Below are 72,089 nucleotides of genomic sequence, written 5' to 3'. Positions count from 1 at the left end.
CTAAAAATCATGCGTGGAATATCCTTGCTCAAAAAAAGTAGTTGTATTTAACAAGCAGCAAACATAAACCATGTGTAAATAGCAACAGCAGACGTGAATGTCCCCTACACAAGTGTGCATGCCCCCAACACATTCCTATTCTAAGTGCCCAATCTGTATTTCCCCCCAGGGGGTACTGGGCCACTGATGACTGGCATTCTGTGCCCATGTAAAGCTCTGCTGAATCAGCCTTTTTGATGAGCAGTTTCCCAAAATCTCCCAAACCATAAAAACAGCATTCCACACCTGCAGGTCAGAAACAGTGCAGGTCAGATACAGTGCAGGGTACAGTGTCGGTTGGATACAATGGCGGTCGGATACAGTGCAGGTCAGATACAGTGCAGGTCAGATATAGCAAGTGTAGGATACAGTGCAGGTCATATATAGTACGTCGGATACAGTGAGGGTCAGATACTGTACTGGATATAGTGCAGGTCTGATATAGTGTGGGATACAGCGTGGGCTGGATACAGTGCAGGCCGTATACAGTGTGGTACACATGGTGGTTTGGATATAGTGTAGGTCGGATACAGTGTGGGGTACAGTGTGATTCGGTTACAGTGCATATCTGGTACAGTGCAATTTACAGTGCAGGTCGGATACAGTATGGCTTGGATACAGTGCGGGATACATTGTGGGTTGGATACAGTGCAAGTTGGATACAGTGCGGTATACAGTGTGGGTTGGATACAGTGTGGGTTGGACACAGTGCAGGTCGGTATCAGTGTGGGTTGGATACAGTGCAGGTCGGATACAGTGCAGGTTGGAAACAGTGTGGGCTGGATATACCAATAGTTCACTTACTGTGACAGCAGTGTCGGCAGTGTGGGGATACTGGTGGTGTCCTCAGTGCAAGAATGCCAGTAGTGTCCTCAGTGCATGGGTGCTGGTGCTGTCAGCAGTGTGGGAGTGTTGGTGGTGTCCTCAGTGTGGGAGTACTGGCAGTGTTGGCAGTGTAGGGGGAGGGGCTGATGGTGTCCACACTATGGGCGGGGCAGTGCAGGGGTGTTGTCAGTGTTCTCAGTGCAGGGTGCTGGTGGTGTCAGTAGAGCAGGGGTGCCAGCGGTGTCCTCAGTGCAGAGATTCTGGTGGTGTCAGCATTGCAGGGGTGCCAGCGGTGTCCTCAGTGAGGGGGTGCTGGTGGTGTTGACAGTGCTGGGGTGTCAGTGGTGTCCTTAGTGTGGGGGTGCCAGCAGTGTCCACAGTGCGGGGGTGATGGTAGTATTGGCAGTGTGGGGTGCTGAAGGTGTCCTTAGTATGTGGGGGGCAGTGTCCTCAGTACATGGGGTGGCAGTGCGGTGGTGCTGGCAAAGTTCTCAGTGCAGGGTGCCAGCGGTGTCCACAGTGCGGGGTGTTGGCAGTGCTGGGGTGCAAGCGGTATCCTCAGTGTGGGGGTGCTGGTGGTGTCCGCAGTTCAGGTGTGTTGATGGTGTCCTCGGTATTAGGGGCAGCAGTGTCCTCAGTGCAGACTGTCAGCAGTGTTGGCAGATCGGAGGTGCCAGCAGTGTCCTCAGTGCATGGGTGCCGGCAGTGTCCTCAATGTGGGGGAGCCGGCTGTGTGGGCAGTTTGAGGGTGCTGATGGTGTCCTCAGTACAGAGGCAGCAGTGCAGGGTGCTGGCAGTGTCCTCAGTGCAGGGTGCTGGCGATGTCAGCAAAGTGGGAGTGCCGGCGGTGTCAGTAGAGGGGGGGCAGTGTTGTCAGTGCGGGGGGATGGCCAGCATCTTCCTTCCTTTTCCTGTGCCCATTGAAGTTTATGGGCAAGTGCTTATTGCTTGAGAGCTGTGACAGACGGTTCTCTCAGCCAATCAGTGGCAAACTCATTGACTTCAATGGCACTTTGTAAAATGGCCGATCGACGCAAAAATTAGGATCTCGAGGTTTTGACTCGAATATGGATCCAGGGACGGTGGAGAGATCTGAGCTGTGTCTCGGATCGCCGAAGTTCAGGTGGGCTTGGTTCTCTGAGAACCGGGCCCGCTCTTCTCTAATCATAAGGTGTTCTAAACCTATTACTAGGTATAAGGGAGATCATAATTTACTCTCTTTGATGTCTCAATAGTCAACATATGAGGGACATATAAATAAGTGATCTACACTATATTGTAAGACTACAAAAAATTGTGCAATCCTAGGTGGTCATTAAGTCCCTTGGGCAAAAGGGTCCCTAATCAAAATAGCCACCTACTTTCAAGCTGCATCAATGTTAACCCACGATCACCTCCCATAATAGTTGGGGGAACATGATCAATCATGAAGTACCACAAAGTGGATAGGGGATGTGGTACTGAACAAAAGTACCTGGTTACTGGCTGATCACTACTGCTGCTAGCCAGGGCTGCCCTAATAGATGATCTGTGGACTGCCATTCTCTCTTTAAAGGAGCTTTCTGTCTTGCCTATGTAGTATAATCCACAGGGGCAGATGATTTGATAAACAGTAAATTTAGAGTTACAAGTTAGTTTAAAGTTTATGCTATACCTTTTCCCTTAATGAGGATGATGATACAATGTGTCACCCGGGATCACGTACATTAATAGGATTTACAAGTATTTGTGGCCCATGGTCCAATCGGACCTCGACCTTAAATTGCAGGATACTAAATTTATGGCCAGTTACCAATGAAGCCATAATCCATAAGTAGTTGCACCTTACACATCCTTTTTTACCCATACGAAAATGAAAAGTACTAGTTCTGCTATGATTTGAGACATTTTTAACTAAATAGTCCCTGAGATTATGGCTTCGTTGGTAACTGGCCATAAATTTAGTATCCTGCAATTTAAGGTCGAGGTCCGATTGGACCATGGGCCACAAATACTTGTAAATCCTATTAATGTGAGAACTTGGGGGATTAAAATGTGTAACCCAGGGAAGTGGCCTACTGTAACTTTGGTACCTTTCTTGTTACTAGGCAATAATGTCTCTCTATCAAGTCTGCGAACTCCAGCCTTGGCTTGTTTCAGAAGTTCTAAATTATACCGTCTTTCCTGAAATTTTTGAGATCATAGTCTCCATTTGTGATTTGCCTAATGCCGGAGCAGAAGTTATCCTTTCAATGTGCAATAGTTGTGAGAAAGAAAACCCTTTCTTTAGTGATGGAGGGTGGAAACTGCTGCTGTGCAAAATATTATTACGGTATGTTGGTTTTGGGCAGCACAGGTGGTGTAATGGTTAGCGTTACTGCCTCACAGCACTGAGGTCATGGGTTCAATTCCCATCATGGCCCTAACTGTGTGGAGTTTGTATATTCTCCCTGTGTACTCCGGTTTCCTCCCACACTCCAAAAATTTACTGGTAGGTTAATTGGCTCCCAGCAAAAATGATCCCTAGTGTGTATGTGTGTGAGCATGTGTTAGGGAATATAGATTGTAAGCTCCACGGGGACAGGGACGGATGTGAATGGCCAAATATTCTCTGTAAAGCGCTGCGGAATATGTGTGCGCTATTTAAATAACTGGTAATAAATAAATAATAAATAAATAAATTTTGTGTAAAGGGACATATTGGTGCTACCATTAGTTAAAGTAATCTGGACATCAAGGAAGTTGATAACAGTAGCATTAATATCATACGTCAATTTTACTGGGTGGTCCCTGGCATTATGATTTTCAATCATCTGTATAAATGCTTGCTTACTCCCATGCCAAAGGATCAACAAGTCATTTTTAAACCTTGTATAGTAAGCAATGTTGTCAGAAATAGCTTTGTCTGAAACAATTTTCATTTTCAAAATCATTAATACTGTATGTTGGAGACACTGGACCCCATCACACAACCAAAACACTGCAAGAAAAATTTACCATTAAACATGATTTTTTTTTTTTAAGAATAAGCAATTTGATGATGACATCAATATTCGGCCCATCATAGCAGTCCAGTAAAAAATCGTCTGACAGTTTAGAGAACCATCTCGTGCAGGATTATTGTACAGTATAAAGGCACATTACATCGATACTGCACAGGAAGATGTCTTCAGTAAATATAGGAAGATCTTTTTTAGTTGTCTTAGTAAGGTTGTTGTTTCCAATAAATAATGAGCATGGCTCTGTATGCATAGTTGAAACAGTGAGTCAAGGTAAGCAGCTACAGGTTGAAAAAGAGCCTTGAAAGCTGCTAATATTGGCTGCCCTGGTGGTTTATGCAGTGTTTTGTGCACCTTAGGGGTAGTCAGGGGTCTTCACCCTTGGCCCTCCAGCTGCTGAGAAATTACACATCCCAGCATGCACTGCCACCTTTTTGATATAACAGCATGCTAAAACTGTGGCAGGGCATCCTGGGATCTGTAGTTCCACAGCAGCTGGAGGGCCAAAGGTTGAAGACCCATGGTGTAGTGTAAAGTATTGGTATTATTGAGTGTGCAGGAATAAATGCTGACATTATTTCTGATGCTAAAAAGCCTTCAGAGACCGCATGCTGTAACTCTAAATTTACCATTTATCAAATCATCTGCCCCTGTGGACTCTCCTACATAGGTAAGACAGAACACACCTTTAAAGAGAGAATATCGGTCTACAGATATATTAGGGCAACTCTGGCTAGCAGCAGTAGTGATCAGCCAGTAGCCAAGCACTTGTCATGGCTGGTGTCTCAGAGTTACCAGTATTAGGTGGTGCAAAATCAGCAGCAGGTGATCTCAGCAGGAACCATGGAGGCAATATATACTGTAGCTCTTTCTCATAGAGACTTTGGTAGCAGTGAGAATGGTCTTTGGTGATATATGGTAGCAATGGATAGCTGCGATGCAGCCAAGAGAGGACCTGGCTGGTCCGACTGTAATAACTTGCAGAATCGGACTGGAACCAGTGGAAAAACTTGCAGAGCTGGACTGGAACTGGCAGGAGAACTTGCAGTGCCGGACTGGGACCAGCTGAAAAACTTGCAACACTGGACTGGGACCGGTAGGAGAACTTTGCAGAACCGGACTGGGACTGGTTGGAGAACTTGTAGAACCGGACTGTGACCGGTAGGAGAACTTTGCAGGACCAGGCTGGGACTGGCTGGAGAACTTGCAGAACCGGACTTAGGGCTTGATTCAGACCTGCACGCAAGTGCACAGTGCTCGCAAGTGGGCCGATGGTCCACCACTGTGCATGTGCTGCCTCCAGCATGCGCATGCGTGAGACCTGTCCAGCGACGGCAGCTCCATCGCTACAGGTCTTGCTATAAGACGGGGCGGCTGTTGATGTTGATTGACAGCTCGCCCCGTTTTGTAGGCAGGGAGAGGGGGTGGCTGCGCAAATCCAGGAGTTCCCTTAGGAGGGGTCTGAATTATGTGTTCTCTCACCCTGGTGTATTTGTATCACTGATGATGATGATGATGATGACGATGATAGCTGCATGCATTTGGTCACACACAGTAAAAACACATCCATTTATGCAACAGAAAGACTAAAACTATTGCAACAGTATTTAAACAGTGATGTTATACTACAGTACACACTTGTTTATAACTTTATACAACTACATAATGATTTAGACACAGGTAAGTGGAAGCCTGCACACATATTTTCAAGTGCATCTGTTTCACTTCACATTTTACATGATCCAAGTCACTTGGGTACTTATCATAGCCAGCCATTATCTGTAATGCATATACATTGTATACTGTGATTTGTAACAATTTCAGAGCTCACAGTGAAACTTTGCCTCCTGACATCCTCCAACAGCATCAGACTTAGGTACATCAGAGAAAGGGAGCTGCAGTCAAGCAGAGGAGACTGTAGCAATAGATTTGCTCATACAACCAACTCTGAATAGGTCACAAGGATGAAAATATTTTTCTGGATGATTTTTGCAATTACATTTCCTTGCAACTCTGAATAAAGCCCTGTGTGTCTGGAGCTAATTGGGAAGATTTTCTCTTTCCATTGGCTGCCGTTTTGGATCACCATTATCTGATGCCATAACTGATTGTTTTTTGTCTATCTCCTGTCTTTTCTTAAAACTTCTGTTTCCACAACTTTTGAGGAATTCTCAGCACCTCCTGTTCTAGGTTCACAGGGCCTGATTCAGACCCGGTCGCAAGTGCTGAGCGCTCGCAAACGGGTCGATGTTTGCCCACTGGACATGTGCACGACGGAGCTGGCTCCATTGTGCGCATGCGTGAGACCCGGCTAGCGACGGGTGCTCCGTTGCTCCGGGCCTTGCACCAAAGAGGGCGAGCTGTCGATGGTGATTGACAGCTTGCCCCCTTTGGTAGGCGTAGCCGGGGGGTGGCTTCACAAACGGAGGCATTCCCAAGCGAATGCCTGCCATTTGTGGGTGGCCCCACTGACATCACCGGTGATGTCAGTGGGAGAGCTTCCGGCTCTATTAGAGCCAGAAGCTCTCTGGGGCTTGCGGCCACGAGACCCTACCACAAGGGTCTCATCGCAAGCCCGATGGTCACGATGGTCTTGACCATCGCAACCATCAACCAGGCAGCTCGCTATAGCTGTGGGTGGTCATCCACAGCTATGCGAGCAGCCAGGGGGCCGCTCCAAAAAAAAAATAAAACGCCCTGATTCAGAGCGAGCACTCTTTCAGAGCATCCATCTCTGAATCAGGCCCACAGTTCATTGTACCTGTATTTACCATATGTGACAGCTGATTCTTCTTCCTGTGACCAAGCCGCAGCATGGCAAAATACATGTCTTACTTTATGGAGTGATATGTGTATGCACAGTTCACACCCACACCTCCATTGTCTAACCCACAATTCTCTTATTCTAAGTATTGTATCTGCTAATTTGTTTATGAAAACAGAGTAAGTGATCAGTCACTTTTAACCACTTCTATGATTAATGATAGAAAACAGTTATGATATGTATATTTTTATAAGAAAGCAATTATCTTTCATGTTCAATATGGCAAATTAAAAAAATTGCATATTGTTTCAGAGAAATATGAAAATTACTACTTATACACAAAAAATTTATTTCTGATTTAATGAACAATTTCATGGGTCAAAATCAGTGAGTAATTTATTTTTCCACAGACTTGATCATTAGAATAAAAGTTGTGACACTAACAGCAGATGTATTTTCTTCCTTCAGATCTATGAACGCTGGTGAATATTCCTCTCTCATCTGCCATTCACTGCCTTATTTGGCACACAGTGGACAGCAGAAAAGACATTACTCTGCACTTTTAGCAACATTTATTTAATCTCCTCAATTGCTAATACATATACTTGAAATTAATTAAATTGGACACCTGTTGCACAATTATCACTAATATCAGGATATTCCATATAAAGCATCTGTATTAAACAGCAAGAAAGAATTTATATCGCAAATTTAATAATCTATAAGAGCAAATTTAAGTGTTATTAATTTAGTTTTTGATTGCCATCTGAAATGTATGATGCCATTTCTAATTAATAATCTATAACATAGATTAGAGGTGTTACTTTAAACATAAACATTGGCCTTCATAATATATACATAAGGATAGTATTTAAGAGAATATGTGGTGATTAAATAATTATTCTCAATAATGCTTTGATCTGTATACCCATACAAGTGACAAGAAGCATTAAATGTACATTTAACTGTTGACAAGCTCAATTTTAACTTGTGTTTATTTACACTATTTTTGTTTATATTTCATCTTTTCTTTCACAGAGGGCCCTTGAAGCCCACACAGCATGTACTACTTGTATCATTATTATTATAAGCCTGCCACTATTCTTCCCAAAATATTCTGAATTAAAACAATAACCATTATGTTTTAAATACAAAAATATACCCCACTCTTTTGTCTATTCTACTGAACAATCCTATTCCAGGCAGCACTGCCAGCCCACCATTTCTGAATAGGGAACAACATCCTCTACATTTTTGGAGAATTCTGACATTTCTAACACTAATGCAAAAACAAAACCCAATCCCGGGATCTCCTCCCCTTCCCACTTTAATACTACAATAAGATGTAACAAGATGTTACATAGACACAATATATGTCCAATGTCAATCTAACCAAATATTAAGTTCTTTTAGTCACTTTTGAAAACATCACTCTTACCATATTCCAGTGATAACCGATGCTTTTATTTTACCTTTAAGATAGAGCTGATAATGTATGCATGGTAATAACAATGCAACTTTTTACACCATTGCATTAACCCAGTGGTTCTCAAACTCGGTCCTCAGGACCCCACACAGGTCATGTTTTCCAGGTCACCCAGCAGATGCACAGGTGTAATCATTACTCACTGACACATTTTAAAAGATCCACAGGTGGAGCTAATTATTTCACTTGTGATTCTGTGAGGAGACCTGGAAAACATGGACTGTTTAGGAACCTGGGGACTGAGTTTGAGAACCTGTGCATTGATCTGATCTTATACTTTATGTACATGGGTCTTGCATTAGTAATGACAAAGGAACCGTAGTGAAAGTGGCTATTTACCCTCTGAGTACTCAAGTTAAGCTGCTGAGATAGTGTCCCTTGCAAGAACATCACCTGCTAAGGAAAAAACTGCAAACATTCACACTAATTCTCTATATACATTTGGCGTAGTATATGGAGTAGTAAAAGACCATGGACAATTATAAACACAACGTGGTCTCCTCACTTCAGTTGGGCTACAAATCAAAAATGACCATGTCCAATGGCAATCTAACCATCTTGTAGATTAATTACCACACACCTGGGCACAGAACAATTGTCTTGCATTGCTCCTCTGCTTATAATGTGTAATACAACACTAGATAATCAATAAATGAATTAAGCAACATCCATACTCATCTCTTGGCACTCTACTGTAGAATATTTTGTTGTGTTCAAAATGGAGCCTCCAATTGTAAAATTTTAAATAGTTTTTTTTGGGCTGTATACTACAGTCTCATCACATAGCAGTCTACTGTGTGTTTCTTTTTTTAAGTAATGGAAACTTTTGCAATGTTAGATTGTTGTTAACTTCTTGGGAAATTAATTTTGCGATTTGTCATTTGTGAAGTAACGCAGGAAAAATAGTATTTTTTTTCTAATTTTAAATGTTTCATTAATAGACAGATCATAAGTATTGTAGTCAATAGTCTTCAAATACAGTCATGATAAAACGTTAAGTAGCTATCATAATATAAAGTATAAAGATACATTTTGCATCAGATATTGTAACAGGTTATTTATTTTTCTTCAGCAATATTACAGGTAATTTTATGGATAAATCTGTCATTTTTTCCTGAAATATTTTGTCAACTGCTTCACTCTGTGCCACAGTAAATATATTATTCCAGTCTCCGATTGTACCTGCAGATACATTCATACACTTAAATAAATGGATTATAACCATATAACATTAAACAGCCATATACAACAAAAATATGTGATGTGCAGGACTGGTGCTACCATTAGGCAGCTTTAGGCTCCTGCCCACTGGAGGGCGCCACTGAGTCCACAAAAAAATCGAAGCAAATGGCATAATTCATGGATGAGGATATATAATGATTTTGTGGCACAGCTGTGTGGCATATTATAAATTTGTGCAAGTGTTATGAGGTACGTTATGATTTTGGTGCTCTGCTGTGTACAATATTCTATATAGTATATTATGAATTTGGGACACTGCTGTGTGGCATATTATTTAACTGGGGAGACTGATGCGTGGCATATTATGAATTGGAGGGAGCAGGGGCGGTTGGTGAAATGTTGCCTAGGGTGCCCAGAACCTTGCACCGGCCCTGGTGATGTGACCATTTGTTCTTTGACATATAGCTTCCTAATAATATATAAATAATATATCTCACAATATTCCCAAGCAGAAATTTGTGACAATATAGGCTACACCCACAAATAAAAAAGTCACTATAGCAAAAGTGAGTAGAGTATCTTAAGACAGCAACAGATCTTTTTGATCCTGCCAGATGCTGTGAAGTAGAGAAATAATGGAAAAATGAGGCTCTGTATACAATCTTAAAACAATAAACTTTATTATTGTTTGATTAAACTTTGAGAGTCTTTATTGTCCTAAGTTGTGAAATATTAAACACAGTGTTTCCTAACACTAGTCCTCAGGGGCCCCATATTTCCTAGTTGGTGCACAGGTGCATGTGTTATTGGCTGACACATTTTAAAAGATCCTCAGGTAGAGATAAATATTTCACTTGTGATACTGAGGAATTATGTAAAACATGCACTGTTAGGGGTCCTTGAGGACAGGAGTTAGGAAACACTGTATTAGAGGATAGTAGGGTAGATGTACTAAGCCTTGGAGAGAGATTAAGTAGAGAGATAAAGTACCAACCAATCAGCTCCTGACTGTCATATTTTAACACAGCCTGTTCAATGACAAGAGATGAGTGGTTGGTACTTTATCTCTCTCCAAGTCTTAGGACACCTTAGGACATCTCCCCCAGTATGAGATATATCTCAAATTAATAGTAACTTAATAAAGTTGTGTATCTTATAAATGGTATTTATGAGATATGATCTTTGGTCACTAATATTGTGTTTTATCATGTAAATACTATATATAAGACACATAACTGATTAAGTATTGAGGTAGTGGGTTTGAGTCCCACCAGGGCCTTAACACCATATTCTACCCATACTTGCATGGGTTTCCTCCATGTACTCCAGTATTTTCCCACAGTCCAATAATTTGCTAGTAGGTTAGTTGGCATCCACCAAAAAATAATTAACCAAAGTGTGTATGTAAGTGGAAGGGAATATAGATTGTAATCTCTACTGAAGCAGGGACTGATGTGAGAATATGTAATCAAAAAAACAATTCAACCTGGGGAATGTAAGAAATAAATATGTTATATGCTATATAGGGATTGCTAAAAATATTCTTTTATAAACAAATTAACAATAGAGTTCAGTAGTTCTATAGATTTATACTTTAAGCCATATTATGTACTTCTATCATTGTCATCAATATTGTTTTACCTTTCCATATACATTTCCCAAGTTTCAGATTAAAAAATTATTCTGGTTCATTTTCCTTATTTGCAAAGTGATCCATTTGCATGTTGTTGGATGTTGCTTGCTTTACCACAATATCCAAAGACTCATCATCTAACGCTTTCACTAAAAATGTACAGATTTGTTTGACAACAGACTTTAAATCCTGGAAAATATAAAATATATACACAAATTCATTTAGACATTACTTGCAATTAAGGGTGTGCACCGGCCACTTTTCGTGTTTTGTGTTTTGGTTTTGGATCTGGATCTTTCTTCGTGTTTTGGATCTGGATTGGTTTTGCCAAAACCACCCTTCCGTGTTTTGGGTTCTGGGTTTTGTGTTTTGGATCTGTATTTTTTTGTAAAAAAGCATAAAAACAGCTAAAATCACAGAATTTGTAGGTTTTTCTGCTCCTATGCTATTATAAACCTCAATAACCTTAATTTCCACTCATTTCCAGTCTATTCTGAACACCTCACACCTCACAATAGTGTTTTTATGTCCAAAAGGTTGCACCGAGGTAGCTGGATGACTATGCTAAGTGACACGAGTGGGCGGCACAAACACGTGACCCATCTAGGCGTGAAACTGCAGTAGCAGACAGGATGGCAGTTTGAAATACTAGGCTCCAAACTGTACATAATGCAAAGAAAAAAAAGAGGTGCAAGATGGAATTGTCCTTGGGCCCTCCCACCCACCCTTATGTTGTTTAAACAGGATATGCACACTTTAACAAACCAATCATTTCAGCGCCAGGGTCTGCCACACAACTGTGGCTGAAATGATTGGTTCGTTTGGGCCCCCACAAAACAAGCTGGCAATTAATGTGTCCCTGCACAAACTGTCTCTACGGAGGCAAGATGTCATCCTCATCCTCCTCATCCACCGATTCCTCACCCTCTTCAGTGTGTACATCCTTATCCTCACAGAGTATTAATTCGTCCCCGCTGGAACCACAGGTCCCTCTGTACGTTCTGGAGGCTGGTCTCCCTGGAAGAGTTGATAATTCATTTTATGAACATCATCTTCTCCACATATTGTGGAAGCAACCTCCTACGCCTTTCGCTGACAAGGTTCCCGGCTGCACTAAACACTCTTTCGGAGTTCACACTGGAGGGGGGGGCAACTCAGGTAAAATAGAGCCAGTTTGTACAGGGACCTCCAAATTGCTTCTTTTTCCTGCCAGTACAGGTACGGACTGTCTGACATGCCTACTTGGATGCTGTCACCGATGTAATCCTTTAACAGACAGACGCACGCGTGTCGCTGCTGCTTTGAGGATGCAAGTGCTGCTACAGCCCACACAATTCACAAAGACAGAAAAAAAAAGAACAATATTTTTATTGTTCGTGTAGCACACTTTGAGGGTGTCACCACCCTTTAACAGACAGACGCACGCTTGTCGCTGCTGCTTTAAGGATGCAGGTGCGGCTACAGCCCACACATTTCACAAAGACCGAAAAAAAAAGAACAATATTTTTATTGTTTGTGTAGCACACTTTGAGGGTGTCACCACCCTTTAACAGACAGATGCACGCTTGTCGCTGCTGCTTTAAGGATGCAGGTGCGGCTACAGCCCACACATTTCACAAAGACAGAAAAAAGAAGAAGAATATTTTTATTGTTTGTGTAGCACACTTTGAGGGTGTCACCACCCTTTAACAGACAGACGCATGCTTGTCGCTGCTGCTTTGAGGATGCAAGTGTGGCTACATCGCACACAAGTCACAAACACATTAAAAAAATAGTTTTTTATTTTTTGGAGCACTTTGAGAGTTACACCACCCTTTAACAGACAGACGCACGCTTGTCGCTGCTGCTTTGAGGATGCAAGTGCGGCTACAGCCCACACAATTCACAAAGACAGAAAAAAAAAGAACAATATTTTTATTGTTTGTGTAGCACACTTTGAGGGTGTCACCACCCTTTAACAGACAGATGCACGCTTGTCGCTGCTGCTTTGAGGACAGTATCATATGCAGTGACAGTAAACTTGTCAGAAATTGTTGGCACGTCCTTCAGTCCGGACCAGATGTCCAAACCAGCCTTTGACTTATGACACAGGCGCACGCTTGGCACTGCTACTATGTTGATGCACATGCGGCTACATCGCACACAAGTCACAAACACATTAAAAAAATAGTTTTTTATTTTTTGGAGCACTTTGAGGGTTACACCACCCTTTAACAGACAGACGCACGCTTGTCGCTGCTGCGTTGAGGATGCAAATGCGGCTACAGCCCACACAATTCACAAAGACAGAAAAAAAAAGAACAATATCTTTATTGTTTGTGTAGCACACTTTGAGGGTGTCACCACCCTTTAACAGACAGACGCACGCTTGTCGCTGCTGCTTTGAGGATGCAAGTGCGGCTACAGCCCACACAATTCACAAAGACAGAAAAAAAAAGAACAATATTTTTATTGTTCGTGTAGCACACTTTGAGGGTGTCACCACCCTTTAACAGACAGACGCACGCTTGTCGCTGCTGCTTTAAGGATGCAGGTGCGGCTACAGCCCACACATTTCACAAAGACCAAAAAAAAAAGAACAATATTTTTATTGTTTGTGTAGCACACTTTGAGGGTGTCACCACCCTTTAACAGACAGACGCACGCTTGTCGCTGCTGCTTTGAGGATGCAGGTGGAATCTAGATGGGATTTGGAACTGGGGACACACTACCTCCATCAATTGTCTAAATCCCACTGCACTAATGGTGGATACCGGACGCACGTCTAACACCAACATAGCAGTCAAGGCCTCAGTTATACGTTTTGCTTCAGGATGACTGCTGTCGTACTTCATCCTCATTGCTAGGGACTGTTGGAGGGTCAATTGTTTAGTAAAAGTAGTGATGTTCCTACTTCCTCTCTGGGATGATGAACAACTCCCAGCAGCAGCAATAGCACTAGGAGGAAGTGGTTCTTGATCTTTCCCTATTTTATTTTTATCGGAGAAAGTTTGGTCCTCCATTTATGTTATATTGATATATACGTGCGGCTAAAGCGCACACAAACACAGAAAATATTTTTTTATTTTTGCTGGAGCGTAGTGCACTTTCTGGGTTACACCACCCTTTAAGAAATGAGCCAGCCGGCTCTTTACTTATGGGACACAGGCGCACGCTTGGCGCTGCTCCTTTGTTGATGCACGTGCAGCCACAGTGCACAGAAGTCACAAACACAGAAAATATATATTTTTTTGGTTTGGAGTATACTTTGGGGGTTACAGCACCCTTTAACGGTCAAGCCAGCCTGCCCTTTACTTATGACACAGGCGCACGCTTGGCACTACTTTGTTGATGCATGTGCGGCTACTGCGCACACAATTCACAAACACAGAAAATAATTTTTTTTCTAGTTTGGACTGGAGTGTACTTTGGGGGTTACAGCACCCTTTAACGGTCAAGCCAGCCGGCCCTTTACTTATGACACAGGTGCACGCTTGGCACTACTTTGTTGATGCATGTGCGGCTACTGCGCACACAATTCACAAACACAGAAAATATTATTTTTTTAGCACTTGGGGGGAGCACCCCTGATGGACAGAGCACCCCCTGGACAACACTACAGCACCCCTTTAGGACTGGGACACTGCACAGGACTTTGGAGTGGACACAGCCCCTATGGAGAACTGACTGCACAACACAGTCCAGCCAGCCCCTATGGACTTTAAAGTAGTGGACACAGCCCCTATTAACAACAGCAGCACAGCACAACACAGCCAGCCCCTATGGACTTTGAAGTAGTGGACAACAGCAGCACAGCGCAGCACAGCGCAGCACAGCACAACACTACTCTGCACTACACTACACTACACAGCCCAGCCAGCCCTAACTCCCACCCTCCCTCTTCACTGTCCACAGCCGAGTGTGAAAATGGCGCCGATGCGGGTACCTTATATAGGATCCAAAACCCGCGAGACTCGGAAGGCGGGATGATGACGTTTTGCCTCGATTTCAGATCCGAGTCAGGCGGGAAAAGTCGAGCCTGACTCGGATCGGCCTCAGATCGGGGGGGCTCGGGGGGGTTCGGATTTCAGAAATCTGAACCCGCTCACCCCTACTTGCAACACAATATTTAGTAGTAAACAGTTATGGCTGCTGTGACTAGTAATCTCCAAATACATATTCCAGGCTATTTCTCAGCCTTATTTTAAAGGGATATCATCTGGAACAACTGCTCCTGGCTTTACATATGGTTTTATAATTTGTCGAGGAGTTTATGGTGTTGCCATACAAATCTTAACCTTGTCTTAAACCTATGGTCTTAAATAATTGTTTGTATTTTTATGTAAATTAATAATATTTTGTCTACATATGCTATATGTAAGTATATTTAACAAAGTCTTTAAGTCTGTACTTATTAAAGTAAAAAAAATGTGACGTCTGATCAGCTTACTTGGAGTTCCAAAGTCCAAAAGATTTATTTGCACAAAGAAATATAAAGAGTACAGCCCATTTACAGATCAAAATTACTCTTCTGTAATTAATTAATGCATAGCCAAATCTCATTATTGTGTGTTAGACCCTTGCAGTGCCGAGTACTCAGGAGACAGAATCAACACAACCACCAGTCTCGTGTTCAAGATTCCCTCTGACTATATTTACATGTCATACAATAATATAAAGCAGTGTTCTCATATTGCAACATATCAGTATTTTCAAACTACATCTAAATACAACAGTCATTGTTAGTATTCATTACATTATCTATACACGAGGCAGTGAGTTAGTAGGAGAAAGGGAGGTAAGAATACACAGTCTTATTCATAACACTATCTGGTGTGAAACCATCTGCATGTTTATACATTCCAAGGTTCTACAACTCCAAGCTCAGCAAAAATCAGTCTCTGTAATATTATACATTTAAAGCTATGAATAACTTAAAGGCACACACCATCTTGTGACAAGATGGAGTCTTATGTGGATAGCTTAATAACAGATTCATCACCATACAATGTACATGCATGGTTGGCACTGACACAAGGCTTCAATTCTGAACACACTGACTTCCAGAGGTCACTACAGTACAATTTAAAGATTAACATTAAAATAGGTCTTACGGAATAAAATCATTGGATACAGGCAGAGATCTGTGTATACTCGACTTTGGATAGGTAAGGACCTTCTTCTTTGTGTGAGTGGATGGATCTCCATAAAGCCTGAGGGCCCCACTGATGAGTATCCCATGCTGGATTTCCTTTGTTTTACAGTACCAGGGCTGAGGGGAGGATTGAGTTTTAGGGGCAGGACATTATATTGCTAAACTGCTAATAAATGGATCTGGAAACATTTCATCTATAATATTATGTTTTTATGTACAGCAGAATGCAGTATTTATCTATAAAATAATACATATCAAATGCTGATAAATAAGTCTAATCATCAATATTAGAGATAAGGGGGTTCGGATCTCAGAGATCCGAACCCAACCAAACTTAGAGATCCGGGACGAGAACTGAAAGTGCGTTCGGTTCCCCCGTTGGTCCCGGATCTCAAACTGAGGCAAAACCTCAGAGACGAAATCTCGCAGCTCGCGAGCTTTGGTCTCTGCTTTATAAGGAGCCCCCGCAGCGGCACCATTTCACTCCGGCTGTGGAGAGTGAACATGGAGGTTGGGTAGTGTAGTGCTGGGCTGGTGGTGTCTGCTGTGTCCATCTGGGCTGGTGTTGTCTGCTGTGTCCATCTAGGCTGGTGCTGTTTGCTGTGTCCATCTAGGCTGGTGCTGTCTGCTGTGTCCATATAGGCTGGTAGCATGCTGCCTGTGTCGTCAATCGCCACTGCCTCAGTCAGGGCTCTGGGCCCAAAATTCTGGGAAAAAAAAATAAAAAGTGTGTTTTTTTTTTCTGTATGTTTGTATGCATTAGCAGCACTTATTATCAGACAGCAGCAACCTAGTGCTGCCTGTGTTGTCAATTCCTGTTGCCTTGGTCAGGGCACCAGGCCGTGTGCAATAGTGTAGCCACAACTTGGCTACACTACAGCTGCTTGCTTGGTGACACTGCTGCAAGACCGCAGTGAATATGCAGGGCAGTCACATGACAGGAGAGCAAGATCCACATGTTTTAGCTGCTGGCAGCAGTCATGATGATGCAAGGCCATCAACATCCTCGTCCTCTATGAAGGCTGATGCCCCAGGGCTTAAGTCAGGCCATGGACATGGAAAAGCAACTTGTTTTACTGTATTAAAGACAAAAAATTTAAAGCCAAGTTGGCTTTAGATAAACCAAAAATTGGCAATATGCCATTCACTACATGAAATGGCAAGGGAAAGAGAAGGCCTTGGCCTTTATCTATGACTGGTGGTTCTAGTGATGATAGCCCTTCTGCTTGTTGTAGTAGTGGTGCTGGTACTATAAAAAAATGAAAGTTGTTAAGAAGAAGATGAGTAAGACAGCTCTGGAAGAACAAACTGTGTGCTCCGAGAAATCAAAATCACAAATCCCAGAGGAAAGTGCAAGTGTGTCCGCGGTTGCCATGTGTGAGCCAGACCTTTCAAATAGTGTACTTGAGAATCCTCCTTCCAACATTTGTGTGCCCTCTGTAAATGTGGGGAAAGGCAGTCAACATATTGCTGACGTAGTCATCGAGGATGCTTCTGTGGAATTGCACATGGAGGATGAGGAGGATATTTTGGTAGTTGCCACTAAGGATGATGAGGATGTTGATGATGAGGATGTCATTTGTGTAAGTCAGGCAACAGTTGTTGCCCATGGTATGAAAAAGCCCATTGTTGTCATGCCGGAGCAAAAGACAAAAAAAATCCACTTCTCACGTGTGGAATTATTTCCACCCAAATCCGGTGTCAAGCCATCTGTAACCAATGCCAAGCAAGAGTGAGTAGAGGTAAGGACCTTAACCATCTAGGAACCTCCTCCTTGTTATGTCACTTGGAGTGCATTCATCAAATTCCAAAGTTTATGCCGCCATTTTCCAAAACTAAAAACATAACAATCAGTCCAGTGTCACCTGCTTGCTCCCTCTCTGTGGGATCCAAGTGCCTTCGATCTCCACCACCAACACCTGCATCATCAACTTCCTCATTCATCATCAGAAGTAGTCCTGCTGCAACCAATGTTATAAGCATGATTGACTCCTCTCCTATCCATGATTCCTCAGAAGGATCCTTGATAGCTACACATGTTGCTGCTGCTGCTGCTGCTGCTGTTGCTGTGAGTGGATTTTCATCCCAGAAGGAGACCAGGAGGAAGACTATTTGTAGTACTGTAACCAAACAATTAACTGTCAAACAATCCTTTGCAAGGGCGAACAAGTATGACAGCAGTCACCCAGTTGCACAGCAGATTACTGATGCCATAATAGCTATGCTGGTACTAGATGTGCATCCAGTATCCAGTATTCGCCATTAATGCAGTGGGTTTTAGAGAGTTAATTGAGGTCCTGTGTCCCCGCTATCAGATCCCTTCTAGATTCCACTTCGCTAGAACAGCAATTCCCAGTCTGTACAAGGACATTAAAAAAACCTTATTAATGTCCTCCAAAATGCCATTGTACTCATTGTCCACTTGACCACTGATTTGTTGACAAGTGGGACAGGGCAAACTAAAGATTACATGACTGTGACAGCCCACTGGGTAGGTGTATTGCCTACAACAGCAGCATCTACCAAATGTCAGCTGTTTCAGAGGCAGGCTACTCTTTGTATAACTGGTTTCACTAAGAGGCATACCACTGAGAACCTCTTAAAAAAACTCAGGGGAATCATTGCAAAATGGCTTACCCCATTTGGACTCTCCTCAGTATTTGTGATTTCTGACAATCCCACCAATATTGTGAGAGCATTACATCTGGATGAATTCCAACACATGCCATGTTTTGCTCACACAATTAATTTGGTGGTGCAACATTTTTTAAAAACTGACAGGGGCATGCAGGAGATGCCCTGCCATCAGCTGAAGCAAGAGGGAGTAACTAGGTGTAATTCAACCCTCTATATGCTTCAGCGGATGGAGGAGCAGCAAAAGGCCATCCAGGGCTACACAATGGCTTATGACATAGGCCGTAGAACGGGAATTCACCTTACTCAAGTGCAGTGGAGAATAAATTCCTTGTTGTGCAAGGTTCTCAAACCCTTTGAACTTGCCACACGTGAAGTTAATTTAGACACTGCCAGCTTGAGTCAGGTCATTCCCCTCATCAGACTTTAGCGAAAACAGCTGGAAAATCTGAAGGAAGAGCTAAAATGGAGTGATTCCGCTAAGTATGTCGGACTGGTGGATCAAGCCCTTCATTCGCTTCGCCAGGAACAAAGAGTCATCAATCTCTTGAAATCAGATCAATATATTTTGGCGACCATACTTGATCCTAGGTTTGATTCATACCTTGTGTCTTTTTTTCCAATGGACATAAATCTGAAAAGATGCAAAGAACTGTTGGTAAAAAAAATTGTCAGCTGAAGCGGCACGTTATATGCCATCATCTCCTCAGTCAGTTTCTGCGGCTGCCAGGAAAAACTAAATTTTTCCTATAGAATTCCTGTTGGTCATGCAGATCAGTCACCAAATAATGACATTTGGTCAGGCCTGAGTGAACTTGCTACTAGTGACATGTCTACCATGACTATGTCTGATACGGTCACCATTCACAGAATGGTGGATGACTATTTTAGGGATAACATTCAAATAGGCATATCAGACAGTTCCTTTCAGTACTGGCAGGAAAAAGAGGCAATTTGGAGGTCCATACACAAACTGGCTTTGCATTACTTAAGTTGCCAACCCTCCAGTGTGTACTATAAAGAGTTTTCAGTGCTGCTGACAACCTTGTCAGTGATTGGCATAGGAGGTTACTTCCTGAAAATGTGGAAAAGATGATGTTCATTAAAATGAATTACAAATTCCACTAGGAAGACCTCTACCAACAATTACATAAAAAAATACAGAGGGTCCTATGGTGGATTCCAGCGGGGACAAATTAATATTGTGTGAAGAAGAGGATGTACACACTGATGGGGATGACTAGGATGACAACGACAATGACATCTGATGTTTTAATGTAAAGCCAGTTTGTGTATGGGATCATTTCCATGTCTAATGCACATTGGCAGCAGGTTTTATGGGGGTCCAAACAAACCAATAATTTCAGCCACAATTGACAGTCCCTGTCGCTGAAATGATTGGTTTGTTAAACTGTGAATGTCCTGTTTCATATGCAACATAAGGATGGGTGGGAGGGCCCAAGGACTATTCCATCTTCCACCTCTTTTCTCTACATTATGTGCTGTTTGGGGCATTGCTGCCTGACATTTTGAATGTGATTGTTTATGAATGTCCAGAAATTGTAATGGCCACACTCAGCATCTCCTGTATGCCCCTTTAATTTTTTAAAAATGGCCACATGTTAGTGCCACCCACTGCTGTCGCTTAGTTTAGTCAGCCAGCCAGCTGGTTGCAACATTTTGGCCCTAGGCCTAACCTAGATGAAAAAATCAATATTGTGAGCTGTGAGGCATCAAAATTGACTGCAACTGACTGGGAATAAATGTTATTAAGGGTAATAATACTGTAGGAACAAAAACAGGCCCAAATTATGGGGTTTTACCAGTTTTTATAATTTTTTGAAAAAAAAAGATCCAGATCCAAAATCAAAACACGCAAGGGTGGTTTTGCAAAACCAGATCCAGATCCAAAACACGAAGGAGATACAGATCCAAAACCGAAACAAAACCAAAACACGGGGTCGGAGCACGTCCCTAGTAATTATTTGTTAGTTTATATGTGTAAGTCAGCAGTGATTTGTGTTGGCATGCAGTAGATGCTGTAATAGTTCTGTGGTGTGATCTAGGCAGCAGTGTATACTGCTTTTTGTAGTTCTGGTTAGCTTTACAGATAGTAGTGTTTGTGTGCCGTGGGCAGTATACAGAAAGGTTATTCATAGTGGAGTCGTTGTCTATTCATATATCACAAGGTTATAATGTATTGGTTCGTTGTATATCTGGTTGGCTGATTGTAGTCACAGTTTCAGTTTATGAACCTGGCGAATTTGTCCGCTTTGTGCGGGTGGACCCGGGCGCTTTTGTACGAAAGCATCTAGGATTGGCCCAGGAGGGAAGTGGGACCCTCACAGCGTTAGTGCGTCTAGAGAGGGGACGTTTCAGTCGTTCCCCCGAGTATTGGAGCAATGTAAAAGCTAGAACTGAGTCTGCAGCGTCTCTTTGCCACCCTGGTTAGGTTAACTAATTAATTAATTATAAATAAAAGCTGTGACCTGTTAGCCAAGCTCTTGTTGTCTGTGTCATTATTTATTAGTTTAAGTTAAGTAAGCTATACAAGGTTGTTAAGAGTTTAGAAGCAATAACCAATGTATGTCTTATAGTATGCGAAGGCTGGATAAGCGTGAGAATCACTAAGATATATTGCGTTTTTTGCTGTATGGATGTTGATGACAGTCTTGTTGCTGGACAGATTAAAGGCTGTCTGGTCAGCTGGTTGGGTGAGCCAATGATATTGCTTGAGGGAGTGGTCTGAGGATCAGTATATAGTGGCTCGTTTGCATGTCAGACAGCCTCTTGTTTTCGGGATCTTTATACATATATAATGTTGATGGTTAGATGTGTGTCATATAGTATAATCAAAGATTACCTATTCCACGTGCTCCTTCACCCTCCCCCATTGAACCATGTGCTGAACAATAGCACAGCCTGGGATACATAGGTTTGTGAATACTGGCTATCTTCTGATAGGATTTTGTGATATGTGTTGGATATATTAAGATGGAATAGTTATATAGTGAAATCAGCTCATATGTATTATACAATGTTATATTTTATGAATTCTGGAATACTATATAATGCAGTATTAGCCTGAAAATAATCACACAGTTGTGGTTTGTGAGATGATAACTATTTTGGTACTTGCTGAACAATGGTGCCTCCTTTTAACAAAGTTTCTTTAAAGTGAGCTGAGCTCACTAATGGTTATTGTATCAGCCGAGAGCATTAAAGTTAACTTTTCATGATTACCATGTTTTGTCAGCAATCGGCATATGATATCCAATTTGTATATTTATAATAGTATTGCAAGGAATGTCTGAATAAGTTTCTAAAGTATCATAGTTATGATCATTAGCCAGGGCCGGATTAAAGGCAGGGAGACAGAGGCGGTCGTACCTGGGCCTCTACATCTAGGGGGCCCCCGCATCTAGGGGGCCCCCACACACTGTCCCCGGCCCCATCCAGATGAACCATTTTTGAATTTTAAAGGAGCCGCCTGCTGCGGCCCGCGATTAAGCCCTGCCCCTCCTGGCATTTGGCTCTGCCCCCTTTTAAAAAGACCCGCAAATTGCACTGTTCTGACTGCTGCCTCTGAAACCAGGAGAGGTAAGCAGGTGTGTGTTGTATGTGTGTGTGTGTGTGTAGAACATTGATTACAATAGCAGCATTTACTCACCAGGTAACACGTATTTCTAGCACAGCACTCCAAGTGCATCTTCCTCCCCAGAATCTGAGCACAATTTATATGCAACAGCTTTTATTATCTCAATGTCCATTCCAAGTAATTACAAGTAATACACACACAGACAAGTACTGAACCTGGAACCTCAAGTGTCACTGCCCCCCGGACTTAGGTCAGCCCCAGGGAGGGAGAGAGCTGCAGCCTGATGCTAGGTGCCAGCAGTAGCAGCAATATTTTATTGATAGGGGCCCCCACACAGTTGTTGCCCAGGGGCCTCCATAGACCTTAATACGGCCCTGTCATTGGCTGATATCAGTGTTGTAGGCAGGCATTACAGGTATATGGTTTACAGAGGCTATATGACCATTGGAGTTTCCTCACATTCCCCACACTAACACTGTACATCTCTCTTTCTCTATACATATCATCTTTATCTCTCTATATCTTCTTTATCTCTCTATATTTTATTTATCTCTATAGCTCATACATTGTGACTGACTAATACTGTTTTATGATATACTGTACTGTATGTGAACTGTATGAAACATGATGACAGATGCTACCATGCTGATACCTGTAGCTCTATAGCAGAAAAGAAGGGGGGATGCAGGTGCACACTATAAGCACTAAGAATTCTAATGATAGAAATATTTCTAATAAACTCCAACAATTAATTTGGTTTTTGAATTAAAGTTTTTTAGTACATGTTTGGCCACCTACCACGTCCAGGTGAACCTTATAAGGTGAGTACACAACAACCCTAATACTGACACATTAAATAATTTATCTAGGACTTACCTTTAATAGAGTCCATTAAATGTGTGTACTGCAATGCAAAGGACCCATACCAATTAAAATCACCTGGGGCAGGTAGGAGGAGTGCTAGCCCAAGAGAAGGGGTCTCACCATCAAATGTACCTTAAAGACACACATACACAGAGGAAAAAAGGAGGGACTGGGCTGCACATCCTAAAAAAATAGGTGCTATATATAACTACAGGTCTCTACAGGTCTCTTCTTACTACATAACTACAGGTCTCTTCTTGGTAGCACCTATATTATCTTCTTCCTTCAGCTTTGTGAATGCAGGTGAATATTCCTCTCTCATCTGATATTCACTGCTTTATTTGGCACACAGTAAACAGCAGAAAGAACATCACTCTGTACTTTTAGAAACATTTAATCTCCTCAATTGTTTATACATATACTTGAAATCAATTAACTTTGACCTCTGCTGCACAATTATTACTAATATCAGGATATTCCCTTCAAAACATCTGTATTTACCAGCAAGAAAGGAAATATATTGAGAATGTATCAATCTGTAAGAGCAATTTTAAATGTGATTAAATTAGATTTTGATTGCCATATGAAATGTATTCTAACCTATGTAATTAATAATCTGTAACACTGATTAGAGTTGTTACCTCAAACATGAATATTCACCATCATACTGTATGCATTTGTATAGTATTTAAGAGGATATGTGGCGATTAAATAATTATTCTCAAAAATGCTTTGATCTTTATACCCATACAAGTGGCCAGAAGTATTAAATTTTACATTATACTGTGGAGCAGCTCACATTTAATTTGTGTGTTTTACACTTTATCTAATCTATTTTTATTTATATTTCACCTTTTCTTTCACAGAGGGCCCTTGAAACCCACACAGCATGCACTACTTGTATCATTATTATTGTACGCCTAACACTATTCCTCGCAAAATGTTGTGAATTACTGTAAAAAAATAAACAGTATGTTTTAAATACAGAAATATTTTCTGCTCTTGTCTATTCTACTGACCAGTCCTACTCCAGGCAGCACCGTCAGTCCACCATTTTTGAATAGGAAACAACAAGCTCTACACTTTTAGCTTTTTCTAACGCTAATGAAAAAACAAAACCCAGTGCCGGAATATCTTCCTTTTCCCCCTTTATTATCAAGATGTTACATGGACACAGTATATGTCCAATGTCAATCTAACCAAATATGAAGGTCTCTTAGTAACTTTTGAAAACATCACTCTCGCCAGGTTCCAGTGATAACCTATACTTTTTTTTACCTTTAAGAGAGAGTTGACAATGTATGCATGGAAATAACAATATAACTTTTTACACCATTGTATTAACCAGATCTTATACTTTATGTACATGGGTCTTGCATTAGTAATGAGAAAGGAACCCTAGTGAAAGTGGCCATTTACCCTCTGTGTACTCAGGTTAAGCTGCTGAGATAGTGTCTCTTGCGAGAACATTTCCTGCTAAGGAAAAATCTGCAAACATTTGCTCTAATTCTTGATATACACTTGGAGTAGTAAATGATCACAGACAACTATAAAATCAGTGTGGTCTCCTCACTTCAGTTGGGAGACAAATCCAAAATGACCATGTCCAATGTCAATCTAACCATCTTGTAGATACAGGGCCCGATTCAGACCAGCTCACTAGATGTGTTCGCATGCAGCCATCAGCTGCTAAAGTATGCAAAACCTGCTATCGCATGCCAAGACATTAGTACGCCCACTATGACTTAGCTTACAATCATGGGCTGTATGTAAGACCCCCACCAGCCACTTTCCTTTACACACGTCATGTCACACACGTCATCTCCTGGAAGTGTATGCAACAATCGGTAACATCGAGAACCATCGAACCCATACGCAGCACTTGCGGTTGGTCATACCCTACCACAAGCACTGCGATCACTGCAGTGTGTAACTCAACCAGGTCATGTGTACTATGATGCTGCATCTTATTTATGCACACCCCAGAAACTGCATTTTGACGCTCAGGCATGCCTGCATTCACACCACCACACCCCCATTTTCATTGACCTTCCACTGTTACCACACACAAAAGGCTCGTCCTATCACTCAGTCAAGCGAGCCGTCTATGTTCAACATGCGATCGCTTCCCGATCACAGTGACTATTTTATGCATGCGCAGATAGAGAAAATCGCCCAGCAGTGTGCGAACGCAGCCTAGCGGGCGGGTCTGAATCAGGCCCACAATCCCAGTATCGTCTGCTGTTACTAATATTAAATGCTCTGCACGTCTGGATTACTCCTCTGCTTATAATGTGTAATACAACAAAAGATAATCAATAAATGATTTTAGCAACAATCATTCTCTTCTTCTCTTAGAAGACCTTGCTGGGTTCAAAATGGAGTCTCTGACTTTAAAAGTTAAAATTTAGGGTTTATGGCTGTATACGCATCACATATGACACTCTCATTTGAGTTTCTTTTTTAGGTAATGGAAACAATTGTAATGTTACATTGTAGTTAACATTTTAGAAAACTGATGTTATTATTTGTTATGTGAGACGTAACTCATGTAAAATGGTGATTGTTTTTTTTTTATTTTTAAATACGTTTCATTGATAGACAAATCATAAGTACAGTAGTCAATAGTCTTCAAATAATGTGTCATTTATTTTTTCTGCACAATCATGAATAAACTTCAGCTTACTGCACTTTGCTATCATGATATAGAGTAGTAAAATACATGTTGCATCAGATATTTGTAATGGGATATTCATTTTTCTTCAGCAATGTCCCAGGTAAATTTTATGGATAAATCTCCCATCTTCTCCTGAAATATTTTGTCAACTGCTTCACTCTGTGCCACAGTAAATATATTTTTCCAGTCTCCGATTGTACCTGAAGAGACATTCATACATTTAAACAAATGGATAATAACCATATATCAATATACAACCATATACAACAAAAATATGCAATGTTACTATTTGTTCTTTGACATACAGCTTCCTCCACAAGTGCTAAACTCTAATTCAATAAATATTTCACAATATTCCCAACCAGAAGTTTGGGACAGTGTAGACTACACCAAAAATTAAAAAATCCACCTTTAGTAAAAGTGAGGACATAGGACTGCGACAGACCTCTTTGAACCTGCCAGATGCTGTGAAATAGGGAAAAAATGTAAATGAGGATCTCTCTTTCTTAAATAAATCACTTTTCAAACAATACACTTTATTAGTATTTAATTCAAACTTTGGGAGTCTTTATTGTCCTAAGTTATGAAATATTAAAAACAGTGTTTCAAAACTGCAGTTTTTCGGGACCCCTAACAGTGGACATTTTACAAATTTCCTAATTGGTGCACAGGTGTATTTATTAATGGCTAATATTTTTCAAAAATAGTCTCAGGTGGGGACAATTATTTAAATTGTGATACTGAGGAAATTTATAAAACATGCAATTATAGGGCTCCTTGAGAACTGGAGTTAGGAAACACTGTATTAAAAGATAGTATGATAAATATCTCAAATAAATAATAACTTAAAACAGTTGTGTATCTTATAAATGGTAATTATGAGATATGATCTTTGGTCACTAATATTGTGATATTGTGTTTTATCATGATAAATACTATTTATAAGACACACAACTACAGTACATTAAGTACTGTGCTGAGGTAGTGGGTTTGATTCTCACCATGGTCCTTACTGTATGGTTTGTTTATTCTGTTCATGCTTATTTTATTTTTCTCCAGGTACTTCAGTGTTCTCCCACAGTTCAAAAATATATTGGTAGATTAATTGGCACTCAAAAAAAAAAAAAAATTAACCCAAGTGTGTAAGTGTGTTAGGGAATTTAGATTTTAAGCTCTACTGGAGCAGAGGCTGATGTGAATAACCAAATGTGATCTGTAAAGCACTACACCAAAAAAACAATTAAACCTGGGGAATGTAAGTAATAAACATTTGACTTGCTATATAGTGATTGCAAAAATGAAATTAAAAAATTAACCAATAGTTCAATAGAGTTATACTTTAAGCCATATTTTGTACATCTATAATTGTCAGTAAAATGTTTTACCTTTACGCATAAATTTCCCAAGTTTCATATTAAGAAACTCTGCTGGTTCATTTTCTTTATTTGCAAGGTGATCCATTTGCATGTTGTTGAATGTTGCTCTCTTTACCACAATATCCAAAGTCTCATCATCTAACTCTTTCCCTAAAAATGTACAGATTTGTTTGACAACAGACCTTAGATCCTGGAAAATATAAAATATATACACAAATTAAATTAGACATTAGTTGCTATTTAATATTTAATATTAAACAGTTATGGCTGCTGCGATTAGTAATCTACAAATACGTGTTGCAGACTAATTCTCAGCCTTTTTTAGTTTAAAGCGATAACATATGGAACAAGTGCTACTGGCTTTACAATTGGTTTTATAATTTGTTGAGGAGTTTATGGTGTTGCCATACAGACATTAACCTTGGCTTAGACCTATGGACTTAAATAATTGTTTATATTCCTATGTATTTGGACCATTTTTGTCTACATATACTATATATAAGTATATTGACAAACTGTTCTCAATGGCCATATCCATTGGTTAGTGATTATGTAATTTCAATAGACCATATAGTATAAAATCTCAATTGCATCGCATAGTGCAGTAAATTAAGTAGTCACATGGAAATATACTAAGGGGCCAATCCAAATAGGTGCAAATTTGCGAGTAGCGAGTTTGTTTCTTGAAACTTGCAGACTTCGCATCAAAGCGCACTCCCGAGAATTCTCCATTTCAAATAAAAATGCCTATTTGCACTACTCGCAGCGGAGGGGTGCGAATTGACTGCCAAATGAGATTTAACCACTTAGCTGACAAATTCTTTTTCCAAAAACAGCTCCAAAATTGTTGGTTTCTTTTATGATTGAATTAGGTCAAGAACATCATTTTAAACTTATCCATCACTATTTTTTTTGAAAAAAATATTTTTTTAAACACAGTATACCATAAAAATAGCAATTTTTATGATAGGCTGTAGTGATGGACATTGACAGCTGTGCCATAGATGGTTCAACCATCGTTAGAAGCCATCAATTCTTTAGCGATTGGTCGAGATCTGTGTAGACTACAACTGCCGATGTTTCCTAAACATCGATTGAGGGTTACCATCGATGGTGCAACATTGCTAGTCACCAGCAATGGCAAACCACTTGTTTTCAGTCATCCCATCGATGGTTCACAAACCATCGATGGTCAGCTGCCATCCCCATTCAGAGGCTCTGTGATATCTATCGATATATATATATGTATACAGATATATATATATCGAACATGTGTGTATATATATATATGTTGCACACACGTGTGTGTATGTATGTATATATATATATATATATATATATATACACATACAGGTATATATATATATATATATATACACGTGTATGTATATATATGTATATATATATATATACACATACTTATGTATGTATGTATGCACACATATATATATATATATATATATATATATACATATATATATACACACACATATATATACAGTCAGGTCCATAAATATTGGGACATTGACAGAATTTTCATATTTTGTCCTCTATTCACCACCACAATGGCTTTGAAATGAAACAAACAAGATGTGATTTAACTGCAGACTTTCAGATTTAATTTGAGGGTAATTACATCCAAATCGGGTGAACGGTGTAGGAATTACAACAGTTTCTATATGTGCCTCCCACTTTTTAAGGGGCCAAAAGTAATGGGACAAACTAAACAATCCTAAATCTAACTTTCACTTTTTAATACTTTGTTGCAAATCCTTTGCAGGCAATTACAGCCTGAAGTCTGTAACGCATAGACATCACCAGACGCTGGGTTTCATCCCTGGTGATGCTCTGCCAGGCCTCTACTGCAAATGTCTTCAGTTCCTGCTTGTTCTTGGGGCATTTTCACTTCAGTTTTGTCTTCATCAAGTGAAATGCATAATCAATCGGATTCAGGTCAGGGGATTGACTTGGTCATTGCATAACATTCCACTTTTTAGCCTTAAAAAACGCTTTGGTTGCTTTTGCAGTATGCTTCAGGTCATTGTCCATCTGCACTGTGAAGTGCCATCCAATGAGTTCTGAAGCATTTGACATGGAATATGAGCATATAATATTGCCCGAAACACTTCAGAATTCATTCTGCTGCTTTTGTCAGCAGTCACATCATCAATAAATACAAGGGAACCAGTTCCATTGGCAGCCATACATGCCCATGCCATGACACTACCACCACCATGCTTCACTGATGAAGAGGTATGTTTTGTATCATGAGCAGTTCCTTTCCTTCTCCATACTCTTCTCTTCCCATCACTCTGGTACAAGTGGATCTTTGTCTCATCTGTCCATAGGATGTTGTTCCAGAACTGTAATGGCTTTTTTAGATGTTGTTTGGCAAACTCTAATCTGGTCTTCCTGTTTTTGTGGCTCACCAATGGTTTACATCTAGTGGTGAACCCTTTATATTCACTCTTGTGAAGTCTTCTCTTAATTGTTGACTTTGACACATATACACCTACCTCCTGGAGAGTGTTCTTGATTTGGCCAACTGTTGTGAAGGGGTTTTTCTTCACCAGGGAAATAATTCTTCTATCATCCACCACAGTTGTTTTCCGTGGTCTTCCGGGTCTTTTGGTGTTGCTGAGCTCTCTGGTGCGTTCTTTCTTTTTAAGAATGTTCCAAACAGTTGATTTGGCCACACCTAATGTTTTTGCTATCTCTCTGATGGGTTTGTTTTGATTTTTCAGCCTAATGATGGCTTGCTTCACTGATAGTGACAGCTCTTTGGATCTCATATTGAGAGTCGACAGCAACTGATTCCAAATGCAAATGTCACACCTAGAATCAACGCCAGACCTTTTACCTGCTTAATTGATAATGAAATAACGAGGGAATAGCCCACACCTGTCCATGAAATAGCTTTTGAGTTGATAGTCCCATTACTTTTGGCCCCTTAAAAAGTGGGAAGCACATATAGAAACCATTGTAATTCCTACACCGTTCACCTGATTTGGATGTAATTACCCTCAAATTAAATCTGAAAGTCTGCAGTTAAAGCACATCTTATTTGTTTCATTTCAAAGCCATTGTGGTGGTGAATAGAGGCCAAAATATCAAAATTCTGTCAATGTCCCAATATTTATGCACCTGACTGTATATATTAGCCCTTATAAAATCATGCATCATTGGGGAGGAGCTGAGGCCGGATGTAGTGTGCTGGGCTACCTGGAACTGGAAGCAGCAGCCAAAGCCGCGGCTGCTGCTACTTCACACGCAGTGATCACATAGTGATCACTGTAGTTCCGGAGCCGCAGCGGGAGGGTATCCCACTTGCGGCCCGGATACATAGCAGCAGCGGCTACCAGAGCCGCCGCTGCTGCTCCTTCACACACAGTGATCACTATGTGATCACTGTAGTTCCGGAGCCGCAGCAGGAGGGTGTCCCGCTGGCGGCCGGTTACATAGTAGCGGCGGCAGCTACCAGAGCCGCCGCCGCTGCTCCTTCACACACAGTGATCACTATGTGATCACTGTAGTTCCAGAGCTGCAGCGGGAGGGTGTCCCGCTGGTGGCCCGGATACATAGCAGCGGCGGCTACCAGAGCCGCCCTACTGCTGTTTACTGAAGGGGGTGGAGATGGCTGCCCGATCACTGCCGGCCACAGAGATCGGGTCACAGCAGCAGCACTGCTGCTTCTATGGGAGGGGGGCTGCCGACAGTGCCCGATCAGCAGTGATTGGGACACGCTAGAGAGGCATAAAATAAATGATACTGCGCTCTGAAATTACTGTTGGGACAAAGAGCAACACAAACGTATAGTAATTCAATATACCAGTTTATTATCTAGTTTACACAGTACAATGTAGTACTATGTATGCACAAAAACAAACACATGAATTGTGCCTCCGCTAAATTATAAAGCACATAACACAATATCTATTAAAAATACCACCGTATGGAGAAACATGTGGAGTTGATCAGGCTCCAAAAAATCTCCAATAGCACCTGTTAGAATAAACAACAATATATAAAAAAGCCCAATAAGGCTATACCAAATAATATAATAATACTGTTAAAAATGCATTTTTAACTGGACTTCACTTTAATTGTAATAGGACTTATTGTTGTATACCCATCATCTTAAGTATACCGAATAGTTGTAGTAGTATAGTCACAAATATAGATGGTCAGCTTGTGCTATCGGTAGAACTGAAGATAAATAAAGTGACAAACAGAAGCACTAATAATAATCAGTTGGCTGACCAACTGTGACTATACTACTACAACTATTCGGTATACTTAAGATGATGGGTATACAACAATAAGTCCTATTACAATTAAAGTGAAGTCCAGTTAAAAATGCTTTTTTAACAGTATTATTATATTATTTGGTATAGCCTTATTGGGCTTTTTTATATATTGTTGTTTATTCTAACAGGTGCTATTGGAGATTTTTTGGAGCCTGATCAACTCCACATGTTTCTCCATACTGTGGTATTTTTAATAGATATTGTGTTATGTGCTTTATAATTTAGCGGAGGCACAATTCATGTGTTTGTTTTTGTGCATACATAGTACTACATTGTACTGTGTAAACTAGATAATAAACTGGTATATTGAATTACTATACGTTTGTGTTGCTCTTTGTCCCAACAGTAATTTCAGAGCGCAGTATCATTTATTTTATGTTTTATTTAGTGAGGTTGGCAATCACCTCTATACATACTGCTGCACTGATTTTGAGTCTCTAACTGGTTAGCGCTAAGGGCTTTTTTGTGTGTGTGATTACGCTAGAGAGGCAGCCACGCTTGCAGAGGGACCAGAAGGTCCCTCTGATGTAGGCGGCTGCGGGAAGATTAGCTTCCCACAGCCGCCTAGTGGGCATTTCTGACTGGTCGTATCAGATACGACCATGTCAGGGAAAGCCCAGCCTGGTGTGGTCGTATCTGATACGACTGTGCCAGGCAAGTGGTTAAGAGAAGTGCATGAAAAAGTGAGGAGACCATCCTTGACTCCCCAAAATGGATAATATTTGTCAGCAGGACAGTATAGAAGGCTGTTTATGGGCATTAGGAAGGCACTGTAGGTTTTTAAATGGTCTCAAGTAACTGATTTGTGCTTTTTTTTAAATGCAAGAAAATTATACAAAAAACACACTTTTTATGTTTAATCTCAAATGATTTAAATGAGAAATGAAAAAAAAAGTAGGACAAAAAGGTGGTGATTTGGGGGTAATTTGAGGGGACCTTGAAAAATAAATTAAAAAAAAAATTCAATTAAATAAAAAGTGTTGTAAATAAATAAATAAACAAAAAAGTAGATTTTGGGGTGTTTTGATGATTTTTTTATTCCAAAAAATGACATGTAATTATTGGACTAATTAAGCTAATTGAAAACTTCCAATGCCTAGTCATTGGGGGGGGGGGGGGTTCAAAGAGATTCAGCACAGTGTCCCAACATTTTAACCTTAAAATAAAGATTTTCTTTTCCATCTGTCACCCTCAGGGAGGTGTGAATGGAAAGATGCAAATCAAATTCAGTCTGACTGATTCAGTGCAAATTGCTGATTGGATAGCAAAAATAATTAACTTTGCAAATTCGAAGAGAAAATAGCAACTCTCACCTCGCAATTTGCACCTAATTTGTTTGACCCCTATTAGTCAAATAAAGAAGTTATTTGTGAAGGTTTCATAACCAGCCTGTATAAAATACAGTACAAGGTGGCATTCACTATGACTGTAAGGACAGTTCCACCAGCACAATAGAGAAAGTAAGACTATGAAATTCTCAAACCAAAGAAGGTTTTGTGGCACATACACTAAATACATTGACATTTGAAATTATTTGTAGTGTAATTAATATATGGAAATTATGTTTGGAGAATTAATTTGCAACAAATAAATCAATTATGACCCTTAATTATGTGTAGCAAATGTAATCTTTACTCATTAAAAAAAAACATTAAAGTTTAAAATCTGTGTTTAGGTTGTATGGTTTTAATGCTCTCAAATTGTGTACCCATCTAATTTTTAGTTATAGTCAAGACTACTGCTAAATTGTAACTTCTCCAATGACCTTTCACTTTTTTCAGGTGTTCTCAATAATTAACCTAGGTGTCCACTGGTATACCATTTTATTTATTTGTACCACTTTTTTAAAGCAAATAACCAATAACAAGATTTTTTATTTAATTACGTATTACAATTTATTAATAATTTTAAACTGCCAATAAAAAGTATAAACCACATATGCTTTCTTAGTTTTTTTTATGCTCTAATAATTACACTATTTACTTTTTTAACTTTAATGATTACACATTATACAAGTTTATTATTTTGAATCAAATAGAATTTCGTAAAACATATAATAACATGCAATACCATATACTGATGTCATAGTTACAAGTTCTGACCTTTGGTGATTTGTGTATGACACAAATAGTCTTCTGTCTTTTTCTCATACATGTTATGAATACACTGACATTAGGGTGTACTACCAACCTAACACATCTTGGTCCTTAGCAATTGCATTCTACAGAAAATTGTTGGTTCTATTATGATCACATAATTCAAATTCCTAACCAGTGCAGAAGACTGTTGGTTCTATTATGATCACATAATTCAAATTCCTAACCAGTGCAGAAGACAATTTGTCTATTTGGAAATCTGTGTCAGAAATATTCTGGATTTATCTAAATTCAGATAATCTCTGATTTGCAGTTATCATGCAAATGTGTTTTCCAGCATGTTATCAGTCTTACTGTGATGCCTGGGGCTAGAGATCCATAGGACACTGATTTCCCTATGTGTCTAAAGATGGGTTCACACTGATAGATATTTTGGCTGATCAATTGTCATTGTGTACCCAGTGATGATCAGTGTGTACCAGCGATATGTCTGTGAACTATGTCATTCACATACATAACACGTCGGCCAGTGGCGTAATGACCGTAGGTGCAGGGGGTGCGGCTGCTATGGCGTGGCCACCTCCTCCCAGCATCAGTCAGTGAGTAGAGATGGAGCCGACCGGGAAAGGAGGTGTGCCTGCCCTGCGCAGCGCGACCACGGAGCAGGTAAGTCAAGGAGAGGGGCGTGAGGAGAGTGCGGAGGGAGAGGGGCGCGGACTGAAGGGGGGGCTGGGGACCTAGGGGAGCCCGTGAAAATGTTGCTATGGGGCCCCCTCTAGGTCTAGTTATGCCCCTGGTGTCGGCAGTGCTGCACAGCCGATGGACAGATATATCTGTAGAATATATCTGTCTATTGGCAAGTGTGTACGGGTGATCAGCCGATCGCCCGTACACATGCAGTGGCAGTTGCCGATCTGCAGATATACAGTATCTGCTAGGTGTGTACCCACCTTAATGATAGAAACATTTTGCGTACCAATAAACATCACCAATGTAATAATGCATTGGTAAACAACCTTAAAATGATATGACAGAGACTGATTTTCAAAACCCTTGTTTATTATGTGTATGTTAATGATCCACTGGGTATTCATTGACCGGCATGTTGAGCCCATGTATTTTTTGTTATACTGATATTGTTTTTAGGTATATAACATTCATTCTGTTATAATTTACTCTATAAACTGTTTCATGCTGCAAGTTTGATTTTTAGAAATCAATGAAAATACATTTTTTCTTTCTTTCCTCCATCATACAATACATTTTTTAGAAATTCTTTCTTATGGTATCCTTCCTTCAGGATATTTTGGGACCCTAACTATCCCTGACAACCTCACACACACAATACAGCATTACATATTATTTTTTTTTAAAGAATTCAGACAATTATCAATGCTCAACCCTATTCCGGTATATTTGTTAATAGCACTGATTTTAATACTGTATTTGTACTTTACCAAAATTAAAATATATAGCAGTCAAAATTCCTAACAAACATAAAAAATACAATTAAGTTTACCATTATCATATCTTCATATTTTATGAAAAGGATATTGAAATCATCCTTATGAGTGTACCATCCTCGAACGTGATCAAACCAACTGCCAGCAAAAACTGTGGAATGCAAATTACAGATTAATGTTTGATTCTGTATTTGTTATTGAAATAAATGATGTGTTTTTTGGGGGTTTTAAAAAATGGACCACAATAGGGTACACACACACACCCACACACCCACACTCACACACACATATCTTTTGAAAGCCTACCTTCCGGAGCTATTATGCTTTTATACAGCTATCACTCAGGTACAACATTTTTGCTATGCACATCACACCAATACCAAATAGCAGCCTCTGTAACCGGGATAAATTTTCCTATTCCTAACATTGATATTTTGGTTCTTACATTAAAACAGATAAGAGTTTGATAAGTCAACGTTGCCATGAAACTGTAGACATGTCAAAAATTGTTCTAGTAATACAGGTTGAGTTTTCCATATCGCAAAAATGCTTGGGACCAGGGGTATTTTGAATAATGGAATATTCCGTTTTGGAATAATTGCTTACCATAATTAAATATCTTGGGAATAGGACCCAAACATACACACAGAATGCATTTATGTGTTATATACACCTTATACACACAGCCTGCAGGTAATTTCATACAATATTTTCAATAATTTTGTGGCTCAAGCAAAGTTTGTGTACAGAAATGAAATTCATTTATGTTTCATATACACCTTATACACACAGCCTGGAGGTAGTTTTATACAATATTTTTAATAATTTGTGCCTTAGACAAAGTTTGTGTATATTGAACCATCAAAAATCAAAGGTTTCATTATCTCAGTCATGCCAAAACAAATCCGTATTTCGGAATATTCCGTATTTCGGAATATTTGTATATGGGAAGCTCAACCTGTAACAACCATGTCTGAAGTGTAAATTCAGAGGGAATACTACTTACCATCTCCAGTTAAAAACTTCTCAAAGAAGTGGGCAAAATCTGGTGACTTCTGAGCAAAAACTGCAATGTCTTCAAAATGGTAAAATGATTTAATGACATCCTTTGGATTCCTCATCACATAGATAACCTTAATAATAAATAAATACTTGATTTATTAGTATCATTTTCCATTCTTACTGGCTGGTTTAAATATATGTTCAAAATTAGGTAAAACAACAATCATAGCAGTAAGTTAAAGAGCAATTATTTATGTGATCTCACTCTTCCGTTTTAATGAAAACATAAAACAAAAAAATTATTATGGTGCTTTGAGCAACTGCTAACTTTAAATGCAGCCATTATAATTGCATTAGATCTACTATTAGGAGCAAATCCTCTCACGTGGTCACGTTTGTTGTTCTTACTTTTGCTTTCTTATCCCTTAGTCCTTGTGGAACAAATAAATATGAAAAGTGGGATATAAATAGACGTGGTGATGGCCGACTCTCGTGATCATGCTTAACGGGATATTTGTCTGTAGGAATATCAAACCATGGTACTCTCACAGAAGTTTCAATTTGTTCTGTGCCATTTCGGTGTCCTTCGCTACAGATTAAGCATAAAATTTGCTGCATCCAAATGGTTCCTTTAAGATAAATTGAAACAAAGTAAAAGGTTAAAACATACTTTACATTTTAATAAGAAATCCACATTGTACTAGTATAATGTACATTTTTTAACAAAATAAATAATTTACTCAGATGACTTGCCTATATACATTATGGTCATCCAGATATCTCAGCACAATAAAATGCTCAGGAAAACTTTAAATGGACAATACATCATGCAGTATATCATTGAAAAGAAGAAATGTGATGAGATAAATTACAATTACTGTACTGCTACATTCGTATGCTATATCATATACTAAGTCCTGAGCTACTTTACAGTAATCTATGGTATGCTATTGTGTCACTGTATTGCTCTTGTTACATTTAAAATTGGGCTTTGTCATTTATCTATTGTATCCAGGGCCGCCATCAGGGGGGGACTGCCGGGCCTCGAGTCCCGGGCCCGGAGGAAGGGGAGATAGAGGGGGCCCCGGTGGGTAGCAGTGCTGCTGCAGCAGCAGCAAGTGACAGCAGGGAGGAATATACAAGCAAAGTGGCCGCAAGCCAGCCTGAGATCGCGGAACGGCAGCCAATCAGGAGCGGCCGCTACGGCCGCTCCTGATTGGCTGCCTGGTCTGCGAGCTGTGATTGGCTCTGCAAATGTCAGCTTCCTATTCTCTCTCTGCCGTCCTGGCTGCCGCTGCAGCACCGATGCCACCCGCTGGGCCCCCCTCTCTCTCCATACTTAAACAGCAGGGCAGATTCTACCTGGCTGGCTGCACCAGCGCAGCCAGCTGAACGCACCGCTAAGCAGGTATACCCTGACCTTGACATGCTACCCTCCTTAGTTCAGCCACCCTTCCCTGTCCACCCACCTGTTCCTGCGCCCTATGCCTTTCCCCCCTTGTCCAGTCAGCCTTTTCTGCACTGCCCCCTTTCCTGTTACAGCCTTCTCTGCCCTGAACCTCCCCCCATAGTTCAGCCAGCCTTCCCGGTCCACCCCCCCAGTACAGCCAGCCTTCCCTGTCCACCCCCCCCAGTACAGCCAGCCAGTGGCGTCCCTCCCCACGGTGACACCCGGTGCGGGGAGGGATGCCATGCGCGCGGCACCTGCCGAAATGGGGGCGTGGTCTTTGGGTGGGGGTGTGCCAGGGGCGTGGCCTAGCATGTCAGGCCTTCGGGAGGGGCGTGGCCTCGCGGCACGAACCCAGCCCGTGGTTAACAAAAATTATGACACATTAGGTATCAATGGGGTGGTGCCGGCGGGGGGTGCAGGAGGTGCGGGCAAGGGCAGTGCCAGCTCCCTCACTGACAGGAGCCGAGTGCTGCACTTAATGCTATAGTGCAGCACCTGGCTCCTGTCACTGAGGGGGATCCTGCACCTTGGTGTCACCCGTCGGTGGGTGACACCCGGGTGCGGGCCGCACCCCCCGCACCCGCCTTGTGATGCCACTGCAGCCAGCCTTCCCTGCCCAGTACCCCCCCAGTCCAGTCAGCCTTCTCTACTCTGTGCCTCCCCCATAGGTCAGCCAGCCATTCTTGTCCCCCCTAGTCCCGCCAGCATTCTATGCCTTGTTCCTCTCCCTTGTCCAGCCAACCCTTCCCTGCCCTGTGCCGTACACTTCTACACTTACCCTTCCTTCTGGCTTTGTATGTGGATCCGGCCATTTTAGTGCATTTTTATATGGGTCTGACATATATATATAAATATATATATATATATATATATATATATATACATTAGAATCAATGTTGATTTCCATATATATGTGTATATATATATATATATATATATATATATGAAGTGTGTGTGAGTTTTACAGCAGTTGTTGAACTGGTTTATGTACCAATTGCTGCCCCCCCCCGTCAACTCTGCTCCATCCATCCCGGGGGGGGAGGGGGGCCCTGCCTATTTTGCCAGTACCGGGCCCCAGGATTTCTGATGGCAGCCCTGATTGTATCACTTAGTCAATAATGTGAAAACGTGTTTAGAATACAAGATACTTGGAATGTCCCGAATCACCTTACTAAAGCCAGATATTTTCATACATTATGTAATGACTTTAAATCGATTTGCTGAGTATTGAATTTTGTAAACTAAAATTAGGCTTAACACTTGAATCTTTTACATACTAGGCTTAGAAAAGTAGAATGGTGAAGGGAAGGTACAGACAACTGCAGGGTAAGTTTTATTATCAGTATTAACCTTTATTTATATGGCGCCACAAGTGTTCCGCAGTGCCTTACAAAGTTCATAAACAAATAGGTTGACCAGCAGCTTACAGTACAATACAATCTAGGACAAGGACATGGATAATATACATTGCTACACTAGCGACCATAAACACCCAGATATGCAGCAGAGCATAAGCAACCAAGTGTTAGGTGCCCTAGTGGGGCATAAGAAGTAGATGAAAGTAAAGTTAGGAGATGCACAAGATATTAGAAGGCCTTGCTCGTGAGAGCTTACATTCTAAAGAGGAGGGGCAGGGGTGACACAGATGGGGTAGACAGGGAGGAAGGAGCATGTAGCAGCAAGTTAGGATGCGAGCTGGAAGGCTTTGATGAAGTAGTGGGTCTTGAGAGCCTGTTTGGAGAATTGTAGAGAGGTGGAGAGTTTGATGGGGAGAGGGGGGGAATTATAAAGGTGGGGAGTAGCACGGGCAAAATCTTGGAGGCGGGAGTGGGAAGAAGTAATGAGTTGGCATTAGACGTGGTGTGTATTTGTTGAATGAAGATGGCAGACAGGAGAGTGAAGAGAGATGAGGTCAGAGATGTAAATGGGATAGGAATGGGTGATGGCTTTGTAGGCGAGTGTGAGAACCTTGAATTGGGTTCTGAAAGGGAAGGGGAGCCAATGGAGGGCTTGTAGGAGAGGCGAGGCAGATGTAAAGCATTTTGAGAGGAAGATAAGCCAAGCAGCAGCATTGAGGACAGAATGGAGAGGAGAGAGATGGGAGTTGGGGAGGCCAGATAGAAGGAGGTTACAGTAGTCCAATCTGGAGATGACCAGTGAGTATATAAGGGTTTTAGTAGCTGGGTGAGAAAGGGTCTGATCTTGTAAATATTTTTGAAATAGAAATGATAGGACTGCGAGAGGCTCTGGATATTTGGTTTGAAGGAGAGAGAGGAGTCCAGAATAACTCCAACACAGCGCACTTTGGGGCTAGAGGAGATAGTTGTGCCATCAATTGATAAATAAATAGTGGGAAGTGAGGATATGTTGGAGGGTGGGAAAATTATCAGCTCAGTCTTAGACATAATAAGTTTAAGAAATCATTGGGACATCCAGGAAGAGATAGCAGAGAGACCATTGGAGATACGAGTGAGGAGAGAGGGAGAGAGGTCAGGGGAGGAAAGGTAGATCTGAGTATCATCAGCATAGAGATGATAATGAAGGTCAAAAGAGCTGATTAGTACACCTAGAGAGAATGTATAGAGGAGAGTAGTAGAGGTCTAAGAACAAAACCTTGGGGAACACCTACTGTAAGAGACTGTGGTGGGGAAGAGGAGTCACGAGAGGAGACAGAGTAGAATTGGTCAGAGAGGTAGGACGACAGCCAGGAGAGGACAGTGTCACGTAGACCAAGGAAAAGAATAATTTGTAGGAGAGGGTGGTCCACAGTGTCTAATGCAGCAGAGAGATCAAGGAGAATGAGCAGAGAGTAGTGGCCCTTGGATTTGGCAGTTGACTTTTGTGAGGGCAGTTTCAGTGGAGTGGAGCGAATCAAAGCCCTGTCTGGTAGTCCCCTATAGTTTACTAAAATTATACTTAAAAATTTTGGGAAAAATGACTTCACAGAAAGGGTAGTGGATAAGTGTAATAGCCTCCCATCAGAGGTGGGTACTGCAGTACATCTTAACTTCCTATACTGTTACTTTGATTAAGCCTCTCCAATCCTTCAACTCCTTCACTGGCTCACCTTTCCTTACAGAATGCAGTTAAAGCTACTCACTATTTAAAGCAGTTCATCTCTAATCTCATTCCTATATCTCTGACCAAACATCACTAAAATGGCATTAAAAGGAGAGGTTATAATCATGGGAGACTTTAATCTACCCGATATAAACTGGGAGGTGTCTGTGGCAAGTTCCACTAGAAGTAGGGACATCCTGAATTCATTGCAGGGAGCCTCCCTCCTGCAATTGGTGAGGGAGCCCACTCGGAAAGACGCAATATTAGACTTAATACTTACAAATGGAGACAGAATATCTGATGTAAAAGTGGGTGAAAACCTGGGATCCAGTGATCATCAAGCAGTATGGTTCAGAATAAAGACAGATACTGACTCACACCATACAAAAACAAAGGTGTTAGATTTTAGGAAGACTGATTTTGCAGGGATCGGAAGATGTTTAAGCGAATCTTTGGCAGAGTGGAGGAACTTGAAAGGAGTGCAGGTGAGGTGGGAAAATTTAAAAAGTGCAATATTAAAGGCAACAGACCTTTGTATAAAAAGGGTTAGGAAAACCAAAAGGAAAAGGAAGCCAGTGTGGTTTGGGAAAGAGGTAGCAAGTATTGTGAAAGCAAAAAAGATGGCCTTTAGGAAATACAAGCACGACAGGAGGAGTATCTTGTAAAATGGAAGGAGGCTAAGAAAGTAATCAGATGTGCAAAGGCAAAAGCTGAAGAGAAAATTGCACAGTCAGTGGGTAAAGGGGGCAAAACTTTTTTTAAGTATATAAGTGAAAGGATAAAAGCAAAAGGTGGAATAAAAAGACTAAAGACAGAAAGAGGGAGTCTTGTTGAGGGAGACAACGTAATAGCTGATCATCTTAATAATTATTTTTGTTCAGTATTCACTACTGAGAGAGAGGGAAATGGACCACAGTTAAGTTGCAGGTGTAATCAGAAAAAATAGTTAGGAACAAACACATTTACAGAGGAGAAGATCCTAACAGAACTCTCAAAACTGAAAGTGGTTAAATCAATGGGGCCAGATGGGATACTGTACATCCAAGGATACTAAAAGAGCTTAAAGCGGTGCTGGTAACACCATTAACAGAATTATTCAACCAGTCACTAGCTACTGAATTAATTCCAGAGGACTGGAAAAGAGCAAATGTTGTCCCACTGCACAAAAGTGGAAGCAAGGAAGAGGCAAGCAATTACCGACCAGTGAGCCTTACATCAGTAGTAGTGAAATTGATGGAAACACTCTTAAAAGAAAGAGTCGTAGATTATCTCAAATCCAACAATTTGCAGGATCCAAAACAGCATGGATTTACTGGGGGGAGATCATGTCAAACAAATCTTATTGACTTTTTTGACTAGGTGACTAAGGAAGTAGATAAAGGGGGAGCCATAGATATAGCTTATCCAGACTTTAGTAAGGCTTTTGACACTGTTCCACATCGCAGACTGTTAAATATAACAGAGAGTTGTAGTAAACGGAGTGCAATCTCAAGAGGGAAATGTTACCAGTGCAGTACCTCAGGGATCTGTACTTGGACCAGTGCTTTTTAACATCTTTATTTGTGACATTGCAAATGGTATTGAAGGGAAACTATGCCTTTTTGCAGATGACTCAAAGGTATGCAACAGGGTAGACACATCAGAAGGGATAAAACAAATGATTGATGATCTAGGTAGACTAAATGAATGGTCAAGAACATGACAACTACAGTTTAATGCCAAAAAATGCAAGATCATGCACTTGGGTCTCAAAAATCCAAAGGCTAAATATAGTATTAATGGCACTATACTGGAAACTACTGAAGAGGAAAGGGATCTAGGAGTCACTATTTCAGGTGACTTAAAGGCAAGCAAACATTGTAACAAAGCAATGAGGAAGGCAAGTCAGATGCTTGGTTGCATAGGGAGAGGAATCAGTAGCAGAAAGAAAGAAGTAATAATACTACTGTATAGGTCATTGGTACGTTCTCATCTCGAATACTGTGTTCAGTTCTGGAGGCCATATCTCCAGAAGGATATTAATACATTAGAGACTGTACAAAGAAAGGCAACTAAAATGGTGCAAGGTCTACCCCACAAAATGTACCAGGAAAGACTAAAAGATCTTAATATGTATAGTTTGGAGCAGAGAAGGGATAGGGGGGACATGATAGAAATGTTCAAATATATAAAGGGTTTTAACAAGGTAAAGGAAGGAGACATTCTTTAAAGAAAGAGAAGTATTAGAACAAGAGGACATGTTCTAAAACTGGAGGGTGGTAAGTTCTGGGAAAATTTGAGGAAAAATGACTTCACAGAAAGGGTAGTGGACAAGTGGAATAGCCTCCCATCAAAGGTGGTAGAGGCTAAGACAGTAGAGCAATTTAAACATTCAAGGGATAGACATAAGGATATCCTTCAGAAGAAGTAAGGATCAATAAGGGTTGAGGTAATAATATGTTTAAAAATGGGGCAGACTAGATGGGCCAAATGGTTCTTATGTGCCATCAAATTCTATTTTTCTATGTAACATCAATCCACCCTGTGACTATTGCCTTTGCCTCTGCATTGATTACCTTCTCCTACCCCCATATCCAAGATTTCTCCAGTCCTGCTTTCCTCTTCTGGAACTCAATCCCCCACCATATTTTCTATTTTTCAAAGTCTGTCTGTGCTCCTCACCTTATTAGCTATCATCTCTCTACCCAACTGCCTCATTTCTTCCTACAGTAGTTTGCTTCCCAGTTATAACCTGACACTTTGGGTCGTATTCAATGAGCGGCAAAAACATCAGTTTTTCACCCAAAAAATGGTGATATTTTCGGCAAATAAACAGGCAAAAACATAATTGGCGAAAAAAACTGCAGGAAAGTTTTCTCCATCACTGACCAGGTGAAAAAAAATGCAAAATCCCTATTTTTGGCTAAAAATGTGGGGATCTCTTTCAGAACCATTTGGACACCCCCCTAAGGATAAATTACCCCAAAAAATGTCATAAGTTGCGCAATTTGGTGATAAACAACTGTGCAATTTTGGGTGAACAAAAATAAATACGTTGAAAATGATACAAAACTATTTTTTTCCCAGGAAATTACTGTTCCACGTAAGTTGGGGGTATGTTAAAATGGGTGCAAGTATATTTTTGTGTCATAAAAATTCAATTTTAAAAAACATAAAAAAACTCCTGCTGCGACCGTGTGCGATGTTGAAAACACTTCACACATCCATACCGTCCCCAAATAAATCAGACCCAATACATTAAAACCATTTTCAAAGTTTTGTTTTTTATCATTAGGGGGGTGTCCAAAGAAATCCTGACAATTTTTGCCAAAAATAGTGATTTTGCTTTTTTTTTTGCCTGGTCTGGGATGGAGAAAACTTTTCTCCAGTTTTTTTTCACCAAGTGCGTTTTCTCCAGTTTTTTTGTGAAAATATCTCCTTTTTTGGCAAAAAATGCAGTTTTTGCCGCTAATTGAATAAAGTCTGTAAGTTCTCATGAGCAGTGCCCTCCTCTGTTTTGTTATCTCCCTGCACTTCCCGTGTCTCCAGGGCACTCTCACTCATGGGGATTAATCCAAATAGGTTTGAGTTTGCAAAACTCGCAAAAGCGAGAGATGTGAGATCCAAATAGAAATGCCTATTCATGGTAATTGCTATGAGTGTGAGCAAATTTTTCTACAACCTGTAACCTGAAAAAAGTAAATGAAAAAGTGGGGAGACCATTCCGGAACCCCTAAAAATGTGAAATAATGATAAAAAAGCAACTGTTTTTCATTTAAAAAATTAATTAAATTTGGGGTGCCTAAGCTAACGGAAGAAAATTAATTTTGTGCAAATTTAAGGCTATTTTTAACCACAATAATTACATGTAATTATTGGCCCAGTTAAGCTAATTGAAAACTTCCATGTGCCTAATTTGTCATTAGGGGGGAGGTCCAAGTGGTTCTGAAGCTAGTCCTGACATTTTTAACTTACAAATAAAGATTTTCCCTGCCATTTCACACTCTCGGGTGGGTGTGCACAAAAAAAGGTGAATTTCATGTAGGAAAATCGAATTGGAATTGTTTTGCAAGTGTCATTCGCAGTGTAATTTAGCCGTGAGAATGGCTGCAGGACCCGACTCACACCTAAATGGATCGACCTCATGGTCTATGTCTATCACCTGAGAGCACAGGGTCAATGAGTAACACTGTTTTAATGCACCTATGTTTTTATGGGAAATTACCCTTCTGCAATTTCAGACCCAGAACATGCATGTAAAAGTGACATATACATTTTTTCCTGGAAAACCATATAACTATTATTTAAAAAATAAATATATGTGTGTTGCATTTATCTTGCACATGAATTAATTGGAAGGTTTAATCAGTATATTCAGTGCAACACAACTACACAAATCCAGCAGTGACAATAATAATACTAGGGGAAAAACATAACAGAAATTGTTGTTTATAGAGAGTGTAACATTTGTGTTCTTCAATTGTAGTTTTTATTTATATGGGCTGGTTACCCCATTTATTACAGCATCTGGGACCAATATTTATACATTTGTTTATAGAGTGTAGAGTATATTTCAGTACATCTTGCATGATTTTCAAATATTAGCCTTAAAAATAAATATTACAGTATGTTGTGTAAGTAATTAAACTCACCTGACTTTGGAAAGGTAATCATGAATATATCATCATCTCTTATTTTAAAATCCTGCAATGAGTCTATGAACTCTGTTGTGGTCAGTTCCTTTAAAAAGCAATATCCTTTATATCTGTAAAGATTTGAGTCATGCAGCACTGGTGTAATTGTGGCCATGGTTAGTCAGTGCTCCCTGTAATTAAAAGACAAAAGTAAAATGGGGGGTGCTTTCTGGTTTATGTATACAGTATATAAGACAAAACTCCATAAAACTGTATGATGAAAGTCAAAGAAAAAAGTATACATTAGCATTAATCAAGTGTTTGGAATATAACAACATAATATAAAGCTCAATAATAACAAAATTATAGGAGTGATTCTTCTTGTGTACTGCTGCTTGAAACTTTTTCTCTCTGTGACTTTTCAAATACACTAATATTAGTTTTTAAATTGTACAGTAATTACCTGCCCATGTGTCCATGGTGTTACAATTTTTCTCATACTGTACATGGTAAAGTTATTATGCATGAGAATGGAAAAGTACTCTCCAGCGCGGATAGGAACACTTATAAATGTATTTAGAAATTCACTAGAGATAGTGTCTATGACACAGTAATTCTACAGTATTTGTGGTAACACCCCTGGTTCCCATGAATGGGAGTCAGGGCCGGCCTAGATACATATGGGGAGTGGATGCTCAAAGGGCTGATGACACTGTTATGGGGAGGAGGAGGCAGAGACATGGGGGTGTGGGGGATTAGGGTTGATGACAGTGCTATTGGGGGGGTGTGGTACACATGAGGCAGAGGCACATGGGGAGTGGCCAGGGCCGGTTCTACAATTATGCATGGTATGCAGCCGAGGAGGAAGCGCTGGTTGCGACCATGCTAATTTATTATGTAAGCCACAACAAGGCAGTCAGTAGCTGAGGTGGGCCACAGGCAGACTGTCACTGTGACACAGCTGCACCACACTTGTAAAGCACTTGTAATGGGCCCCTTGCTTGTAGGGAGCAACGTGACAACATGCCGCCACATGGCAGCGCAGCATTCAAACAGTGCTGGGGCTGGACACCGCAGAGGGTGAATGGATGGCAAGAGCCACCGCCCATTTTTGGGAAAGGATCATATGTGCTGGCGGCCATCTTCATGTTCCTCCCAGGCCATCCGTCACCGTCGTTAATCAAGTCCCTCCTGGCCCTGGGATGGCTGGCCTGCTGATAAGTTGTTAACAGTCAGTGTGTCAGTGACAGACTGACAGTGTGTTGCAGTAATATATGTGTCTGAGTCTGACTTAGAGGCACTGGGCTTATAATGGTGTGGTTTTACTTTTATATATTACCCCTCTATGACAATATCTGACTGCTGTGTGTTAGACAATCTGTGACTGCTGTGACTGCTGTGTGAGAGAGAGAATGGGTGACTGCTGTGTGTGAGAGAGAATAGGAGACTGCTGTATGCATGTGAGAGAGAATTGGTGACTGCTGTATGCATGTGAGAGAGAATTGGTGACTGCCGTGTGCTGTGAGAGAATGGGTGACTGCTGTGTGCATTTGAGAGAGAATGGGTGACTGGTGTGTGTGTGTGTGAGAGAGAGAGAGAATGGGTGACTGCTGTGTGTGTGACAGAGAATGGGTGACTGCTGTGTGTGAAAGAGAGAATGGGTGACGGCTGTGTGTGAGAGAGAGAATGGGTGACTACTGTGTGTGAGAGAGAATGGGTGACTGCTGTGTGTGAGAGAGAGAATGGGTGACTACTGTGTGTGAGAGAGAATGGGTGACTGCTGTGTGTGAGAGAGAGAATGGGTGACTGCTGTGTGTGTGAGAGAGAATGCGTGACTGCTGTGTGTGTGAGAGAGAATGGGTGACTTCTGTGTGTGAGAGAGAGAATGGGTGACTGCTGTGTGTGAAAGAGAAAATGGGTGACTGCTGTGTGTGTGAGAGAGAATGGGTGACTGCTGTGTGTGAGAGAGAGAATGGGTGACTGCTTTGTGTGTGAGAGAGAATGGGTGACTGCTGTGTGTGTGAGAGAATGGGTGACTGTGTGTGAAAGAGAAAATGGGTGACTGCTGTGTGTGTGAGAGAGAATGGGTGACTGCTGTGTGTGAGAGAGAGAATGGGTGACTGCTTTGTGTGTGAGAGAGAATGGGTGACTGCTGTGTGTGAGAGAGAATGGGTGACTGCTGTGTGTGTGAGAGAGAATGGGTGACTGCTGTGTGTGAGAGAGAGAATGGGTGACTGCTGTGTGTGAGAGAGAATGGGTGACTGCTGTGTGTGTGAGAGAGAATGGGTGACTGCTGTGTGTGTGAGAGAGAATGGGTGACTGCTGTGTGTGAGAGAGAGAATGGGTGACTGCTGTGTGTGAGAGAGAATGGGTGACTGCTGTGTGTGAGAGAGAGAATGGGTGACTGCTGTGTGTGAGAGAGAGAATGGGTGACTGCTGTGTGTGAGAGAGAGAATGGGTGACTGCTGTGTGTGAGAGAGAATGGGTGACTGCTGTGTGTGTGAGAGAGAATGGGTGACTGCTGTGTTTGAGAGAGAGAATGGGTGACTGCTGTGTGTGAGAGAGAGAATGGGTGACTACTGTGTGTGAGAGATAGAGAGAATGGGTGACTGCTGTGTGTGAGAGAGAGAATGGGTGACTACTGTGTGTGAGAGATAGAGAGAATGGGTGACTGCTGTTGGTATGCAAGACAATTAATGATGTGTGTGTGTGTGTGTGTGTGTGACATTGGGTGGCTTCCATACACATAGTAGCCATATCCAAAGTAAAAAAAAAAAAAAGTCGGGTAGCTGCTTTGAGCAAGGGGTGAATAAATGCTGTGCCGCATCTATTCACTGGAGAGAGGGAATAGAAGCATGGCCAGCAGCTCCCGGAGTGCTGGGCATGCATCCAGCATGACAAATGGCTCATGGTCCAGCTTTACTCACGAGATCATGCCCCCTACATTTTTTTGGGTGTGCGCCTTAGGCGTACGCAATAATACACCTAGTGGTGCCAGTTAACATATTTGCTTACCAAAAAAATTTGGCTAGGGCCAACCTTGGGAGTGGTGGCTCAGGGTGCTAATGACACTGCTATTGGGAGGAGAGGAAGACATATTGGTAGTGGGACCAACCATGCTATGAGCATGGTGCTGTGCTGGGAGAGTGCATGTTTTTTTTCTTTAGTTACAGCAGTGTGCTGTGAGGGGAGAGCCTGGGATTATCTGATGGGGGCATAAGACAAAATCTTGCCTAGGGCACCAAATTGGCTAGGGTCGGCTCTGACATTATACATGGCTTTTTAAAAAAATAGTTAGCAAATTGTCATGGAGATAAGGGTACAAATATCACAATGTTTGCTTTTCTTGCTAAATCAGATACATTTAAACAGTTATAAAAGAAGTACTTAACAATAAAATCACAGTATCAGATAGTAAAAAAATAGATACCATAAAATCCAAAGAATAAAGTATGAAATCATAGCAAAAAGTCTCACAAAAATCTGCTACGTGTTTCATGGCACCTGGCACTCTTTAGCTGCCTTAAGAAGTTAACTGGCACTGTGTTTGCTCCCACACACTGCCCAATTATCTTTGCCTGTCTAAGCATAACAGGTCCAACTCACATTCCTCCTCACCTCCTTTCTGCCCCCGTTAATCCATCCTGCCAAGAACAAAAACAGCAATGAATGATGCACACACATGTGGTAACATGCTCCCCTATGGTGGCATGCATGCTCACTACCCTAAACAGCCAATAGAAATACAGGTGAGAGAGAAAGAGATAGACAAAAAACAGAGGGAAGAGAGCAGAATGAAACCAAGAATAAAGTAATAAAACAACACAAACACTAGTAATGGGATATGTGGATAAATAGGGGTAAGAATAGGGAAAGACAGGAGGAATAGGGGGAAATGGGCAGCATAGGGGAAAGAATAGGGAGAGGAACAGGGGCAGATGGGAAGAGGGACACTGTAAGAATGGGCATTATCAGGGGAGATGGGAGCATTAGGGGAAAGGATAGGTGAGATGAAAGGAATAAAGGGAAGAGTAGGGAAGGAAGAATAGGGGAAGACTGGATGAATAGGGGCATATGGGAGGGATAAGGCAAGAATTGTGAGTAATGGGAAAATTAAGGATATAGGAGGAATAGGGAGGAGAATAGTGGGAGACTGGAGGAATAGAGGGAGAGAAGAGAAATAGAGGAAAGAATGAGGGGACACAGGAGGAATGGGGGATGAGAAAGGAATAGGGGAGATGGGTGGAATAGGGGCAGGCACAGGGAAGATGGAAAGAATAGGGGAAGAATATGGAGAATGTCATAAGAAAACTACACAAAAAACTAGTAATTGGAGAGGGGAGAGGAATAGGGGTAAGAACAGGGAAAGACAGGAGGAATAGGGGGAATATGGGAAACAAAAGGGAGTGGAGCATGGGAGATGGAAGGAATAGGGGGAGAGGGGAGGAATAGAGAGAAGAATAGTTGGAGACTGGAGGAATGGGGAATAAGGGAGGAATAGGGGGAGATGGGAGAAATTAGGGCAAGCATAGGGAAGATGAAAGGAATGGGGGAAGAAAAAGGGGAGATGTGAGGAATAGGAGAAATAATACAGAGAGACTAGATGAATAGGGGCAGATGGGATTAATAGGGTGAGTATAGGGAGAAATAGAGGAGGAGATGGGAGAAATACAGTAGTTAGAGATGGAAGAAATAAGGGGAAATTGATGAATAGGGAGAGATAGGATGAATAGGGAGTATACAAGGGGAGACAGGAGGAATAGTGGAAAAAATAGGGGAGATGGGAGGAATAGGGGAGATGGGAGGAATATGGGAAATAATAGGGAGTGGAACAGGCAGAAATGGGAGGAATAGGGGGAGAGGAGAGGAATAGAGCGAGAAGTAGAGAGAGAGACAGGAGAAATAAGGGCAAGAATATGGGTACACATGAGAAATATAGGGAAATGGGAGGAATGGGGGAAGGTGGGAGGAATATGGGGACAAAATGGGGAGATGGAAGGAATAGGGGCAAGAAAAGGGGATAGGAGAAGAAAAAGGTAAGATGACACGAATAAGGGGAGTAATAAGGGGAGACAGGGAAATTAAGGGCAAGAATAGGGGTAGACAGGAGAATAAAGAGGAGATAGGATTAGTAGAGGGAGACCTGAGGAATAGGGGGAAGAATAAGGGGAGACTGGAGACATAGGGGGATGAATATGGGAAGACAGGAGTTATATGGTCAAGAATAGGGAGAGATAGGAGAAATAGGGGAAGAAAGAGAGGGAGATGGGAGGGACAGAGGGAAAAATAGGGCGAGAGAGAAGGAATGGGGGAGACAGGAGGAATATGCAGGCCCACCAAGAGCCGTGCCGGGCCCCGGTAAAAAAGTCGGCATGGCCTAATCAAGGGAGGCTTGGTCACGCCCCCTTAAGTAAAAAAAAAAGTTTTGCAGCGCCGCTCGAGGGGGCGCAGTGAGCCCCCTCAGCCCGGCAATCAGCTTGATCGCTCCCCCCACAGGCATAGGAGACTGCTGTGGCTGCTTCTTAGCAGCTGTGCGCAGTCTTCCAGTGCATCCCAGCACACAGCAGCGTGTGCTGGGCTGCTGTGATGTAAGAGGGGGGAGCAGTGCCCAGACCCGGGCCCCCGCCGGCTCCCTCCAGCAAGCCCGGGTAATTAGTACCTGCCCCCGCCCCCCCTCTTGGCACCCCTGGGAATATGGCAAAGAATTGGTGGAAGATGGGATAAATAGGGGGAAGATAATGGGGGAAGTAGAATTTGCATCCAAATCTGACATCTCTACCGCTCTATTGTTAACTGTTGTACATGATGTAATGTCTTACATATAGTTAGGGTATGTCCACACATTCACACATATGGTTTGGATGTCCATCTATCACTTTGTTTTTTTATAGCTTGAATAGGTGAAAGGGAGGCAGAAGTACACACAATAATTATGACAGAGCATGTAGCCAGCGCTGATAAGCACACGAACCCCATCTGTTTGTCTTCCAACTAAAAAGTTTGGTTGCACACCATTTATAAATCAATACAAAATAGTTATATATAATTCTTCTTAAACTAACATAGTCCACCATCAACTGTACTACTAAGATACTGAAAAACACACACAACCCAATTACAGTACTAGTGCAGTTTGGTGATAAATAAATGACACAGAGCAAGTCAAACAATCAGGAAATGTTTAGTGAGATACTATGATAGATTCTCTGTTTTGACATCATATTCATTTTCGCTGTGATATTTGACTTATGTATGCTGGATATAATTCTCTAGCTCTGTTCCTACAGTTTTTTAGTGCCCCTCTGTAATCTTTTTAAATAGTTGGTGTACTGTTACCACTTGGTCTAGCAAAGCAACAGTACAATCTAAAGCATGTAACAGGGTGGTCTTATTCAAATTTTTTTACTGCAACCTTGGAGTGAGAGCATGTTCCATATAGTTACAGAGTGTGGGTAGCGAGATAAGTAGTCATAACCAGCATTCACATGATTGAAATATTTAAACAATGAATATATCAATAAAAAGTATTTTATTAAAATGGTTCTGCAAATCTCTCCACCTCAGCCTCCCAAGTGTTCAACGCATCAGCATCATCCTTTGGATTATTTGATATCTGTGTGGCCTATTTATCTTGTTCTCCTCAGAGGGTCTGCTATTTATCTAGTTCCTGCTTGCCTCCTGTCATATATTTGCTTTCACTTTTACCCTTCTATTGCAGATTTTGGGGCAAACTTGTCAATTATCAGGCTTTTACACTTGATAATTATATTATAGAAAGCAGCGTAGGTCTGAGTTGCTACCCCTTACTATTATTAATTTGGTGGTAGAGATAGTTAAAGATTTTAAATTACTGGGCACTGTTCCGATGATCTGACGTGAACCTCTATTATCAGACCAATGGTGAAGAAGGCTCAACAGCGCCTATTTTGTTTAAGGAAACTGTGCGTGGCAAATTTAACTAAGGAAAATAACCAAGGAACTTTATACATACATATGTGTTACATGTGGGAAGGGGCATCATAGCATGTGCTATTCTGGGTACCAGGGCTCATTGGAACTTTGCGTCCAACAGGTATAGTATATAGTGGGCCCCACAATTTCTGATGAAAGCCCTGAACGCAGCCACTGATTCTCGACCCAGGTGTTACCAGCACTCCTCGAATACCCTTGCCAGTGAGTTCAGCTGCCGGCGCAGGGTACATACATACAGTATATGCTACAAGCAGCACTTTTTCTATACTTCCAGCTGGTGATCTACACTGCCAGCACCAGGCTTGTGCACTGCTGCTCTGATGGACAAATCCTTCTGCAGGTGCAGTTTACCAGCACTCTGCTACATCTTCAGCTGGTGAGTTATACTGCATAATTATTGTGTATTATCACTGCAGCCATTGTACTCACACTGTATTTTTCAGACACCTGGAATCTGTACCCCTTCATCATAGTACAGGACAAATCAGATTTGTCATGCCCCTTCCCTGTGAGGCCACGCCACTTTTTCCAGCATGCCCCTTATGTCCTTATTGTTGCTCTTTCTGGTCCATGACACACAAAAACCTAGTATGGCACTAGAATGGGTTATGGCTATCCTACGGTTTGCAGATCTTCCTAAATGGGGGTGCTGAGGATTTACATTAGGGGGCTGACTTATTGTAGATAGTCAGGCTTCAGATTTTTCTATGGTAAAGGGTCACATGACTCACAGTACTAGATTCTTTCTTTAAAAGTATTTTCATTTATTAGCTACTGTGATGGACATTGAACCTGGAGTGTGAAGTTTAATTACCTATAATTATAAGAACCCTATAATTACCTATATTTTCCCTTTTCTTTTGCAGAGTCAAAATATACAACAATGGAAAGTATTTTATAATAGTGCACACTGCTAAACATATCTATTATTTTCCATTTTCCCTTCCCACAAAATTAGTATGTGAAATAGTGAAATATAAAAGTGACCAGTGAATATGTAAAAAACTGCTCTTAAAATAATGGTTTTATAGATTCACAATGTTAGTCTTCATATATTTAATAATATTTTAATTCTCTAAATCTTTAATTCTGTGTATCTATCAAATGTACTCATATATTCAAATTAACATTTTAGTTTCTTAAGCATGGCCTAGATAAATTTATATCAGCATGAATGTTGCACAAGAATTAATGCAGATAGCAGTCTGGGTATGCGGTCATATAGTGAGTATGTCGACCTCACAATGTCGGTGCTGGGATCCCAACATGGTTTTAATGCGCTTTACAGCATTTCACCCAGGACCGATGTTATATATTTAAAATTCTGATTACTATCATATTTAAATTTATAACATTAAGGTCGAGACACTCACTGTACACATAGTGAGTTTCGACTTCTCATTACCAACCTTTCTTCTGTTATTGAATGGGTAACTAGTTTATTACGGTATATGGAAAATTGGTGAACTCAGCATTAGCTAAATAAGTTCAAATCTGATTACTGGCCCACATGTAATATCTTTGTAATTACCAATATCCACACACTAGCAATATTATATAAATTATATAAATTACCATCTTATGTGCACTAGAATTGAATAAAAATTTTATTATTATATTGCAAACTCCTCATTGTCAAATGCAGTATTTTGTGTAGTTACTGATAGCTTTGAGTATGCAATGAGAATTAACAAAACATTTACTGAAGGACATTTATGTTTACATGAAAGCATACAGTATGTGAGTTGAATAACTAGTAAAATAATAGATTACATAGGCTGCTGCAACACAACTAAAACAACAATGACAATACACATTATTTTACCAAACTCTCAATGTGTGTTTTGTAGGGCAAATATCTTCAAATAAACAACCAAAAGCAAACATCAACACATATATGTAGGTATGATTAAACAGTCATTTCCGCTGGACACTAATAATAAGACTTACCTTTTGTTTTTGCAGCTTCCTTTTCTGCTCTCAATCTGTAGTCTGAGTTGGCTATACACTATGTTCTTTTTATAAAGAAACTATAAGGAACTTTGCCAAAATTAGAGTCCAACCCTTTCCCCATAGTTTCTGATTTGTAACTAGTGAGATTCCGTGTCATTGAAAAGGCTGCATGTTCTAAAGGAAAAATGTACATTGTAGCTTGCATCAGTTATAATGTATTGCTTTATATTGTTATACATATTTGTATTTTTATTATTTTAAAAGGAATATCATATTGCAGGGAGACTTTTTGTTTTGTAGCTAGCAATCATGAAATAACTCATTTGATTAATGTTGCCATTTTGCTAACATGGGATCATGTCAAAATTTTATTTTTTGCATTAGGCCAGAGGTTCCCAATCTCTGCCATTACAGTTGAAGTTTTAAGGATATCTATGAATCCAGATGGGTTAATCAAATTGACAGAGGTACTAATTAAGTCACCTCTGCTCAACCATAGATGTCCTTAACACATGGACAGTAATAGCGGAGTTTGGGAACCCCTGTTTTAGGCAATTATACCCTGCATCCGCTTGTTACAAATTTATGTTTTGCTTTTTGGTGTTCCCTGTTTAATTTACTGTATATAGATGAGTCCTCATACATCTAGCCTCAATACGCCATGCAACACGACCTGCCTGGTGTGAGTGAGCTGCCAGGTCCAATTCTACTAAACTAGGATGGACCAGCAGATTGTGCTTATTAATTTGTTATGCGACAAGTGCTATGAACATAAAAATGTGTGATCTGGGTCTGTGTCATTTCCCTACAGTATTATTAATCTCAATAACATTCATTTCGAGTCAATCCAGTCACTTATGACCACCTCACAATATTGTTTTCACCAATATTGGCCAAATGCTGCAGTGAGCTGACTGGCTGAACTAAATGACAGAGCAGCGGCACAAACACACTGCTGTTTTAAAGAATATAGCACATCTATGAAACATTGCCACACAGGCAGTGGCATAAAAGAAAAGTCATAAAAGATGGAATTGTACTTCCATCCACCCTTATGTTGTTTATTAAAAAAGATATGCACAGTTTAACAAACCAAGCAGTTCAGTGACAGGGACTGCCACTTTTGTGACAGAAGTGGTTGGTTTGTTTGGGCCCCACAAAACAAGGGGCTTAAGGTAGTTAATAATGTTGTTTTGTTAATGATCTCTTTTCTACAGTGGGATGATGAAGTCATAATTATCCTTATCCTCAACCTCTTCAGTGTTACCAACATCATAATAATCATCATCATCATCACCACACAATATTAACTCTTCCCCGCTGGAATATCTCATTACAGAAGTCTCTGTACTTTGACATAATTGGCAGGAAAGTTCTTCCTCATGGAATTTGTAGTTCATTTAAATGAATATATTTTTTCAACATTTTGAGGAAGTAGCCTCCTACGCCGATCACTCACAAGGTTCCCAGCTGTGCTAAACTCTCTTTCCAAGTACACACTGGAGGGTGGCAGCTTAAGTAAAGCGTAGCGAGTTGGTACAGGGGGCTCCAAATTGATTTTTTTCTCTAGGTAGTCAAAAGGACTGTCTGATATGCTCATTTGTACATTGTCATTAAAATAAATCCCCCACCATTCTATGGATGTTTATTGTATCATATTGAGTCACAGTAGGTGTGTCACTAAATTGTCTAAGTCTTTGACTCATCCTCATTGCCAATGGGTCTCTTTTCTTTCTCAGTTTTCTCCTGGCAGCAGTAGTTGCAGGAGAAACTGACGTAAGAGGCGTTGTCGTGTCATGTGCCACTTGAGCTGCCAACTTGCTCACAAGGAGCTCTTTGCATCTATTAAGATCTGTGTCAGTTGTAAAGAAAAAAATTAGGACATTAAACCTAGGATCAAGTATGGTCGCAAAAAATGTAGTGATCTGATTTCAAGATGTTGACAACCCTTTGGTCCTGGTGAAGCGAATAAAGAACTTGATCTACAAGTCCAACATACGGGATTGCTTTGTTTCATCTCCTTTTCAGTTTATCAAGCTGCTTTTTCATAAGTCTAATTAAGGGAATAACCTGACTGAAGCTTGCAGTGTCTGAACTCACTTCATAGGTTACTACTTTGAATGGTTTCATTACCTTGCATAAAATGGAAAGTATTGTCCACTGTGCTGGACTAAGGTACATTCTCCCTACTCCCCTATGTCATGGCTTGTTGTGTAGGTTTTGATGGCTTGTTGCTGCTTGTCCATTAGTTGAAGCATATAAAGGGTGGAATTCCACTTTGTTACTACCTCTTGCTTCAGTTGAATGCATGGCATATTGAACTGTTCTTGCAGCCGCTGCCATCTTTTACATGCTGTTGCGGAATGCCAAAAATGACCAGAAATTTTTCAGGCCACAGACAGCAACCCCTGCACACACCTCACATTAAAATAAAAAATCTGTACCACCAAGTTTATTGTGTGTGCAAAACATGGGACATGTTCAAATTCACCCAGTTGTAATGCTCTCACAATATTGTTGCATTATCAGAAATGACAAATCCTGAGGAGTGTCCAAGAATCAGGGTAAGTCATTTTCTATTAGAACCCTTAGCTTTTGTAACAGGTTGATATCGGTATGCATCTTATTGAAGCCTGTGATATAGAGAGTAGCCTGACTGTGACTGAGCTGGCCTTTTGTGACGCTGCTGAAGGTGATACAGCATCTCAGTGGGCTGTCACAGTTATGTAATCTTTAGTTTGACCATTACCACTTGTCCACATATTTGTGGTTAAGTGAATTGTGGGTACAATGGAATTTTGTAGGCTAAGAATTCATTTTTTTTAACATCCTGGTAAAGGCGAGGTTTTGTTTTTTTGGTAAAATGGAAATGAGATGGAATTTGGTAGTGGGAAAAGAGGACCTTAATTAACTGTCTAAAACCATATGCATTAATGGCAAATATTGGACGCAGATCTTATACTTGCATAGCCATCATGGCTTCAGTGATCTGCTGTGCAACAGAATGGCAGCTTTCATGCATGCTTCCTCTTGCAAAGGATTGTTTCATAGTCAATTGTTGTTTAAAAATACTTGTAGTCTTCTTGGTCCCCTTCTGGGATGAACATTCATCCCCAGAAGCAGCAGGACTAGTGCTCAACAATTCTTCTGTGGAATTCTGAATATGGGATGAGCCAGTTAGCCTTAGCAAATTGGATGCAAGAGGATCACCTCTGATCATTAATGGGGAGAATGATGATGATGGTGTTAGCGTTGGAAATTGCATGTGCTGGGATCTAGCTGAGAGATGGGAGCTACCTTATGCTGGACTGCTTGGGATTATTTTTGTTTGGTATTTGTCACAGCGTCACTGAATCCAGGTTGCCCTTACCTGGTCCGGCGACGCTGGAGTCCAGGTTGGTGTGTGACAGTGGGCGGGAGATCCCTGGCACCTGCTGTCAGCTGCTCCTCTTCTCCCCCAGTGGCTGTGTGCATAGCCGGCCGCAGCTTCCTTAGAAGTGTGTGCGCCATTCTGTTTAATATTTGAAGGGACAGCCACCTGTAATGGAAGCGCTGATTGGGGCTAGTTTGAATCCTGACCTTTAAAAGGAAGTTCCTGGGAGCACTCCAGTGCCAGAGTATAGGTTCCATTACCATACTCCAGCGTTCTTGTGCATATCCTGATTATTGGTTCTGACCCTTGGCGTGTTTTGTGACTCTGATTCTGTCTGACCCTGGCTCTATGTTGATATCTGGTTCTGACCTCGGCAATTCCCTATGACCCATTTACGTCTGCTCCTCAGTACCGCTTTGTCCGTTTGGTTCTGACCCGGCTAAGTCGACTACGCTCAAAGTCTCCTGTATACCGACCAAGTGCCAGCACCTGTATAGGGAAACCTAACCTGAGGGCCGTGACCTGTGTGTCGGACGCAGCCAAGTCCATACCTTCTTGCGAGGATCCCTGATGAAAACCGCTGGAACATTAGACTCCACGCCTCAGGAATAGGTATAGCCAATTCCCTGAATACGGATAGCATCCACTATCCACCCGTGAGTTGTGACAGTATTATTTTAGCAGATTTTGACAAAATCTTTGCATGAACTTACTGCAAATGATGCAACAGGGAGGAGATTCCAAGATGGTTAATGTCCCTACCACTACTTACTGTATTTTGGCTTTACAAATGCCACAGATGGTTTGACAACTGTTGTCAGGATTTGGGTGAAAACAATTCAGCACATACAGTATGAGGTGGATATTTTGGTCTTATGCCTAGGCATGACAATGTATTACTTCTTATCACATGCAAAAACTGATTTCTCTGGTGCCTGACTTACAGAAACAACATCCTAATCATCAACAGCCTCATTAAGGAATTAGTTACACAAATATCCCCTTATCTTGTTGCACTTCCACAGTAGCATCCTCATTTTCTATTTTGCCACAATCTACTTTTTTTTAATATGTGTTTATTAAGGAAAAACACAATATACTGTTTCTAAAATAAATGTTAGACAATAAAATATAAATGCAGAGAGAAACAATCAGACAGCTAGGTTATATGTAAATCATACCAAGTGATACTGTGAGATACATTTTAATAAAATATAAATAGAGAAAATAACATATGGGAAGGAAAAGGAGACGGGTGGTGTGGCTAGATCTGCTAATGAGAGAGAGGGAGAGATAGAGATAAGAAATAAAAGGGGGGAATGTAGAAAGAGAAGAGAGGTACTGTAAAGGAAGAGTTAAGTGAAAGGGGAACGAGCATTAAGAAGGACAACCATGGACCCCAGACCTTATTAAATTACTTATTTTTACTGACTGCAGGAAGGGAGGGGATGCTTGCTTCCAGTCAGCAGTCAGTTGACAAGTAGATGCTGAGGTAATGTACCTAATTAATTTATTTTGATGATAGGTGGCAGCAGGAAAGGAAAGGGGAAAGAGAAAATATTTATAATCTAGAGGGACTGAAATTTGAAGAATTGTAAATATCAAATTGTTCACTTCTGACCAGAAACTGGCAAGTTTAGGGCAACTCCATCAGATGTGACGGAACAAACCCTCAAAAGTGCAGTCATGCCAACATCTGTCAGATGCATCAGGGAACATCTTTTTTAGCTGAGAGGGGAGCAGGTACCATCTACAGAGGATTTTATAAACATTTTCTTTTATCTTAACGCAGATTGAGCTAGAGGCAGCACCCCGGATAATCTCAACCCAGTCATCAGGATCTAGGCACTCATGCAAGTCTTGCTCCCAAGCTAGCTAATGAGAATCACGAGTAGGAGCTGATGGTAAGGATAGTTCAGAATATAATTTTGAGATCAAGCAGGCAGTGGAAGACTGATAGAGACATCGCTTCTATAGTGGTCAGGGGGTGAAGAGAAAGGCGGTTTTTAACTTTGTCATGAAAATTTCGGAGCTGCAAGTACCAGAAAAAGTTTTTAGAGGGGATGTCAAATTTAGATTGAATATCAGAAAATAGTGGAAAAGAGGTGCCTGTAGTCAAATAATTCTAATACCACCTTTTAGCCAAGGAGAGAACGCAAGAGGGAGTAGTCCAGGGGTAGAAACTGGGGATTTAAACAGAGGAATAATTGGGGTGGGAGATGGAGAGAGGCCGAATGAATGAACAGCAGAGTCCCATAATGATAGGGAATAAGAGACGATGAGGTGGTCACAAACTTTTTTTGGGTGACAAGCCCGAGGGAGCCAGAGAAGGGAAGCGGGAGAAATCAGTTTGAGAGCTGCTGCCTCTAGTTGGACCCACACTCTAGGGGAACCAGAGCTATTCCATAAGGCTCATTGAGCTAGCTGAGCAGAAAGATAACATTTAAAATCAGGGATGCCCAGACCACCGCTCAGAGTAGGTTTTTGTAACACTTTAAAGCACATACAAAGACGCTTTCCCACCCAGATATATTGTGACGTGTGGAACTGAAGAAATTTAAAGACATGGGGGGACATGGATAGGAAGGGTCTGAAAGAGGTATAGCAGTCTAGGTAAAATATTAATTTTAATAGTGATAATTTGGCCTATCCAGGATAAATAGTGGTGGGACCACAAAGTGAGATCTGACTTAATTTGGGAGAGTAAGCATGGGAAGTTAGACTGAAATAGCTGGTGGTAACATTTGGTTAGATATTTAATCTTCTGATGACACAAACTGAAAGGGAAATAGTGTTCTAATGAAGCCTTATCTATTTGAGAAATATAGAAGTTAAGGACTTCTAATTTCTCAAGATTAATTTTATATCCGGAGAAGTGACCATACATTTCAATTTCATTTAGGGTAAAAGGAAGTGAGATGAGTGGATTTGTTATGGACAATAGAACATCATCCGCATCTAATGCCAACTTATTCTCCAAGGACACAACATGAACTCCAGATATCTCTAGATTAACCCAAATTCTAACAGCCATAGGTTCTATAATAAGGGTGAAAATAAGTGGTGAGAGGGGGCATCCCTGACATACGGTTTAAATGGAACCAAGGTTAAACCATTAGCAGAGACAGTGGCTGAGGGGGAATGATATAAAGCCGAGATATCCTGAAGGAATTTGCCAGAGAAACCCATCGAACCAAGATCATCATACATGAATGGCCTGGAAATTCGATCGAATGCCTTTTCGGCATCTAATGACATAATAAAAGAAGGAATTTTACCATCATGGTTGGAGTGTATCAGGTAGATAGTTCTCCTAGTGTTGTCAGGGGCTTGACACCCAGGGATGAAACCCACCTGGTCAGGATGAATTAAGGACGAAAGGAGGGGATTCAATTTATTGGCTAAAATTTTGGCATATAGCTTTAAATCTACATTTAGTAGGGAAATCGATCTATAGCTAGAGCAAAGCGACTGGTCTTTTCTGGGCTTCGGTATCGCAATAATGTTTGCATGTGTTGTGGCAGAATCAAATGACACCCCTTCTAACACCCCATTAAAAAGTATTTTAAGTGAGGAATTAGGATCTCTGCAAACTTTTTATAGTATTAGGGAATAAAACTGTCAGGGCCAAGGACAGACGATCCTTTAATAGATTTAATAGCTGCTAGGGTTTCTTCATGAGTAATATCCTAATTTTGTGAGCAAAGGTGGGCAGAAGTAAGTCTAGGGAGAGGGGTATTAGCCAAATATGATTCTAGATCCCCAAAATGAGAAAAAGTCTGATGAGAAGAGGTCGGAAGATTATATAATGAGCAGTAGAATTCTCTAAATTCATGAACAATATTAGCAGGGTCATACTTGATAGAATTAGTTTGTTGTGATTTGATTTTATCGATCAAGTTGAGGGCTCATTTCTGCCTCAACTGTCTTGCCAACATGGAATCCCTCTTGTCAGCTTTTGCACATATTCAATTTGGTGCCGCGTTTTCACCGATGACGGCAAAATGCTGTTTTCGCCATCATTGCGTGTTGCAAAAAGTTTTCGCCGGGTCCGTTTCCACCTTATTCAATTTGAAACAGGCGAAACTCCCACCCATGCGCAAAGTGGCCAATCACGCGAATCTGGAGAAGGGGTTTTCACCGGGGGCAGAAACTTATATGCAGATTGGCGCTTTTTCTGCAGGGTATAAAAGGCTCTGATTGGCAGTTGGTGATCCACCATTTTGATCAGCCTGCAGCATGGAGAGAGTGCAGTGTCTCTGATCAATTTGGCTTGCTGGCAAATTTACCTTTGGTGAACAAAAGTCAGAAAGCGAGAGCAGCAGCAGCAGCACCACCAGCATCCTGTGTGACTAGCAATCCAGGATCCAGAGGAGAGAAGACAGCATCTGGGAGCAGAGGAGCCAGCCCGTGGAGGAAGGTTTCAGCACCCATTTCTTTTTCTATAGGTAAGTGTAATCTGTCACCCAACTCTTACCCTTACTCATGCACCCACACTGCACCCTTTTTGCTCCCTATCCTCATTTCTGGCCATGCTAACTAATTGCACCCAGACCCATGCACACATGCAGGCAGTGCACCCCTATTGGTCTCTATCCCCCTTTAAGGCCATGCAAACTACTTACACCCACACCCATGCACTCATGCAGGCAGTGGTGTACCCCTATTGGTCCCTATCCCCCTTTATGCCCATGCAAACAACTGTAATTGCACCCAGACCCATGCACTCAGACAGACAGTGCTGCACCCATATAGTCCCCTATCCCCCTGTATGCCCATGCAAACTAATTGCACCAAGACCCATCCACTCACACACGCAGTGCTGCACCCCTATAGGTCCCTATCCCCCTTCATTCCCATGCAAACTACTGTAATTGCACCCAGACCCATGCACTCACACAGACAGTGCTGCACCCCTATAGGTCCCTATCCCCCTTTATGCCCATGCAAACTAATTGCACCAAGACCCATCCACTCACACAGGCATTGTTGTACCCCTATAGGTCCCTATCGACCTTTATGCCCATGCAAACTAATTTCACCCAGACCCATCCACTCATACTGGCAGTGCTGCACCCAAACGCCACCCCTATTGGTCCTTATTCTGTTTACTCCAATGTAAATTAATTGCAACTTGACCCATGCGGTGACATAGGCAGGGCTGCAGCCTAACGGCACCCCTATAGGACCCTCTTCCCCATATGCCCATGCAAACTATTTGCAATATGATCCATAAATTCACATAGGCAGAGTCTGCTGCACCCCTTTAGGACCCTACCCCAAAATTTTTGGCAACTGCAAAAAAGTTTTTTTTTTAATTTGGCCCTTACATAGACCCCCCTTTCCTTTCATTAGTATATTTGCTTGTTGTTAAGTTAATGTAATTTAAAATGCATGCAAGGTTAACTCCTCCAAACGCCCCACTAGTATATATATTTATTTTACTTTGTACTCTTACACCCCCCATAGTCCACTACTCCTCTAGCTAATTAGACCTCAAGATAGATGAATTTGCCACATATGGACACCAAACTTAAATTTTTTTCCCAAGCTAATAATTGTAAAAAAGCACAAGATCTACTCTTTAAACTAAGTAATTTATTTTTTGTTTTACTCTGTGCATTTAATGTTTTTTTTTGGTAATGTATATTCCACAAGTATATTGTCAATATTGTATATATTATATTTCTTAGTATTATTTTATAGGTTTGTTATGAAGAAATGCAGAGGGAGAAGAGACCGCGTTCACCCCGTTTGCCCCACTCTTCTGATGGGTCCCCGGACACCAGTGACGAGTACCAGGCATCACAGGAAGAGGGGTCAAGACAGAAGGAGAGGAGTGCAGCGTGGACAACCACAGGACAGGAGCGTGGAGATCGTCCCACCCAGGTATAGTAATTATATCACAATACCACACACACAAAAACATATATATAATAGGGGGTAAATTTACTAAAGTCAGAGGTTTTAGAAGTGAATATTCAAACTGATGTTGCCCATAGCAACCAATCAGATTCTAGTTATTATCTTGTAGAAGGTGATACATTAAATGTTAAGTAGAATCTGATTGGTTGCTATGGGCAACATCAGTTTGAATACTCACTTCTAAAAACTGTTACTTAAGTAAATTTACCCCTAGGGCCCTTATTTAATTGAATGCAAAATGACTGGACTCTTTCAGTTTCAGGCGAAATGCCGTTATTGGTGACAATTTTTCCCCAATGATGTTATTTTTGCTTGTTGACATTATCCCCGTAATCAATTCCAAAGACTTTCGCCGGTGCAAAAAACTATTTGTAAGAAAACGGGGATAACTTTTCTCCAGGCTTTAGATGGGGGAAAAAAGTGCAGAATGGGGGTTTAGGGGTGCAGGCTTAAAAAAATAGCCTTTACCCCTGGTAATGGCCTCTAAAAACAATGTGTGTAAAAAACAGTTTAAAAAAAATCGGGACACCTCCAAAAAATATTTTAAATGTTGGGGTAAAATTATAGAAAATAGGGAAGACACTTGTAAAATAGCTAAATTCTATCCAGAGGGGTTAACATATATGCAGCAGGTGTTTTCCTCATTGCGGATAGTAGTGGCAGGTGCATTGTTGAAGCATTTTTAAATATCATTTTAGGGACTTAAAATATGCTTGCAACCATTTTCATTAACTCCAAATTTGATGTCCATATTTTTTTTTTTTTTTTTTTTAAATGGTAAATGCTATTCTTCATCACCTTCTCAAAGCTGCATTTATGCACCTGGTGTCGCTATTTAAAACCCAACTTCCCTTCAGCAGGCAAAAAACGTTGTACCCATTGTGATCCCCCATGTCTGGACATCATTAGGGGGGTGATAGGATGTTTACCTGAAAATTCCCATTTTTTTTTAGCCGCTCCCAGTTTTGCCAGGTCCCATTTTTGCATCCTTTCCAATTGAATACAGGGATTATTGGGCACGCGCGCGATACTTTTCCACCTGAAAAACATGCAAAGGAGGCGAAAGGTCCAGCAGGCGAAAAGTCTGTACTTTTTGGCTCAAATTGAATACGGCCCTTTGCCTGCAGGACTTTTTGCCTATTTTGCAGTCTAAAAAGTATTGCGCGCGTCCCCCCTTATCCCCGTATTGAAATTTTAAGGACGCAAAAACGGTACCCGGCGAAATTGGAACAGACAAAAAGTCCTGACAATTTTTGGGAAATCATCCTTGCACCCCCTAAAGAAAAAACAGACATGGGTGATCACTATGGGTACCCGCGGTTTTGCCTGCTGAAGGGAAGTCGTGTTTGTAAATAGCTGCGCCAGGTGCATAAATGCGGCTTTGAAGAAGGTGTTGAATAATAGCACTTTTTTTTAAAACCAAAATAACAATGTTAATCAAATATGGGGTACATGAAAATGGGTGCAAGCTTATTGAAAAGTCCCTAAAGTGATTTTTCAAAATTCATCAAAAATGCTCTTGCTGCTACCACCCGCAATGTTGAAAACAGCTTTCACATATTTGGGAACTCCTCTGGAATCAATTACGCTACTTTAGTAATTTGTTCCCCTTTTTTTTCCCACCAGCAAAATTACAGTTCATTTTTTGGTGTGTACCCATTTTTTTAAATACTTTTTTGGACACACATTAAGCCTGAACCCCTAAACCACAATTCTGCATTTTTTCCCCCACCTATTCTGTGTAGAAATCTTATACCCATTTTTTTACAAATACTTTTCCCACCGGTAAAAGTTTTTGAAATTGAATCTGGGGATAATTGAAACTGGAAAAAATAACGGGTTATCGCCTGAAATTTAATACGGGCCTTAACGATTTAAAATGTTAACAAAATCATGTCGATGATAGACGAAATAAATCTGGCCAACATCATCACTATTATTGAAAATACCCATTATATAACACCAACACTGAATACGCAAGGTTCTTTAAAATAGGGACAACAGTGGCTCTATATAGAACCCCAAATTAATTCTGTGTGACAGTAATCCCTATTTATGTTTAATACACTCCTATAGGGATTAGTCTTGCTCTGCACAAACCCCATGCTTTCCTACAGGCACTGTTGTCCTTATTTGAAAAAACCTTGCGTAGTCAGCATTTATTTATGTCCGTAATTACTAGTTCAAAACACCTGACACAGTCTGACTGTAAAAAGTATCACATTGTACTTAGGGCCTGATTCAATTTTTAGATGAAAACCCATTATTGATGATACATTATCGCCAATGACATCAGTTTCACCTATTGTAATTATCCCCGTAATCAATAACAATGACTTTTTGCCGCTGTGAAAAGTCAAAGTTAAAAAATGGGGATAAGTTTTCAACAGCCTGTAGCTGGCGATAAAAAGTGCAGATTTGGGGTTTTAGGGGTGCAGGCTTTAAAAAAAACGATGTGTGTAAAAAAAGTTTATAACAAAAATAGGGACACCCCCAAATTTTTTGTACAATTTTGGGGTTCCAAAAAAATAAATAGGGAAAACACTTGCAAAAAATATTAAATCAATACAGAGGGGTTCCAAAGTATGCGGCAGGTGTTTTGTTCATTGCGGGTAGTAGCGGCAAGTGCATTTTTGTATATTTTTTTTAAATCATTGTAGGGACTTAAAAATATGCTTGCACCTATTTTTATGTAGCCTAATTTTGAAGGCCATAGTTACTTTTACCATAAACAAATTGCTAAATGCTCTTCTGCATCACCTTCTTCAAAGCCGCATTTAAAATGCCAACTTCTCTTCAGAAGGCAAAAACGGGGGTACCCATAGAGATCACCCAAGTCTGGACATTTTTAGTGGGGGCCAAGGCTGATATTCCAAAAATTCCCTATGTTTTCACCGGTTCCCATTTTTGCGTCCTTTTAAATTGAATACTGGGAATATCGGCCAAGCGCGTGATACTTTTCCACCTGGAAAACAGCCCAAGGAGGCAAAAAGTCCAGCAGGCTAAAAGTCTGGACTTTTCGCCTCTATTTGAATACGGGCCTTACTCACAGTAGTCCCTAATGTTTGGCATATTTTTGGGGAAATCAGATTAAGTAATCATCTTTATTTCTGCATGCAGTGATATGGTAGCAGTGTAACATGTTGTGGCAGCCTATACTGTGATAAATAAGCGCTAGCAAAAGATTAATTACTGATATAGGCTCTCTTTTAATACCGATTATTTATCAGAGTATAGGCTGGCACAACATGTGCCACCATATCACTTCATGGAAAAAAAAAGATGATTAGTTGGTCTAATTTCCTAAAAAGAGGACAAACATAGTGACTACAGTGACTAACTAAAATGTGATACTTTTTACAGTAGGAATGTGTCAGGGGTTTAGAGATATTAAATACGGACGTACATAAACGCTGATTACACAAGATTTTTTCAAAGGGACAACAGTGGCTCTTTATAGAAAACAATATTAATGATGCCTGTGAGTTATCCCTATTTCTGTTTAACACACTCCTATAGGGTACTCTTGGCCTACATCAACTCAATGCATGCCAGAGCCACTGTTGTCCTTGTTATGGGACAAAGTGTAGTCTAACATTTGTGTATTTCCCTTTTTAAGTAAGTGTCAGTGTTATCTTTGCTTCATTGCAGTCCCTATATTTTTATATTTTTTGATAGAAGTGAAACTTTTTTTTTTTAAATAGACTGTGAAATTATTAACAGCATAACATGCAGTGCCACCCTATACTCTGAGCCTATTTCCCTCTTTAATCTTTTGTTAACATTTATTTATCTGAGTATAGGGTGGCACTACGGAATGTTATGATGTTAGTAAAACAATGTAAAATAAACTAAAGATGTATAGTTGCAGTAATTTAAAAAAAATGATACAAATAGGGACAACACCAACTGTAATTACAACCTAACACTTTTAAATTTCAGACAGCCCTAGGGTTTTAGTTGATGATAAGTCTTGATGAGTTTAGTTTATCAATTTTCTCTATACACCACATAAACACTTTTATTGTAGAGAGAAGTTGGCCTTTTTTTGCTATATAATTGTTTGTAATTTATTGTTTCTTTATTATTTATGTTTGTAATTAAAAATGTATTTTATTTACAGCCCGCAGGAAAGAAGACATCCCATCTTCCCAAGAAGGGCCAACTGCAGCAAGTGGAAAGTCATCCAAGAAGCCAAGGAAGATCCGCTTCAGTGAGACTGAGATCATCGCGCTCATCGATGGTTTCTACAAGCATTATGACAAGATCTTCAGTCATCGTGCTCAAAATACATTGGCCCGGGAGAAGAGGAATATCTGGGATGAGGTTGCGTCAAAGGTTGCCGCATCCTCCGGAAGACATCGAGATGCCAATGTGTGCAAGAAGAGGTACACCAACTGCAAGAGACAAAACAAGGAAAAGATGAAGAAAGTTCAAGATCACGGAAGAGGAACCAGAGGAGGACCACCTTTGACCATTTGTTGGCTTCCGTGGGAGGAGAAGATCTGGGATCACATGAATCCTATCATGGTGACAGGTGTACAAGGCTTACTGGACAGCCACAATTTCTTCCTAGAGGGTAAGAAATTGTCTAAATTTAAAAAGTCTTGAATCAGATCTATCAAAAATGTTATGTAAACAAATTGTATTGTATTTTTAGACAGAACATCTTCAACACCACCAACAAAGAGGAGAATGATGGAACCCCATATGGAAGAAAGGACATCATCCAGCAGACAGAGGGATTCGACATCGGGAATGGTCCGAACAAAAGGTAATGGTACAAATATCTTATGTTTGTATTTTATTTAATGAAATTATTATCTAATTTATATATATATTTTTTTATTCTTCATTGTTTTTTTTTTTTATATTTTTTATATTTTATAGATTCAACACAAAGAAGAGCAAAGAACAAAGAGCCCACAAGACAAAAGAAGAAAACGGCCATGATCCAGCCTTCAATTCACTATGAGGAGGAGCCAATTCCTTCAACATTCCCCAGCATCAGTTTGGATTCTCCAGGTCCAAGATTGGAAGGTAATATATAATATTGTTTCCCCTACAAGCAGAGTATTTAAATAACCGTCCATTCTAGATACTGGAACCTCTCATTCTCCTAAAAATCATCCTCTCATCCATAGCGTTGTGTTGCATGTGTGTCTTCATCGTTTCTCCATATCTCTAATGCAGGTGAAGTGATCTGGAGAACCAATAGAAGAACAAACGCTAGTGCAAGTTATAATTTTAAACAATTGGGTGTGGTATGTTACATTTCAAACTTTCAATATTAATATTATGTATTAAACAGACAGCAGGATTCATGATCACATTGAGGATACACCAGCAACAGTAGTGGAACTTGGAAGACCAAGATCCGAGGAAGATTTGGGCATAGGTACGCCAGAATTCAGCGAACAGCAAGGTAAGTTATTTTTTTTATGTTCTGTTTAGAAAAATATCTATAATTAATTTCCAGAAGGGCCAGGTGTTTGTTTTTTAAAAAAGATAAGTAGATACTTGATTTTCTAGAAAGATGTGTTTTTAAGTTTTTTTTATAAATGTATTTAATTTTTTAACATCTTACATTATGCAAGAAGGACCAACGACCAGCACTGGAGGAGCATCAGCAATTGGACCTTTCTTCAGGCCGGATCTCCTGCAAGTAGAGGAAGATGATGATGAAGTGGACGTCGCAGAAAACACGAGAAGACCTACTCCTGTTGGTAAGTTTTTTTTTTTAAATATTTGTTCAAAAATGTTTTCTATAACATTTTTCCAAAAATTTTTAAAAGGTAGACCTTGGGGAAAGTTTAGATTCTGCATGTGTATGATGGGATGTTGTCAGCATCCCAGCGTGCGTGATGGTGATGGTCCGAAAACTGGTGCAGAAATCCTGTAAAAACAGGATACAAGCACCAGCACCCAGACCTTCTGCATCGTAAAAGATAAGTATTGGGTTGTTCTGTTGTTTTCTTAGCGTGGTATAGTGGGGTTAGGTATTAGGGGTAGTCTTAAGGTTAGTCACCTTGGAGGGGGTCTTAGGTTTAAGGGGCAGGGAGGGGGATGTTTAGTGTATGAACTAGGTATAAGGGATTCGTTTTAGACAATAGGGAGGGCTACTGTAGATCCAGGTAAAGAAGTAATCTTTGCTTTCTATAGGTTTATGTGATTTTGGCTTTGTGGATGCTCCAATTTGCGTAACTGCATCCCGCCTTCCAGGATTTGTAAAATAAAGATGTATATGTTTAAAAATGTATGTCATATGGTCTTTAAATATATATATTTATTTTTTTAGGCTTCTAAAAATGTTTTTTTTGTTTCTTTCAAGTTGAACAATTTCAAGTTGTAAGAAGCCTTCAAACAAGATGGATGATCATCAGAACAGTTTCAGAGACACCGTCGACAGAAGACTGGAGCAAATGGATAGATCCATTGGAAGAGTACTAGAGGTAGTACAAGAAGAGAAGACTAGGAGACAAACAAACAAGGAAGACCATGAAAACCTTCACCGAACAGCTGAAGATCATTACATCAATAATTTTCCAGTTATTTTCCGTTCCTTTAATAGGATAGTCTTTTCCATATACAATTATACTGTCTCAAGCATATGTAGGGATGGAATCCACTTGTCCAAGGGTATAATCTTCAGTCACTCAAAATAAACAAAAATACATAGTGTGATATTGTCACATAAAGAAATACACAAATTTTATTAGGATTTCAAACTCACATTTAAAAAAAATTAAATGAGCATATCACCACACAGTGGTATTAATCGGTGAAAGAATAGCTATATCTCATCCAACAAATGTTACCATCCCGATGGTGCCAGGTAAGAGGTCAAAAAGTCCCGGAAACTTGTTTCCTCCACAAGGTAGCAGATTAGGATGATTCCAGCTAATTCACCACAAGGTACACATTAATTGTATCACCGCAGCTTAAAGCTTTTCGGACCTATAGTCCTTCATCAGAAGCCTGGTGACACAATGAACAAATAGCCATATATATACTGGTTCTAATTAGATGATCCTCCCATCTGTATTGGCGCCATTCGCGGCACATGCCGCGAGCGGAAATGACATCAACGGAGGCCGCCGGAAGTGACATCATCTGAGGCCGCCGCACCGGGAAGTACGCACTCAGGAACCGCCGGAACCGGAAGTCATGTGTTCCGCGTCGACCTTTAGGACCGGAAACCGGAACCGGAAGTACCTAGTGCGTTTCACCATGCGTTCCAACTGAATCCCGGACCGGAAGTGTATCATTTAAAAAGTTATTTACTCCATCAAATAAGAAAGGATCCATTTCAAACAAACAGGTTAAAATGTAGAGTTCACATGAAAATCCATATATAGCCAACAAAGGGGAGATAAGAAGAGAAAAAATATGTATAAATACATAATATTAATAATATAAAATAACATATAATAACATAGAAACCGAAATATAGGAAGTATATAAATACATAGAATACATTAAAAATCCTATAAAAACCATTTCATTTCAAAGTCTCCATTTAAGCCATTAGGAGTCAAAGTTTTTAATCTATATATCCATTTCATCTCAGCCTTACATAGTCTAATTTCAAGGTCTTTGCTTTTCCATGTTGGCATGATAGCCTGGATGCCCCAAAACATTTTTATAGAGCCGGGATTTTGCTTATGAACATTTTTAAAGTGCATAGATACGGTATGAGTTTCTAGTCCTTTTTTTATGTTATATACATGTTCAGCAAGACGTGTTTTTAAGTTCCTGCTTGTTTTGCCAATGTAGACTAGATTGCATTGGCATTTCAGAGCATATATTACGTTTTTTGTATTACAAGTGATAAAGTCTCTAATTTGGAAGGTTTCGCCATTCGCTTGGAATTCCTTAATTTTACTTTGCCCTTCCGTATTACGACATATCACACAAAGACCACATCTGTGAAAGCCATGACTACGTTCACTCGTTCTCTTAGGTTCATCAATTGCACTGTGTACAAGTTTATCCCTGAGGTTTGGTGCCCTTCTATAGATAAAAGTAGGTTTTACAGGGAGCAATTTACCTATAGCAGGGTCTTCTTTTAAAATACCCCAATGTTTTCTAAAAATGGACTCTATTGTCTTATATTGGGAATTAAAACTACTAATAAAGGACCATTGATGATTAGTACCCTTTTTCTCCTTATTTTTCTTCACTAATAGGGTCCCTCTCTCAGTTCTTTGTACATCTTCATGAACCTTTTTGATATGTTCTTTTTTGTAACCTTTATCTAAAAACCTATTTCCCATCTCAGTTAATTGTTCATCACATATAGCAGCATCTGTACAATTACGTTTTACACGTAAAAACTGTCCATATGGGACACCATCTAACCAATTTTTATGATGCAAACTATTAACATCAATATAACTGTTCGAGTCCGTAGTTTTCCTATAGGTTTTAGTATTTAAAATCCCATCTTTAATATAAAGGCATAGATCTAAAAATGTAATATCTGTCTGACTAATGGAAAAGGTGAATTTTATATTGAAATCGTTAAGATTAAGGGATTCACAAAATAATAAAAGATCATTCCTCGAACCCTTCCATATAAATAAAACGTCATCGATGAAGCGTTTCCATATGACCAGATTCGCCCCCAGTCTATCACCACACCATATTATAAGATCTTCCCAATAGGCCATGTAAAGATTAGCA

At 40.5% G+C, this 72,089-nt stretch overlaps 1 protein-coding gene across 1 annotated transcript; it reads right to left on the bottom strand.

Annotated features, from left to right (window-relative positions):
* Window positions 1-25,889: 25,889 nt before the first annotated feature.
* Window positions 25,890-54,127, bottom strand: LOC148514749 (amine sulfotransferase-like). The gene is made up of 7 exons (XM_088481001.1): window positions 54,104-54,127; window positions 45,200-45,368; window positions 36,467-36,687; window positions 36,063-36,189; window positions 35,113-35,207; window positions 27,200-27,380; window positions 25,890-26,014 (listed from the first exon to the last, which is right to left on the bottom strand). Exons 2-7 carry the CDS (start codon window positions 45,354-45,356, stop codon window positions 25,890-25,892), a joined length of 906 nt encoding a protein of 301 aa, XP_088337127.1. The 5' UTR covers window positions 45,357-45,368; window positions 54,104-54,127.
* Window positions 54,128-72,089: the final 17,962 nt, after the last annotated feature.

Source organism: Taudactylus pleione, unplaced genomic scaffold, assembly GCF_031769625.1.
Source record: "Taudactylus pleione unplaced genomic scaffold, aTauple2 ptg000259l, whole genome shotgun sequence".
NCBI classification, from domain to species: Eukaryota; Metazoa; Chordata; class Amphibia; order Anura; family Myobatrachidae; genus Taudactylus; species Taudactylus pleione.
This window is presented reverse-complemented; position numbering and strand designations above follow the sequence as displayed.

Bases quoted from the DNA above. Each gene is read 5' to 3' on its own strand.
- LOC148514749 (XM_088481001.1), bottom strand. From the start codon at position 45,356: ATGGCCACAATTACACCAGTGCTGCATGACTCAAATCTTTACAGATAT. The intron at 36,688-45,199 runs GTGAGTTTAATT...TTTATCTTAAAG, and splicing joins GATTACCTTTCCAAAGTCAG to GAACCATTTGGATGCAGCAA. The intron at 36,190-36,466 runs GTAAGAACAACA...TTTATTATTAAG, and splicing joins TAAGGGATAAGAAAGCAAAA to GTTATCTATGTGATGAGGAA.